Source organism: Lolium perenne, chromosome 3 (assembly GCF_019359855.2).
Source record: "Lolium perenne isolate Kyuss_39 chromosome 3, Kyuss_2.0, whole genome shotgun sequence".
In the NCBI taxonomy this organism is placed as follows: Eukaryota; Viridiplantae; Streptophyta; class Magnoliopsida; order Poales; family Poaceae; genus Lolium; species Lolium perenne.
This window is the reverse complement of record NC_067246.2, coordinates 199885727-199957815: the sequence shown is the minus strand read 5'-3', so window position 1 is coordinate 199957815 and position 72089 is coordinate 199885727. Positions and strand designations below refer to the sequence as shown.

The window sequence follows — 72089 nt, the reverse complement described above, 5'->3', positions numbered from 1 at the left end:
CAACGCCCGTTCATCCATCCCCGTGCCTACAGTATTTTAATCCTGCTGTTTACTAAAATCACTACTGCTGTCTTTGTTACTCTGCTGTTGTTATTTCACTACTGCTACTGCTATAAAACTGTTACTACTGATAAACTCTTGCGAGCAAGTCTGTTTCCAGGTGCAGCTGAATTGACAACTCCGCTGTTAAGGCTTTCAAGTGTTCTTTGTCTCCCCTTGTGTCGAATCAATAAATTGGGTTTTACTTCCCTCGAAGACTGTTGCGATCCCCTATACTTGTGGGTCATCAAGACTATTTTCTGGCGCCGTTGCCGGGGAGCATAGCTTTATTTGGAAGTTCACTTGGATTGATATTGTTCGCTGCAAATTCTCCATCATGGGTAAACCTCGCGATACTAAGGTCGCCATATTACCATCCACTACAAGAAAAGGTACAATTCTGAATACCTCCGCTACACTTGATTCACCATCTGTGATTGATAAACTTGTTTCACCGCCACATGCTTCACATGCGGGTACTTCCGCTGAATCTGAAAACTCTCATAATATTGATAATATTTCTACTGTGCTTGATGATAGTGGTTCATTGGGATCCTTTCTAGATGCTACGATTGCTAGGTCTAGACAAATTGAAAATACTGAAACTCCTAATGCTACTACACCTGTTAATTCACCCGAACTTGATTATTTTAGTGATGATCCTGATGAAGATTATGTGGAGCTTAATGATGATTTTATTGAAAAATGCAATGCTACTACTGATTCAAGAAAAATTAAAAAGTTGCTTGCGTAACATGCCTTTATTAGATATAAACTGTCTCCTGATCCTAAGTTTGCCACATCTCCTATAAACATTAAGGATAAAGATTATGATTTTTCTCTTGATCTATCTCATATAGCTATTGTTGAGAAAACACCCTTTTGTGGTACTAAAAAAGAAAGTGCTGTTGAACACATGATTGAGTTATCTACTCTAAGTAGCTTGTTTTCTGATGATGTCAAGATGCGTACTTACTTTGTTGCTAAAATCTTTCCATTCTCATTAAAGGATGACGCTAAAACTTGGTATAATAGTTTGCCACCTAATTCTATTAAAAGTCCAAAAGAATTGCTTGATATTTTCTTCCGTAAATACTTTCCTGCTAGTGCTCAACATATTGCTTTGCAGAGAATTTATAATTTTAACCAGGAGGATGGAGAGAAATTGCCTGAGGCTTGGGCGAGATTTTGCTCTCTTATTAGAGCTCGGCCTGATCATGATTTGGAAAAGCATGATTTACTTGATATATTTTATAGTGGACTAACCATTGAGTCTAGGGCATACCTGGATAGTTGTGTTGGTTGTGTTTTCAGGAAAAGAACTCCAGGGCAGATTTGAAGAATTATTGGCTAAAATAGGCCGGAATCATGATGATTGGACTACGCCTGAACCAACTCCAACGCCAATATTAAAGAAGAGGGGTATGATTAAATTAAATGATGAAGATATGAGGGAAGCCAAGAAGTCTCTCAAGGAGAAAGGTATTAAATCTGAAGATGTGAAGAATCTTCCTCCCATAGAAGATATATGTGAGATAATTCCCCCTTCATCCATGATTGAGGTAAACTCCCTTCAACGCTTTACTAGGGAAGATATTCCGTATTCGAAACCTCCTGCACAATGCTTAGATGAGTTTGATAATTATATTGTTAAGCAAGAAAATTTTAATATGAGAGTAGAGAATCATTTAATGGAAAATTCTCGAGCTATTAGTGAATTGCATGATATTGTAGAGAGAACCTCAAATGATGTTAAGATGCTTGTTAAACATTTTCATATGGTTCAAACTCAAATTGATCAACTCACTAAAGTGCAAAATGACTTGTTGGGGAATAATTCTAAAGAGAAACATGCTTATGAAGTAACAACTAGAGGTGGTGTTTCTACCCAGGATCCTCTATATCCTGAAGGGCATCCCAAAAGAATTGAACAAGATTCTCAACGCATTGAACCTAGTGCTCCTTCTAAGAAGAAAAAGAAGAAGAAACATAAAAATGTTGTAGAATCCTCTGAACCTGCTAATGATCCTAATAGTATTTCTATTTCTGATGCTGAAACTGAAAGTGGTAATGAACATGATAAAGATAATGATAAGAATGATGCTTCTGATAAAGAAAATGTTGAAGAAGAACCTGAAAAGCATGCTAAAAATAAAAAGTACACTAAAGAAGATTTTATTGCTGAGAAACATGGTAATGAAAGAGAACCTTGGGTGCAAAAGCAAATGCCTTTTCCTGCTAAGAAACTAAAATCAAAGGAAGAAGAACACTATAATAAATTTTGTGATTGGATGAAACCTTTATTCTTGCAAATCCCTTTGACTGATGCTATTAAATTGCCTCCTTATTCAAAGTATATGAAAGATATTGTTACTAACAAAAGGAAAATCCCCAATGAGGAAATTTCCACTATGCTTGCTAATTACTCTTTCAATGGCAAAGTTCCAAAGAAGTTGGGCGACCCAGGTATACCTACTATTCCTTGTTCTATTAAGAATAATTATGTTAAAACTGCTCTATGTGACTTGGGAGCCGGTGTTAGTGTTATGCCTTTTTCTCTTTATAAGAGACTTTACTTAGATAAGTTGATACCTACTGATATATCTTTGCAAATGGCTGATAAATCTACTGCTATTCCTGTTGGTATATGTGAGGATGTTCCTGTTCAAGTTACTACTAACTGCTTGATATTAACTGATTTTGTTGTGTTGGAAATGCCTGAAGATGATAATATGTCTATTATTCTTGGGAGACCTTTTCTTAACACCGCAGGGGCTGTTATTGATTGCAATAAAGGGAAGGTTACTTTTAATGTTGATGATAAGGAGCATACCGTCTATTTCCCCAAGAAGATTGATAAAGTATGTGGAGTCAATACTATTTTTAATGTGAGAACTATCAAAGTGGGAACTATTGATTGTCCTATATATGAGCCTAAGGAAGAATATCAAACTCTCGTGATTGGATCCATATCAATACAATTCAAGGTAACATGATTGATTTGAGGTTTATTTCTTCTTATGCTATGTAAAATTTATTTGGTGGCAAGACTTGATCAACCTTGTTAACGAATACTTTTTATATGCATAGAGGAGGTAAACAACATCTCTTTCTTCCTCCACTTGATCTAGTTGCTGTAGCATTTTTAATTTGCAAAGTTCCTTAGTTAATTGGAGATTCCAAAAAATTTCCTGGCCAGTAATAATAAACTTAATACCCAGAAATGTGCATTTTTCAAAGTTTTCAAAAATTCACAAAAATTATACCGTTGGTCCTATTTTTCGACGAGGCACCTGGGAGCACCAGAGGATGACCTGTGGGGCACCACAGGGTGCCACACCACAGGCCGGCGCGGCCAAGGAGGGGGGCGCGCCACCCTGTGGTGTGGGCCCCTCCTTGCCCCACTATCTCATCTCTTTCTCCCAGCATCTTCTCTCTCCCGAAAAAACTCGCACCAGGTTCCTCTCACTCGCGTTTTTGCTCAAGAACTCCAGATTTCTCGATCTCTTTGCTCAGCCCAGATTTCTGTCTGAAATTTGGCACATTTGCTTTTCGGTATGTGACTCCTCCGCCTATCCAAGTAGAATTTTGTTTGGTTGAGTATATCTTGAATATTTTGCTGCTGTAGGTAACATGTTTAGTGAGCTTGCATGCTTGTTCTAAGTGGTAGAAGCTAGTTTTGATGCATGATTAGTACTCTAGCAAGTTCCTATGGTAGTTTCCCTCAATTATATGTCACCAAATCAAATTTTATATCACTTGTTGAAAATTTCAGAGAAGAGATGAAGAAGTTCAACTTTGGAGAGTTGTTCAAGAAAGGAACAACCAGCACCGGGAGACCTTCTAGGGCCGCCACCCGGCTTAGGCGATCGTACAACGAGGATATCATCGCGCCTAGCTTCGCCCGAAGAGGACAACGGGGCTCCTAATGCTTCGTCTTTTCCATGCTATGATTTTCTGAGGAATGCAGGGATATTGGAGGATTTCTTCACCCTTGTCAACAGGGCGGGCTTAGCCACCTATGTGGGAGATGAAAGGGAGCAATACTACATGCTCACCAAAATCTTCGTCGAGAGCTTCAAGTTCCACAACAAGCAATATGAGCCGACAGTTGCATTCAAGATCTATGGTAATCCTGTTACTATGGAATTGGAAGATTTTTGTCGTGCATTGGATATTGCCCCTGTAGGTACAGCAAGTAGGATTGATGACAACCCCCGGGACTTGTTGGAGCTCTATCGAGGGATTACCGATGATGATTGTCGCACCATTCAGCGTGGCAAGATAAGGAACATTCAACTCCCCGCCATTAAGTATTTTGCATATTACATTGCTACTAGCATTCTTGGTAGGGAGAACACTAGCAATATTTCTAGTTACCATCTTGCTTTCTTGAATATTGTACTTACTGGTCGGACATCTTATCACCTTGGTTCTCTTATTGCTCGCCGCCTGTCTAATAGAGGGCCTATTTTTGGAGGAACTATTGCACTGCGCGTTTTAACATATCTAAGGCTTCCTCTTGATCCTAATGATGTGCCATTGGCCCCTAGGAGACTCGATATTGCTGCTATGAAGAGTCATCATTTTGTTACCACTGATTCTACTTTAGATAATATGGTCTATAGAATGTTGTTTGCTGACGGGGATGAGAAGGAAATCCCTCTTCCCCAACCAGGTTTGTTCAGTATTGACAGGCAATCATGGTCGTGCACTAAGGAGGAGGTGGATGAACATATGAAGATACAAGACTTCCACCAGCAGCATGACTCCGAGGATGCCGAGGCCTCCCACGACTACACCATCACGTATCCGGGTGCTTCTTCTAGCACATGCCCGGAATATGATCCATCTTCATCGTACTACGGAGATACTACCTCATGGTCTCGATGGGATTGAACTCCACTTAGGCCAAAATCCTAAGCTTGGGGGGAGGTATACCGGCATCACTCATTCTTTGCATATTATGATTGCTGGATACTTGTACATATTTGTTTAGTCTCTTTGAGTGGTTTTCTAATGAGAGGAAGATGATATTTGGGGAAGTGCTGCCTGAAAACAGATTCTGGACTGTTACTAGAAAAATTCGTGCGCACAGCCAGAACATTATTTTGAGCTGCCAATTTTTGTGCAGGTTCCCCAGGTTGTTATCTAACTTTCATTAGTTGAAAACTTTTCGAGCTGAGCAACGTAAGATTTTTGTAAAAATCGATTTCTGTACTGCTGTCAGGTTTTGGCAGATTCCTGCCATCTCGCTTTTCTGTGTTTCTTTTAGTTTGCTATTTCTTGTTCTTGCTTTGTTTCTTTCCCAAAACATAAAAAGACCAAAAATATTTCTATTGTTTCTCTTCACCATTTGTTTGTTTTGGTTTCTTGCATTTGTTTCGCTTTATTTGCTATTGCTAGTTTGCTATAAGAAAACCCAAAAAGATTTTGCTTTGTTTGTTTGTTTCCTCTTGTTCTTGTTCTCAAATTCGAAAACACCAAAAATATTTGCTGTTCTTCTTTGATTTTGTAAAGTTCTTTATGAGTTCAATGGTCTTCGGTGGCTGGAGCGTGGTTTTCATTTTATATTATCCAAGCTACACAAGTGAAAGGCAATAATGACGATCTACGACAATTGGATTGTGGTGAGAGGCTGGTATGAACTCTATTTGTTTTCATTTTGTACATATACTCATCCATGTGAGCATGCTTAGTTGGTTCATGTGAGGTATATGTTATTTGGGAAAGTCTAGTAGTTTATGATCTCTCATGTTTAGCTCCAATTTATTAATATGAGTAGCATGTCATGGATGTTTGCTTGCATTGTTTTATTCATAAGTAAGTATGGCATTGTGGTATCCTCCTCTGAATAATTCATTTATATCGACTTGGCACATGCTCACGCATGCATATGACTGAACAAAAAGTCAATTAAGCCTCGATGATCTATATTGCTTCAGAGTTCTTGTATCACTTTTATGCCCCCGTTAATTTATTTTGCCGCAAGCATGATTATGACAGTTACTGCTCTCTTGATTTGTCGCTCCCTAGTCTATTGCTAGCCTTCACTTGTACTGAGCGGGAACGCTGCTCGTGCTTCCAAATACCTGAAAACCAAGTTATTCTAGAGTGTCCACCATAAATACCTATGCATGGCATTTCAAACCATTCCAAGTAAATTCTGATGCGCTACCTTTAAAACCTTCAAAATGCTTCTCAATTTGTGTTTATGTTTCATAGCTCATGAGGAAGTATGTGGTGTTTAGCTTTCAACCTTGTCATTTACTTCTGACGGACTCTCATATGGACTAGTGGCACATCCGCTTATCCAATAATTTTGCAAAAAGAGCTGGCAATGGGATTCCCAGTCCCGAATTAATTAACTTAAATAGACACTCCTCCATGGTTTGTGATTGTTGGACGGCACCCGAAGGATTCGGTTAGCCATGGCTTGTGTAAGCAAAGGTTGGGGGGAGTGTCATCATCATAATAAAACTAGAATAAAAAGGCACTCCTTCATGGTATGAGATTGTTGGCAGGCACCCGAGGATTCGGTTAGCCATGGTTTGTGTAAGAAAGGTTGGAAGGAGTGCCAAATAAATATGCAATAATTCATGGGAGCCGCTCTTGAGAGTCCGGTTGGCGAGGTAGTTGGTGTACCCATTACCATTCGTTGACAACAACAAACACCTCTCAAAATAATTTTACTCCTGATTTCAAAAATGAAAAGCTCTAGCGCATGTTAATCCCTGCTTCCCTCTGCGAAGGGTCAATCTTTTACTTTTATGTTGTGTCTCCATTATTTCTTTGAGCACTATCTTGAGAGCACAACTGTCATTCTTAGTATAATATGCTTGTCTCAAAATATGATTAATTGTGGTATAACTTTGATGCTTTTATCTTTGACAATCACTACTTCTAGTCTTTCTATGAACTCCAGAAGTGCCCGGGCATTTATGTTTTGCCAATCAAATACAGGCAAGCGAGATACCACTTTATCATACTCTCTTATAAACATTGCAATCCTGCTTATATACATGATTCATGATGCTTATTATTATTTGTTGGTACCTCTCCATGATTGACATAGCTGTTAGATGATCTTATTTGCATGTACCTCATTATGAACTGTTTAAGTATTAGCCATAGCATGAGAATATATACATCATATGAGCAAATGTGTTCGTGAAAGTTCTTTTATCGCTCAGTTGTTAACTGAATTGCTTGAGGACAAGCAATAAGCTAAGCTTGGGGGGAGTTGATACGTCCAAAACGTATCTACTTTCCCGAACACTTTTGCTATTGTTTTGCCTCTAATTTGTGTATTTTGGATACAACTAACATGGACTAACGCTGTTTTCAGCAGAACTGTTCTGGTGTCTCGTTTTTGTGCAGAAATCCAACTTTCGGGAAAATCCTCGGAATTTATGCAGAAGGTCCTATTTTCCCAGAATACTGACGGAGCCAGAAGGACAATTAAGGTGGAGGCCCGAGGGCCCCACACCATAGGGCGGCGCGGCCCAGGGGGGGCCCGCGCGGCCATGTGGTGTGGTCCCCTCGGCCGGCCTCCGACGCCCTCCTTCGGACTATTTATCGGCCTCGACCTAAAAACGCACGGGGAGAAGTCGAAGTCGCCAGAAACCCTCCAGAACGCCGCCACATCGCGAAACTCCGTCGCGGGAGCCAGAAGTCTCCGTTCTGGCACTCCGCCGGGACGGGGAATTGGAGGAGATCATCGCCGCCATCACCGCCAACGCCTCTACATCAACCAGCCATGTTTCCCCCATCCATGTGTGAGTAATTCCCCCGCTGTAGGCCGAAGGGGATGGTAGGGATTGGATGAGATTGGTCATGTAATAGCATAAGATTGTTAGGGCATAGTGCCTAGTGTCCGTAATTGGTACTTTGATGATATTGTTGCAACTTGTTATGCTTAATGCTTGTCACTAGGGCCCGAGTGCCATGATCTCAGATCTGAACATGTTATTGTTTCATCATGATATTCATTGTTTATTGATCTTACCTGCAAGTTGTATACACATGTCGCTGTCCGGAACCAATGGCCCCGAAGTGACAAGAATTGGGACAACCGGAGGGAATGGTAGCGATGTGAGGATCACATGTGTTCACGGAGTGTTAATGCTTTGCTCCGGTACTCTATTAAAAGGAGTACCTTAATATCCAGTAGTTTCCCTTGAGGCCCGGCTGCCACCGGCTGGTAGGACAAAAGATGTTGTGCAAGTTTCTCATTGCGAGCACGCACGACTATATATGGAACACATGCCTATTGATTGCTTTGTACTTGGACACCGTTTTATTATTATCTGCAAATGCCCTGCTATGATTGTTACATGAGTTTCTCTCATCCATGCAACGCCCGTTCATCCGTCCCCGTGCCTACAGTATTTTAATCCTGCTGTTTACTAAAATCACTACTGCTGTCTTTGTTACTCTGTCTTTGTTATTTCACTACTGCTACTGCTATAAAACTGTTACTACTGATAAACTCTTGCGAGCAAGTCTGTTTCCAGGTGCAGCTGAATTGACAACTCCGCTGTTAAGGCTTTCAAGTGTTCTTTGTCTCCCCTTGTGTCGAATCAATAAATTGGGTTTTACTTCCCTCGAAGACTGTTGCGATCCCCTATACTTGTGGGTCATCAGGGGCTGCTCAATTTCGTGACAGTAAGAAATCTATTTCTGCGCAGTAATCCAAATCTAGTAATCCAAATCTAGTATCAAAGACTTTACTTAGCACAACAATGCAATAAAATAAAGATAAGGAGAGGTTGCTACAGTATTAACAACTTCCAAGACTCAAATATAAAACAAAAGTGCAGAAGTAAAATAATGGGTTGTCTCCCATAAGCGCTTTTCTTTAACGCCTTTCAGTTAGGCGCAGAAAGTGTGAATTAAGTAACATCGAGAGATGAAGCATCAACATCATAATTTGTTCTAATAATAGAATCATAAGGTAACTTCATTCTCTTTCTAGGGAAGTGTTCCATACCTTTCTTGAGAGGAAATTGATACTTAATATTACCTCCCTTCATATCAATAATAGCACCAATAGTTCGAAGAAAAGGTCTTCCCAAAATAATGGGACAAGATGCATTGCATTCAATATCCAAGACAACAAAATCAACGGGGACAAGGTTATTGTTAACCGTAATGCGAACATTATCAATCCTCCCCAAAGGTTTCTTTGTAGCATTATCAGCGAGATTAACATCCGAATAACAATTTTTCAATGGTGGCAAGTCAAGCATATTATAGATTTTCTTAGGCATAACAGAAATACTTGCACCAAGATCACATAAAGCATTACAATCAAAATCATTGACCTTCATCTTAATGATGGGCTCCCAACCATCTTCCAACTTCATAGGAATAGAAGTTTCAAGTTTTAATTTCTCTTCTCTAGCTTTAATGAGAGCATTTGTAATATGTTTTGTAAAGGCCAAATTTATAGCACTAGCATTAGGACTTCTAGCAAGTTTTTGTAAGAACTTTATAACTTTAGAGATATGACAATCATCAAAATTTAAACCATTATGATCTACAGCAAAGGGATCATTGTCCCCAATATTTTGAAAAATTTCAGCAGTTTTATCACAAGCAGTTTCAGCAGTTTTAGCAGTTTCAGGCAGTTTTGCATGCTTTGCATTAGGAGTGGAAACATTGCTAACACCAATCATTTTACCATTGATAGTAGGAGGTTTAGCAACATGTGAAGCATCAACATTACTAGTGGTGGTAATAGTCCAAACTTTAGCTACATTATTCTTTTTAGCAATTTTTTCTTTTTTTCCCACCTAGCATGCAATTCAACCATCAATCTAATATTCTCATTAATTCGAACTTGGATAGCGTTTGCTGTAGTAACAATTTTATTATCATTATCCTCAGGTTTAGCAGCCATCTCATTAATTAAAGAAGATTGTGACTCAGACATGTATGAGATTCGGTTTTCAGCATTTGAAAGGTTAGTTTGCAAACCAAAAATCTCCATATTCAAATTTTCAAGTTGATTCCCTATATTTTTCAACAAGGTAGATTGTTCATTCATAGTTTTAGTAAACAATTGATTTTGCTCATATTGTGATTGCATAAAGCTCTTAGTAGCTCTTTCAATTTCTAGCATCTTTTCCTCATTAGGCAAAACAGATCTACCATAAGAATTTCCACTATTAGAAGGATATGGCATATAATTGTTACTAGAATTATTCCTGTAAGCATTGTTGTATTTTTAATGAAGTTCACATCAACATGCTCTTCTTGAGCAACCAATGAAGCTAAAGGAACATTATTAGGATCAACATTAGATCTACCATTCACAAGCATAGACATAATAGCATCAATCTTATTACTCAAGGAGGAGGTTTCTTCAACAAAATTTACCTTCTTACCTTGTGGAGCCCTTTCAGTGTGCCATTCAGAGTAGTTGATCATCATATCATCAAGAAGCTTTGTTGCGGCGCCTAAGGTGATGGACATAAAAGTACCTCCAGCAGCTGAATCCAATAGGTTCCGTGAACAAAAATTAAGTCCTGCATAAAAGGTTTGGATGATCATCCAAGTAGTCAGTCCATGGGTAGGGCAATTCTTGACCAAAGATTTCATTCTTTCCCATGCTTGGGAAACATGCTCATTATCCAATTTCTTAAAATTTATTATGCTACTTCTCAAAAATATAATTTTAGCAGGAGGATAATATCTAGCAATGAAAGCATCTTTACATTTAGTCCATGAATCAATACTATTCTTAGGAAAAGATAGCAACCAATTTTTAGCTCTTCCTCTTAAGGAGAAAGGAAACAATTTCAATTTTATAATGTTACCATCTACATCCTTATACTTTTGCATTTCACAAAGTTCAACAAAATTATTAAGATGGGCAGCAGCATCATCAGAACTACCACCAGAAAATTGCTCTCTCATAACAAGATTTAGTAAAGAAGGTTTAATTTCATAAAATTCTGCTGTAGTAGAAGGTGGAGCAATAGGTGTGCATAGAAAATCATTATTATTTGTGCTAGTGAAGTCACACAACTTAGTATTCTCAGGAGTACCCATTTTAGCAGTAGTAAATAAAGCAAACTAAATAAATTAAATGCAAGTAACTAATTTTTTTGTGTTTTTTAATATAGAGAACGCAAACAAGATAGTAAATAAAGTAAAGCAAGTAACTAATTTTTTTGTATTTTTGATATAAGGCAAACAAAGCAGTAAATAAAATAAAGTAAAGCAAGACAAAAACAAAGTAAAGATATTGGATGTGGGAGACTCCCCTTGCAGCGTGTCTTGATCTCCCTGGCAACGGCGCCAGAAAAAGAGCTTGATACGCGTGAAGCACACATCCGTTGGAAACCCCAAGAGGAAGGTGTGATCCGTACAGCAGCAAGTTTTCCCTCAGTAAGAAACCAAGGTTATCGAACCAGTAGGAGTCAAGGACCACGTGAAGGTTGTTGGTGACGGAGTGTAGTGCGGCGCAACACCAGGGATTCCGGCGCCAACGTGGAACCTGCACAACACAATCAAGATACTTTGCCCCAACGTAACAGTGAGGTTGTCAATCTCACCGGCTTGTTGTAAACAAAGGATTAAATGTATAGTGTGGAAGATGATGTTTGTTTGCGAAGAACAGTAAAGAACAATGTTTGCAGTAGATTGTATTCAGATGTAAAAGAATGGACCGGGGTCCACAGTTCACTAGTGGTGTCTCTCCAATAAGAAATAGCATGTTGGGTGAACAAATTACAGTTGGGCAATTGAAAAATAGAGAGGGCATAACAATGCACATACATATCATGATGACTACTATGAGATTTAATCAGGGCATTACGACAAAGTACATAGACCGCTATCCAGCACGCATCTATGCCTAAAAAGTCTACCTTCGGGTTAGCATCCGCACCCCTTCCAGTATTAAATTGCAAACAACAGACAATTGCATTAAGTATGGTGCGTAATGTAATCAACACAAATATCATTAGACAAAGCATCGATGTTTTATCCTAGTGGCAACAGCATATCCACAACCTTAAAATTTTCTGTCACTGTCCCAGATTCAATGGAGGCATGAACCCACTATCGAGCATAAATACTCCCTCTTGGAGTTACAAGTATCAACTTGGCCAGAGCCTCTACTAGCAACGGAGAGCATGCAAGAACATAAACAACACATATATGATAGATTGATAATCAACTTGACATAGTATTCTATATTCATCGGATCCCAACAAAAACAACATGTAGCATTACAAATAGATGATCTTGATCATGATAGGCAGCTCACAAGATCTAACATGATAGCACAAGAGGAGAAGACAACCATCTAGCTACTGCTATGGACCCATAGTCCAAGGATGAAATACTCACACATCAATCCGGAGGCGATCATGGTGATGAAGAGTCCTCCGGGAGATGATTCCCCTCTCCGGCAGGGTGCCGGAGGCGATCTCCTGAATCCCCCGAGATGGGATTGGCGGCGGCTGCGTCTCTGGAAGGTTTTCCGTATCGTGGCTCTCGGTAATAGGGTTTTCGCGACGGAGGGAATAAATAGGAGGAAGGGCAGCGTCGGGGGGCTGACGAGGGGCCCACACAATAGGGCGGCGCGGGCCCCACCCAGGCCGCGCGGCCCTATGGTGGCGGCGCCTCGTGGCCCCACTTCGTATGCTCTTCGGTCTTCTGGAAGCTCCGTGGAAAAATAAGACCCTGGGCGTTGATTTCATCTAATTTCGAGAATATTTCCTTTGTAGGATTTCTGAAACCAAAAACAGCAGAAAACAGCAACTGGCTCTGCGGCATCTCGTCAATAGGTTAGTGCCGAAAAATGCATATAAATGATGTAAAGTGTGTATAAAACATGTGAGTATTGTCATAAAAGTAGCATGGAACATAAGAAATTATAGATACGTTTGAGACGTATCAGAGGTTCTTGAGCTTGTTGCTAGCTTTACAACAAGCTCAAGTTCATCGAAAACGGAATCCGCATGCATCTTCTATTGCGTTTTCGAGTTTGGACGTCTTCACCATTTCTTGACGGTGGGAGACTCCCTCTCTAAAATCATCTAAAATGTTTTGTTGGGGTTCTATTGGTCATTATCTTTCCAACAAAATTGGTTTCATGTCAATCGGGGTCCGGACACAAAAGTTATCACAGTTTTTGTATAACATGCTTTCCTGCTGGCCCGGTTTCTAACACGGCGTGACCGGCCGTCTGACCGGATGGCCCGGTTCAAACCGGCCCCTGGACTGGTGCCAACCGGGCACTATCCAGTAAGCTTTCCAGCTTGGTCCGGTCACTAGCCCGGTCGACCGGTCCGTGGACCGGATGGTCCGGTCGATGGCCCGGTCTGACCGGGTCCTGAACCGGACGACCCGGTCCCAGGCCCGGTTGACCGGCCTCCTCGACGGCTGACTCAGCCCAACTTTTTCCCAACGGTTATATTTGCTCTTGGGCTATAAATAGTCCTTCTTCCACCTTGGGGTGTGTAGTTCTTCCCATTCTCTCTCCTCCGTTGTTGTCTTTGAAGAAATTGCTCTCTCTTTTGATTCCCCCCATGATTCTTGCTCATTCTTGAGGGATCTAAGAGAGGAGATCAAGATCTACAATCCCCACCAATCCGTTTCTCCTCTAAGTTAGGGGAACCCTTTGGATCTAGAACTTGGAGTCTTTTGTTGACTTTCCCCATTGTTCTTTCTCTCTAATCTCTTTCTAGCATTCGTTGCTTGGGTGGGATTTGAGTGTGAAGGATTTGAACACCTTTGGTGTTTCTTGCTTTGCATCATTACATAGTGTTGAGCTCTCCACCACCATTAGTTCGAGTGAGAGATCGTGAGCTTGTTACTCTTGGAGGGAGACCTCCTAGTCGGCTTGGTTGGTGTCCCGGTGATCTCTTCGTGGAAGATTGTGAAGGGGCCTGGGCTTCTCCTTCGTGGAGCTTGTGAATTGGCTGTGGAGCTTGCCATCTTCGGAGTAGAGGAAAAGCTAACCATAAGAAAAGGGTCATTATCCTCCGTGGGTGTGGCTTGGAGAATAGGGTGAGCCTTCGTGGCATTGGGGAATCCTTCGTGGGACCTCCACTCCTCCAAACGTGACGTACCTTCTTGCAAAGGAAGGGAACAAGGGAATACATCCTCGTCTCCGCGTGCCTCGGTTATTTCTATACCCGAGCTCGCTTTCCTTGTGATAGCCATCGTGCTTGAAGTACATATATCTTGCTATCACTTGTGCTACATATATCTTGTGCCTATCTTGCTTAGCTCTAGTTGTTATTGTTACACTTAGTTGAGCTTAGCATATTTAGGGTTTGTGCTTGTAATCTAAACGTTAGTTTAATTCCGCATTCTTATAAGACAAATTCGTAAGAGTTTTTAATTGCCTATTCACCCCCCTCAAGGCGACATCTCGATCTTTCACAAGGGCGACCCACGCGACATCCAGCTACTTCCTGACACCTTCGCCGACTTCGTCGCCGGCGATGACCGCCCGGGCACGCTGCATCTGCGGGAGGCTGCGTGCAGCTACTACCGGTAGATCGTGGTCGTGATCTACGACGCGCGGCAAGATGTACCTCCACATCGGCTGGAAGAAGTTCACACGCCACCACCGCCTCCAAGCCGGCTTCATGCTCGTGTTCTCCTACTTTGGTGACAGGGACATGAGCGTCAAGGTGTTCGACAAGACGCGTAGCCGCCGCCACTACCACGGCGATAGCGCCGAGTAGGAAGACAACTGAGTGTTGTTTCTTCGCAGCGAATATCGGCACACATATTTTCGGATGTTCTTCGTTGAAAGAACCAACAGGGACACCATCACCAGCTGGATTTTCCAGTTTGGGTGACTGGGTGTGTCCTCGAGTGTTCTTTCTTGGCAGCGAACACACGAAACCTGCGATGACCGGCCTAGTTAGGTTTATTTTTTTAGCAATATTTTTATATTTGTGTCAACCATGGTTCAAACTATGTATTAGCTTGTGAAAAACCATGTTCCAAATTATATCTTCATGTAAACTACGTTCCCAATTATGTATTAGTTTGTGGAATAAAAAGTTTCTTATTTAATTTTCTATGCATATATTTATGATTTTAAATTAAAACATCTATCGGGACGGTGTTTTTGGGGGCGCCGGTGTGGAAACAGCTCCCCAAATAGAGGATGCAGTGTCGGCGTCCGCCAACGGAGGTGCCGACGCCCCTGCTGGCGCCTATTGAGAGATGCCGGTGGAGATGCTCTAACTAGTGTTTTACACTTGCACGAACGAGAACAGAGCCTTAGAGCATCTCCAGTCGCGTCCCTCAAAGCGTCCCCCAAATCGCGCCGGATTCAGCGTTCGGGGGACGTGTTTTGTTCGTGCCGCGTTTGGGGGACGTCGCTCCCCAGCCGCGTCCCCCAAACGCTGCCCCAAACATTAAAAATACTTCTTTTTGAACATAGAACCATTTATCAAATATAGCATATGAATAAAAATGTTTGCGAGGATTGTTTTCAAATTAAAATACATCAAACAATAAAACAAGTAAACAAATATAATAAATAGGGCTAGATGCTAGATCAAGGTGCCACGGTATTTCCTTTGATCCTTCACAAATTCTCAACGAGATCAGCTTGAAGTTGATCATGAACATTGCTGTCACGGATCTCTGCGTGTATGGCGAGGAAATCAGCAAAATCTGCAGGCAACTCATGATCAACCTCCGCAAGAGGGCCCTCACACTCATAGGGACCAATATGTGTCCTGGCATGATTTTTGCGGTCATCCTCAATGATCATGTTGTGCATGATCACACAAGCCTGCATCATCACCTCCCACATTTGGTCGTGAGACCATCTTAGAGCAGGGTACCGGACAATGGCAAATTGTGCTTGAAGCACACCAAATGCCCGCTCGACATCCTTCCTGCAAGCCTCCTGTCGCGTAGAAAAGTGGGAATTCTTCAGACCTGATGGATTCGAGATTGTTTTGACAAAAGTGACCCATTTTGGATATATACCTTCGGCTAGATAATAGCCTTTCACAAGTCTGCTGAACACCGGAGACTGCTGCAACACATTGATGTCATTGTGTGATCCCGTCATGCCAAAGAAAGAATGCCAAATCCACAGGTCATAATCTGCCACAGCTTCAAGCACCACACTCCAATATACATGACGCCCTTTGTATATACCTTGCCAAGCAAACATGCAGTTCTTCCATGCCCAGTGCATGCAATCGATGGCGAAGCGGAGGTGGGGAGGATTTGACGCCGCGTTCTGGGACGCGATGGCGAAGCGGCGGCGGCGGAACGACCGGCGGGAGCGCCAGCCGCGACGACGGTGCCGAGTCTCAGAAGAGATCAGACACTCAAACGGCCGGCAAATCCAGCGGCAGCGGAGGGGTGGGAGGCGCGGGAAGGAAGGAGCGACGAGAAAATATGTGCGAATCAACGGTTTATGCAAATACTCGCCGACATGTGGGAGCCCGCGTCGGTTCGTCTCGCTTTTCGTTGTGTCCGGCGTACCCGGTGCGTCCCCTGTGGGACGGGAACGGCCTCGGGACGTCGGACACCGTAGCAGGGCGCGCCGGATAAAATTGGGGTTTTAGGGGACTGAAATCTTTTTTGGTCCGACGCGCCCAAAATTCTTTGGGGGAAGCTTTGGAGGACGCCAGTGGATGCTTTTAGTCTGACATGCGGAGCTGGCCAATTCGACGGAAGTTTCGCGTTCCGTGTGGTCTCCGAGAAGCTACGAGGAAGGTCGTCTTCTTTCCCGTGGCCGGGGAATAATACGCGTCCATGAGACCATGACCGCTGGCCGGCATTCCCGCGGTTGTTTTGAGTAGGCGAGAGCAGCTCATCTAACACCATCCACAATTGCTGATCAAACATCGCTACTCCTACTCGAGAGGGCTTTCTGTTTCCGCTTGGTAGCGGCCCTGCCGATCTGCCGTTATGATTATAATAGTTTTGCAAATACTGATGCCGTTCAAAAGGTCCAATATAAACCCGTTATGTATGTATGATCCATCGACGTGGCAGATAACATGTTTATTACCTAGTTCAAGCCTTTTCATTTTTTTTAGAATTATGTATTTTTCTTAGATTTCTTAGATGGAAGAGGTTAATAAACATGGTCAGTTGTAGTATGGGCTAGAATGCCCCTCCAATGGGACGTGGTATTTTGGCTCACATGTGCATATAAAAAATGCATGAAAAAACAAAATTTAAAATGTAAAAAAATGAAAAATGCTTGAACGAATAGGTTTGGGCGCCACCAAAAGTCAAGTTTTTTGCTTGGCTTGCAAATCAAAATAGAATTTGGACGGCCGATCGGTTGGAGAAGCGTGGATGGCCTAATTGTGGCTTATGCCCTCTTTGCAGGCAATGCGTTGAGACCGTCGAACACGTTTTTGTCCATTGCTGTTTCACCACTCATATTTGGCGCTCGATCTTGGAGTGGATGGGGATCGCTAACGACACCGTTGCTTGGACCAACTACACCTTCTTCGGATGGTGGAACATGATGGCGGGGGGCTCCTCCAATAACCGCAAGGGTTTTGCATCCCTAACCCTCCTAGTTACTTGGGAGGTGTGGAACGAGCGTAATGCTAGGGTCTTTCGTAATAAGAGTGCGCCCTCGGGTGTTGTAATTGATAAGATTAGAAATGAGTCGAGGCTTTGGGTGCTAGCGGGTGCCAAACGGTTGGGAAAATCATACCGGGAGAGTGATCCCTTTGTATCTTAGTTTCCTTTGCTTTCACATGTTTCTTTCATGTAAAACTCCTTCTTAATCAATAGATTGGGGCAAAGCTTTTGCCCCCGTTTCGAAAAAAAAAGTTTTCGGCGAAAAGAACATTTTATGTGGCCTGCGTAGAAAAGATAAAAGAAAATGTCTCATTGATTAGTCATGTTGGAACATCAAAATTTGTTTTTTTACACATGATATAAAAATTGTTCTTCTTTCCGGGAAACTTCTATGCGAACATAGAATGTTTATATGTACATGCAAAACAAATTATTTCAAAAAAAATTGACATTTTGTAATGTGTTTTCACACAATGTATTCATATACACCCTTGAGTAGTGTTTTTTTCTTGGTGGGAAAACATGCCCGTGGGTATAACCGGTTTTCGTAAAATACAGGCTAAAATACCCCCTAGATTTGTCAGATGTTTATATATTAGTCCAACATTGGTCAAGGTTCATTATATTTGAGCAAATTATGTGAAAACCAGAAAATTTCGTTCAGTGTGACTTTACTGGTAGTAACCTGTTTTTGACGAAATTTTGGAAATCTCGGCCAGAGAAAAAAAACTGCCCTTGAGGCAAATTGCATTTCTGCCCTGATCGTCGCTACCTGGCGTCCTATGCGAAGAAAATGTTTGTTTCTTCAGAAGGGTAGAAGAACAGACTTAACAACCGGCAACTACCACCGGAAGAAATTGAATGCCTCGAAGAAAACTTCCCTCGCACAGTGTCGTTATGACGCCACCTGCAGCAGCCAGGTCGCCAGCCATTCTTATATAAGATCACCGCCCATACTCAGCTCTTCCATAGGGCAGCTATTGTGTGCGCACAACCCAAAGATCGAGCTTTCATACCTACATTGAACACGCAACCAGCTAGCTTCGCTGCTGTAGTAACTCCAGCAGTCAACGAGGATGGTGAACCTGGTGGAGGCGCAGAAGCCGTTGCTGCACTTCCTGATCAGGCTGGCCGGGCTCCGGCAGCACACGGTCGACGTCGACGGCGCCGGGACGGAGCTCACTTTCTGGGTGCCCAAGGACAAGATCCCCAAGGACAAGTCCACCGTGCGCGAGATCACGCCCGAAGCTGCCGCCGGGAAGACCACCGACAAGGCGCCGGCGGCAGAGAGGCCGGCCGTCGTCCTCGTGCACGGCTTCGCCGCCGAAGGCATTGTCACCTGGCAGTTCCAGGTTTGCACTTTCTTCTTCTTTACTTCTACTCTGTCACTGCCTACGCGAATTGTCTCCGTTCTGATTCATGTGTACGTGCCAACTGTGCATATAGGCTGGCGTGCTGGCGAAGCACTACGACGTGTACATCCCGGACCTGCTCTACTTCGGCGGCTCCACATCGCCGTCGTCGGACCGGTCCCCGGCGTTCCAGGCGGAGTGCCTGGCGGCGGCGCTGGGGAAGCTGGGCGTGGAGCGGTGCACGGTGGTTGGGTTCAGCTACGGCGGGATGGTGGCCTTCAAGATGGCCGAGGCGCGCCCGGACCTCGTCCGCTCGCTCGTCGTGTCGGGCTCCGTCGTCGCCATGACCGACTCCATCAGCGAGACCACCCTCGAGAGGATCGGCGTCAAGTCGTCCGCCGAGCTGCTGCTGCCGGACTCCGTCAAGGGGCTCAAGGCGCTGCTCTCCATCGCCACGCACAGGAACCTCTGGTTCCCGGAGCGCCTCTACAGGGACTACCTCCAGGTACGTTTTTGACGAGCTTAATGCAGCACTGGTTCTCGTTTCAGTTTGGCGTGCATGGTCTGATCTAATCTGTGGTGGCGCATGCATGCAGGTGATGTTCACCAACCGCAAGGAAAGAGCGGAGCTGCTGGAAGGTTTGGTGGTCAGCAACAAAGACGCCACAGTGCCCGTCTTGCCACAGGTACGTTTGGCCACCATCTCCCACTCACCTTCGCCTCACCCTTCTTGACATGCCATGAAGCTGCGGATAGCACTCGGGCTGCAGTAATAGTGTAATACAGATTAACCACCTGATCTGCACGCTTTGGTTCATTGCTATATGTTTGGCAGGCTACCTGCTGCAGAAAACAAATCGTCTAAAACCCAATTTCACATCGATTTTGTTCATCTCTCATACGAATTGAGCCAAGAAAAAGGAGCGTGGTAAATCTAAACACAAATTGGTAAACGACAGTTACACACACAGTATACAAATATGCCTTCTTTTCTCTGTTATGTGTGATTCTAGTCAGAGTTCAGCCCTTTTCACACACAAAGAAAGGAAAAAAGTTAGTTCAACAACCTATTCTACTAGGAGAAAAACATGTGCTTTGTTTCATTGTTCGGGCTAAAAGGTGCAAATATCCCGATTGATCGTACTGCAGCATATCCAAACTTGAGATATGTTTGTACTAGCAGTACTACATTTGATTAGTCAGGAGGGCAGAAGGCATTCTCCTTTGGGAGTAATGGGGGTCATGAACGACGGCGGTACGTTGAAGGCTTTCAATGCTCTCATCTGATCAGATGACCTCTTCAATAATCGCTTACCAGATATGGCGCAACAAAGCCACAATATCCATCCACGAAGAAGTTAAACATACCAAGCAATTCCCGTGATTACTAGTGGAGAATTAAAAGAATACCTGAAGTTGCTGATAAAGTACAGTCCTAGAAGGAACTATGTGCTCCAGCCTTTGTGAAGTTCAAGTCATGCTTTTAGTTTCACAAGTTTTTTCACGGATCCGTCCTTTTCGAACAAAGCCCATCGATCACGGCATCGCTATCTCTTGACATAAATGGAGCAGATGCTTCACATCAGTGAACCTGACTGACGCCACATGCGTGATGAGTCTATCTCTGACGACCGTTTTCTTTTCTGTACTTGCACGCGCTGCAGAAAATACTTCTGCTCTGGGGAGAGAACGACAACATCTTCAACATCGAGCTCGCAAAGACAATGAAAGAGTAAGCTATGCTCTTGAGATCCCATACTTTCAGCTATAGCTCCACCACCACCATGCAAAGCGTAACCTACCATGTGAGCAGATATTCTAACAGATGGGTTTTCGTGTATACGCTGCAGACAGCTCGGTGAGAAGACGATGCTGCAGAGCATAGACAAGGCTGGGCATCTCGTGCACCTCGAGAGGCCCTGTGTCTACAACCGCCTCCTCAAGGAGTTCTTGGCGCACGTCAATGCTGAAGCTCCCAATAAGGAGTGACCAGTTAGAAGATCGACCGATGATCTGATCCGGAGAGTGGTTACATTTGTTCAGAAAGAATTGGAGTCCCATTTCTTGCAGTTTGATTGTTTGGCCGTGTACAAGATAGATATGTGAGTATGATGTAATACCATCGAGTCACCACCGCCGATATTTTTTATTTTGAGTCACAAGATTTATGTACACCAACTTGAAATGCTTCTAGATATATAACGGGATTGAGGTTATTTGTAGACTAGTTTGTGCATGGAGAGTATCAACATCTACAAATGTGTACCGAGTAGAGTATCAACATCTCAAAGTGCAAGAAATAAGAAAAAAAACAAATATATCAGCATGCAATAAATCTAGTACTAGGTTGCATCCAAGTGCAGCAGAAGAGAAGTAGATTGCACTCACAAACAACCAGCACCAATTAAATTCATAACACCAATTAAACGTAGCAGATTGCATCCAAGTGCAGAAGAACAGAATTTAAGCTGCACGAAAAATTCCTCCTACATCTTCTACACAGGACCATCCTATAAAATTTTAAAGTTCCCGTTTCAAAGCTTGTGGTTAGACACATCACTCTATATATACTTCTGAGTGGGCCGCAAAACCTTCTGTTATGTTGCTGCATGAAGTACTCCTAGATCACATTATAGTAACTGTGTGCTCTCGAGGTTGGGAAGAATTACTTCAAGCTGAAACCCTTGCTGTCATTGTCTCTGTAGTTCTGAAGATAATTGAACACCATGCTTTTGAGCTAGAAAATTGATAAAAAATATGAGCTCTTTTACGGTGATTGGCACGGAACTTTAGTTCCGTCTAATCTAATTTGGGTTCCATCTAATCTGATTTTTTTGTGACCGTCGATTAAATCAAGTGATAACTACTATTTAACTATTATCCTTTCGATGTATTTGGCACGGTCAAAACTATGATCATCAGTTTTGGAAGGAAATAAGTCTCGTGCCAGTTCCAACCAATCAAAAAGAATACTCGTGCGCCAGTCCAGATAAAAAAGAAAATGTATGGTGCAAATCTTCTCCCAAAACTCCTCCCCGACGACCTCCCAGGTCTCCGATGAGCTCACTCCATAGATCTCCGACCCAGGCTCCTCCGACTAACGACTCCCCTGTGCCCTGGCTCCGCCGCCCTGCTCGAGCGACGCCGCCGTCATCCGGCCAGCCACCGCTGGCCTCCGATCCACACGCCACAGCCAAATCGAACACCTCCGGCTCTTTTTTTTTCCATTGTGAAGTCCGCAGTCTTCTCCTTTTATCCATGTTGTCATGGATGGCTTCGTAACCTAATTGCCATCACGTGATAATATAGTGCATGTTCAGTGTTACAAAAGTGGATTAAGCGCTAAGCACTTTAGCCGCCATTATTCTGTCTGGGCAGCTACTAACATAAGAGGCCAGAGAGACTATCATGGATGTCGTAGCAAGGAGCTGAACTGGGGAACTTCTTTGTTCGCCAGTGTTGGTGCACACAAGCTGTATCCTCGTTGTAATTTTGCATTGTTCAAATAGTGAGTGGATATAGCTGTCAGATTTTGGAGGCATCATGTAAAGCTGGTAAACTTTTGGTGTTGATGAATTGATACTTTGGAAATTTTCTTTTGTCGATGGTAAAGCTGCTATATTGAAACTTTGTTATCACTTAACATCACAATCCATGTCTTGTGTTCTAAATGTAGATTTATATGCATTATGATATTCTACTTCTATTTAAAATGTTGTGGGTGTGAAGTAGTGCAATGAAGCTTGTCCAGAGGTCAATGTGCAATCCGAGCTTCTGTTCCTGAAGGACCTGTCGACCTTCACTTTCGGGAAGGGCAAGTGAAGGGCTGGGCATTACCAAGACGCATATACTTCAACGACGAGAGCCCTGCCATGCCTCCACCAGATTCGTACCTAGTGTTTCCAAGCTCCTATCCTTGATTGAAGAAGACAGCATTTCTTATTATGTCTATTGGCGTCTTAGCAATGGTGGCATTCTTGCACAATCATTTTGTGTTGGATAAATACTGCGGAAAGTCCCCACCCATAGATAAAAGGCATAAGAATGTGCATATCAACTCGCATCTTCTGCAGACACATCACGAGGTACAAATATTTTGAACACCATGGTTTGTTACAAATGTACCGAATAAACACGAAAATTTATAAGAGAATAAATTTATCAACATAGATAAAAGGCTTTTAATCGTTCAATCCTTTTGATAAGTAAAAAAGTGAAGTAGATGTCACTAAGAACACGGTCCGCCCACTCTAGCAAAGACACATGTTGACTCGTTCATGGCGATGACCTATCTTCGTCCAAGGCTCTCGGCCCAACATCAGGTCGCCTGAAGGGGCAACAACACTCCACGAATCTTCGTGTGGTTCGGACGGATCTTGGCAAAAAAGCATAGATAGTATTAAGATCAACAGAAAAATAATGCAGGTAAAAACACTACTCGATTGCGGTGTGCCTATCATCCCAATTCACGCCGCCGGCAAGCGCCATTCACCCAGCAGGTGTTTCGTGACGATGACGCACTCTTCTTCGCCAACAAATCACCACTACCGCCTCGGAAACAATGTGCTAAACAAGAAAAGCTCCCCCTCAAAGGTCGATTAGCTGCCTTCGAATGGTATCTTGTTTTATATTACCCAGTCATGAGCATTGTTCATCTTGCTACTTACAAATCCAATACATTAAAGAAACAATAATGAACCCCAAGAATTACTTCTGCGTCAGGTCGGTAGATCAACTGCGGAGGATTAAACATTGTGACATGCAAAACTGTGATCCCCAAATGCAAAATTTGGAGACAACACAACAAAAAAAAAAACTCCTAGATAACTTAACTTAACAGGAAAACAGAATCACCTTAGCAATCACATGACCTTCATTTTGTGCCAACATTTACCACCTTTTTCTCTGGCTTGTGGCTGCAAAATATCCATCTTACAGGAAACCAACCAGTCCATTTATCCTAGCACCAGAATTCCATTTATCCTAACAATGGAAATGCCACAACCGCACTTGAGTAATCAAACAAATGGCCACCACTGCCAAACAAGAAAATGGCACAAAGCTTCAGTAATTGAAGTTCAAGACAAAGTATGAAGTGAATCTTACATCCAACAAAAGGACGCACTGCCTTCGCCTGAAACGTGAGAACAATTTATTGTCCATAACTCTACAGTTTCATGAGCTTGTATCTCCCAGATACGCTCAACATTAAATCCTAGTGTTGGAAAGTAGAACAAAACGAAAATCTTAGACCAAAAATAATAATGGGTATGCATTGACTATGGTATGTTCATATTCTATAGTCAGGTACCTGGCAAGGACCATAGCGAGAAACATATTTCAATTTCCCCAGTGACATCAAGAACAAATGCATATCTAAAAAAAAAATCAAGAACAAATGCATCTACAGGAGGAGGACAACCTTACCGGGATGTGAAGTTGAGCCGCCGCCGCCTGCTCCTTTCTCGCCTAGCTCCGACGGGCGACAGCCACCCAACGCCACCGCCGCTCCTCTCCTCGCCGGCCATGACCAACGCCACCGCCGCTCCTCCCCTCGCCGGCCCGGCCATGTTGATCCAAGTTGATAAAGAACGCCGCCGCTCCTCCCCTTGCCGGCCTGGCCGTGTTGATCCAGGTTGATAAAGAACACAGCCGCCTCTGCCACTTCCCTCCGTTGCGGGGATCGCCGGGAGAGAATGATTGAGAGATTGAGAGTGTTATAATCGAGATGCACAGTAAACGAAGAACGAAAAGTAAAACACTGCAGGGGACACGAGATTTTAACGTGGAAAACCCTTGCAACACACAAGGGAAATACCACGGGCGCCAGCCAGCAAAACTTCACTATTTCGGTGGTGTTTACAAACGCCGTGGGTGTACAATGATGCGACAAAACCCTAGCGGCGGCTTACAGGGAAAATATATAGACGGTGGCAACGATCCGTACCGCGGGGAGCTTCGCCCCCCGCACCCCCCAGGTGCACCTGCTGGGCCTCGGTGTGGGCTAACTTCAGACTCGCTTCGCTCGGCCCAAGCCTACCGGCGACGGGCCTCGCTCCGCTCATCAGAAGTTAGCCTCTTCTTGGAATTTGGATCACAATATAACAGAGAGGATGAGAGCGACAGTGATATCTACATATATTTCGTTCATGAGAGATTGACGGGCCTCGCTCCGCTCGTCAGAAGTTAGCCTCTTCTTGGAATTTGGGTCACAATATAACAGAGAGGATGAGAGCGACAGTGATATCTACATATATTTCGTTCATGAGAGATTGATGGTGGGTTTAAGATCTGTGCACAAATGCTCAATTATTTGTTGCTTTAAGATTAGTGTAGTTTCATCTGTTGTCTTGGCCACTTAAAAGGATGTTCGTCTTTTATAATATTCGCAAAATATATTTGAGGTTCCGGTCCCACAAATTTTGGTTCCGGTCCCATATTTTTGGTTCCGTCACTTTGGTTCCGTCTATTTAGGACCGTTAGATCGAGGTGGATGGAGAGTCATTAAAAATACCAATCACCATAAAACTTGTATTGAATGTATGGTATGTTTGGCAAACCGAACTTAGTAGTCTATTTTCATTTAACAAGCAGGAAGCATGATTTTATCATTTTACTCTGTAATTAGGGCACGTACAATGCGATGATATCAGCCTTGCCTTAGAGATGCCACATCAGATTTTTGCTTAGTTGGAGGAGAGAGAATGAAGAGAGAAGGTTGTCTTCCCTTAGCTAAGGGATCATCTCTTAGGAAATAAGGGAAGATTATTTTCTCCATTGTATCACATATGTCTTTCCTTAGCAACAAATTTCCTATCAAAATTTAATTATTCATATTAATTGATAGAGATAGCTGTAAGAGATAATGCATTGTATGACTTATATCTAATGCCTTCTCTAGCTGATGGGGCGGGGTAAGGGAAGACATGTCTTCTCTACTATTGTACATGCCCTTATGTACCCAGATTCTTGTTCTAGCATACCTTTCTTTTATATAAGGCAACTAGATTTGTAATTTTGTATTCCTACAGCATTATAAGATGGAAACACATGTCTCACTTCTTTCTTGATAAGCTAACAGTACCATTTGCTTAATTTTTCCATAAATAAGACATGTATGTCCATTGTTCTGTTTTAGATTGGAGCTATGCAGTAAGCATTATTTTTCGTTGGCTGCCTTCCTTCTTTTTTGTATTGACTGGAAGTGTATGTGGACATGCCTGGGATGAGGAAGTGTAGAATCGGCACTAATTCTTTACTCTAGCCACGTCCCGTGAAGAAGGTTTCGTCACATCGAGAGAAAAGTGATTTACAGCACTGAAAATTTCCATGACCTTGCTACGGGCAATCATTCCACAAGGATGATGAGCCAAAGAAAATTACAATTTTGTGGGAGCAAGTAGGTGGTGGAGAAACATTGCCAAACAAGCTTCCCGATATTGCATTTTGGCAATGAGTTTATTCTTATCTACAAATATGTACCGAATAGAGTATCAAACATCTCAAAGTGTAGCAGAACAGAAGTAGATTGCATTCAGAAACAACCAACACCAATTAAATTTGTAATGCCAATTAAGCATAGTACATTGCATCCAAGTGCAGCAGAACAGAAGTTAAACTACACGGAAAACCGTTCTACATCTTCTACACAGAACCATTATATACAATTTGGAAGTTCTCGATTATCAAAGCTTGTGGTTCGACGCATCACTCTACATATATGCTTCCGAGTGAGACGCAAAACCTTCTATTATGTTGCTGCATGAAGTAGACCACATTCTAGAGATAGTGCATCAAAAGGGCAAGAGCACTTGATAAACATGATATTCATGCTCTGAACATGAGTCGCGGATACTGTCTCAAAGGGTAACATATCCATCCAAGAAGGAGGCATCAAATGGATCAGCTAGCGACAGATCATGGGTACACTCCTTGTTGTCTTGGGAAGTACTCGTAGAAAAACTTTTGAATTCAAATCGAGCAGCGCGGGAAGCTCGATATTCCACTAGGAGCTGCTTGTACTTATTACCCCACCATTTGTCATCATGGCCACCTACGAGTCCAAATTCCATTTTCTCTAGCACTTTCGCATTTAAAACAAAGAACCTGGCAAAGTCAACCTCTGGACCCTCACCATAGTAGACCTTCAACGCAACTTTTTTCAGATGTAGCTCAAGGCATTCAATTGGACAATAACTTAGTGAGGCATACTTCATATCCATCCTCGCTCTCCATAATTCTAACTGGAGACAGAAACAAGAAACAATATAAAGACAATTGCAGGGTGAGTATTAAGAGTGGTACAGATTTCTTTCTAGAATCACTGATATAGAATATTAGCTAGCTAATTTCTAGTATAAACTGATGAAATGCTTATTTTGGAAATTTAAGAAGCTAAGCAGATATGAATACTCACAACGACGTACAACCGCTCCAAGCAGGGGAAGCACTTGAGAAAGTCAAGAGCTGCATTTAGACCAGGGCCAAAATTATCAAGAACCAACACCTTCACGGTGCGCATTATGGTTGTCAAGCTGACGGCAACCATTTCCTGCGAGAAAAAATAAACAAATGCATATCAAGAACAATAGCCTCCATTTTCTCATACGGCGACACCTAAATTGATGTTATAAGTACCTTAAATACTGTTGTTCTAAGTTGGAGCTGTAATATGCCGCAACTCAGCGAACCCAATATCTTCAGTTTAGGAGCCCTGATTACCCGGATGGTCGCCGGACCATAGTCTGGATTGAGTGGTAGAAGTCTCTCGAGGCAAGGAGCGTCCTCAATAACCATCTCTTGGACATTGACAACGCCAGCGACTACCTGCTTGTTCCAAAGAGCACAAAAGCCGATGCTCCTGAGGGTTGGGGAGCTGATGCGGAGGCTGGAAACGCCTACATTCTGGTCCAGCAGAAGGCTCTCTAGTGCAGGGCTGCCGGAGAGCACGCCGCGAAGAGTCTCCTCTGTCAAGCTGACCATGTGCAGGGTGAGTTGCTTGAGGTGCGGAAAATCCACTGCCAAGTTGGGCGGCAGATGGCAGAGCCCAAACCTGGCAACACGGAGCGCGGGCGCGAGGCGAAACACTGAGTGAGGCAGCGAGTTGCGGCGGCAATCGAATCTGTGGACGAGCTCGAGCTCTTGGAGATTGGGTGTGAGCCAGCCATTGCTCCTGTCGTCGTCAGCTTGGTAGCGGTGGGGGAGACGCCGGATTTTGTTTAGGGAGATACGGCGGGCAGGGCCGAGGTGGCCCGAGAGGATCTTGGAGACGACCTGCTCGGAGAAGCCGCGGTCGGCCTCGAGGTTGAGAGGCGCCGACCGCCAGATGGGGCGCCACCGGCGGGAGAGAGCCTGCGTGCGGCAGCCATCCTTGGTGGGGAGGAGGGACACGATGGTGCCGAGGACCGCGTCGGGGAGGTTGCTGATGAAATCGGCTCGGTCGCCAGACGGTTCTTCGCCGCCGCCAGTTCGCCTCTTGGAAGGGTGCGACGTCGCCGTCGCCATGTGCGCCGCCACGACTCACGAATGAGTGCTTGCGGCTTTTGGGCTTGTGTCACGGCCCTTTAATTTAGAGGAGTGCCGTAGCTTCATGGGCTAGGACTAGGAGCTCATACAATATTACTTCATCGCTTGCATGCAATTCCTATTTGACGCCTAGGGCGTCAACAATCCTCGCAGCGCGTACCCCTCTCTATCCCTATCGCTGCTTATGGGCCGAGCCCACTTCTCTTCACGCCTTAGTCTTCACGAAGAGGACATAGATGAGGACCGCGCGGCTGAACTCACCGGAGACCGAGACCTCATCGGAGACTAGGACAACGCGACTAGCCGTAGAGTCGCTAGCGAAGTTGAGGCCTAGAACTTAGGTTTAGGGTACAGGTGCGGGAATTTTGTAGTTTGTTTACACATATTTGCAACATATATAATGTTATATTCATGTTATATATTGATTTTTCGGATTTACCAATGATTCCCATTATTTTGGTTATAACTTTATAGGACAGAAAACCCTGTTTTATGTATTTTTAGCTTTTAGGGATCCAAGCGAAATCAAATTGAGCTAAGATTCCGGGAATGTCCATATTTCATCAAGAGAAGCATCTAGAGCATTTGGACCTCACGAGATGGGCCATGATGGCCAAAAGAGACTGGTGGCGTGCCCAACCAGGGGTGCTCCACCCAGGCACCTTCCCTCCTCGACCGTCCGATTCGCTTGATTCTTTCGCCCACGGACTCCATCTGACCTAAAAATTCCTATATAAAGAACTTCCCGAGGATTTCTTGAAGGGAGCATCGCAGAAACAACGAAACACCAAAACAGATCTAGAACCAGCGAACATTGGAGAGGGGAACTCCGTCGGAGCCACCACCGAAGGGATCTCCACCTTCTCCAATGTCTGCATCATCATCACCATGATGAAGATGGGGCAATCCACCTCTGGACTATGGATTTGTGGTAGTAGTTTGATCTATTTTTCTCTTTTTCTTCATAGATGTAGTACCATATGAGCTGACCAACATGATTATGGTCATATATGTAATTTCTATGTGGTGGATCTTTATTCTATGATATTGATATATGAGATTGGAACCTATTGTGTGTAAAATGTATTGATAGATGCATATCATGTATCCCATTCTTAAGTACTTGTTCTGATCCAGCTTGTATGCAAGAACATGTGTGGGAAGAAGTGTGTATTAGATGGAGTAGCATGTTGGTAGTGATTGAATAGTGACAATAAATTCAAGATCTACTATGGTATTTACCTTTCTTTTGCTGCCTCACAAGGGATAAAGTGAATACATGTGCTATAATTATCATGTGACAGTGTGATAGTCTTGTTTGTTCAAGGTAACATATTTGATATTCAAACATTATGTTAAATTACTTAAGGATATACTCTGTGGATTCTTAATTAAATATTATTTAGAGTTTTCTTTTTCTTAAGAAGTATAAAAGAGATGTGTTGCATCATCTCTATGTTAGGACGTAATGCCCATATGAATGCTTATCAAACACATACTGAAGTTTCACCAATATTATGCCATTGATGAATTGTTTGTGTCCACTACAACATAAAATAGAGTAGACAAGTGAACCCATGAATTCCGGTCTATTTTAAATCATTATAAACACCTTTCCAACACTATTACCACACTTTAAATTTATTGTTATTTATTAATCCGAAAAATACCAAAAATACTTTCTTCACATACACACACAAAGCCCAAAAACCATTACCATTGTACTATTTGTATTTAGCTTGCTTAGGTTGTTTACTTTATTTTACTTTAAGTTATCATTGTATTTCTTATTACTAATACGAAACCTTGTGCTTGAAAACCACACGTGTAGTTGGGGACACAAAGAAAGAAGTTTATTTCGCAGTTGCTAGAAGAGGAGAAGAAAATTTCAGTTTCTAAGCCAACTCCCAGAGTTCGATATAAACCCTTGAGTCACCCTTGTGGGCTAAAGACCCTTTCTACAACACTATGCACTTGGAGTCCCAACGAGTTGGTACACACATATTTGTTGCCATCATATGCTCACAAAGATATCATCCCATTTCAGCAATGGGAGTGTGATTTTTGCTCTCTAAGAGAAATTTACCACATTTCAAGGGGGAATTGAATGTCTCGTTTAATATTGGATATTGTACTCACTTTTTTTACTCCAAAATTCTAATGTTCAAAATGATAATGTATTAATTCTCTAAGTAGGATGGAACCAATGAGTAGTCCTATTTGAAAAGTAAATGATTAGACTGGAATGAATGAAAGTCACATTTAGTGATTTCCTTTTCATGATAACATGTACTTTCTCCCTTATGAACATCACAAAGCACACATGAATACTAATGTTGCCAGTTTGCCACTGTAATTTCGTCATGATATAGCGTGTGGCCTTGGTTGATTTTTCCATATAGGATGAGGATTATGAGTTTTAATGGCGTAAAGAACTTAGAGTTTTCTAAATGAGTTAAATAGTGGTAGTCCATAAATGGCTCTACAAAACCAAATGTGAATCCAAATAAATCTTGCATGTATTAAAGAAACAATGTTACAATGGTACTCAAGACGAGGAGGGGGGGAGGGGGGGGGGGGGGTAAACTTCACTATTTTATGTAGATATAATCTTATTGGCAAGCCAAGAGATTTCATCTTTCTAATTATGATATAAACGATCTTGGCAAAGCTTCATACTTTCTTTGTACTGAGATTACTTAACTAAGATATAGGTCCAAACTCCAAATGGAATATAAGTTCTATATATTATGATGACATATGGCGATAAACTACGAAAGGAAAATATTACGTACTACTAGTAGTGCTTTTATCTCACGTGCTACGGAAGTTAAGAGCAATAAAAATGAGCATTTCAATGTCTAAGGAACCAATTTTAAACCATTTTAAAGAAATAGTAACTAGATACATTCAATTTTAGAGAAAGTTAAGATAAATTTCACGGCATCACATGCATGAGCACACCACATGTTGAACCAAATTTAGCTTGCACGGCTAGAGGAAAGTTCTTATTCGAGGAATCAGAGCATCTACAGCCGTCTCCCCGATGAGGCCCCCGACAACCCTTTTTTATATCTGGACGGTGTTATTCGGCCCAGCCGCGCCCCGGGCTCCTTGTTTTCCCCCGGATTTGGCTTTAATCCATCCGGAGAGCCTAGGCCATCCCCGCCCCCCCCCCCCCCCGGGTGCGTTCGGGGACTCCGGACGAGAGAAAACCGGGGATGGGCCCGCTCTGTTGGCGAGAGGACACACAAACCCCACCACTTTCTCGACGCAAATCCCCCTTCCCCTCTCGTTGCTCTGTCGCCGCCGGAACCACCCCTCGCCAATCCGCCGGCCGGTTGCCTGAACTCCACCGTCCCTCCACCCAGCAGCCGATATTCCGCCGCCCGTCGTGCCCTCTGCCTATATTCCACTGTCGGGCAACTCCCTCGCGTCGCGCCTCGTCGACACGCCAGGTAGGTGTTCTTCCTATTGCCTGGCCGGACATGGACTCCGACGAGAAGGAGGAGCATATGTTCCCCGAGCTTTCTGAAGAAGAAATGGCAGTCGTCGCCCAAGACGAGGAGCACATGTTGATCCTAGCTTACCTGTCTAGCTTGTACGCTGAGTCGGCCATTGGTTGCCATGGTGGGTTGGCACCAGGTCGCCGGAAGTGCAAGCCGAGGTAGCGAATGGAGGGCTATTGCATGCTCTACACCGACTACTTCGCCGATGACCCATTGCACGGTGAGGATGTTTTTAGGCGTCGTTTCGGGATGAGTCGGAAGCTCTTCCTGAGAAATGTGTATGCCCTTCGATAGTATGACTCCTATTTCAGATGTAAGTTGGATTGCACCGGCATGGCAGGGTTTTCCGCGCTCCAAAAGTGCACGGTGGCTATGCGGATGCTGGCATATGGAGCTCCTGGTGATTCTATCGATGACTATATTCGGATGGCGGAGTCCATCGCCTTTGATTGTTTCTATCGGTTCTGCAGGGCGGTGATAGCAGTGTTCGGGGACATCTACTTGAGATCACCCACTGTCGAAGACACTGCTAAGATCCTCGCTGTCAATGAAGCTCACGGATTTCTAGGGATGCTTGGAAGCATTGACTGCATGCATTGGAAATGGAAGAACCCTCTGTTTACCTGGCAGGAAATGTACAAGGGTCACAAAAAAAAAGGATGCAATGTGATATTTGAGGCAGTGGCTACCCATGATCTCTGGATTTGGCACTCCTTCTTTGGTATGTCGGGATCCAACAACAACATCAACGTCTTGCAGTGCTCGCCGATCTTCTCCAAGCTTGTTGAGGATCATGCTCCCCCAGTTAATTTTGTGATCAATGGCCGGCAGTACAACAAGAAATACTATCTTGCAGACGGTATCTATCCAAAGTGGGCAACATTTGTGAAGACTATCTTAAGCCCCGTCATCCCGAAGGAGCTGGAGTTTGTCATGGAGCAAGAAGGTTGCCGAAAGGGCGTCGAGCGTGCATTTGGTGTTCTCCTGCAGAGATTTGCTGTAGTCCAGTTTCCCGCTTTGACTTGGTCCAAAGATCAGATGTGGAAGGTGATGAACTGTTGTGTGCTTACACAACATGATTATCGAGAATGAGCGAAAGTATCAGGTTCCTCTGAGTAAACAAGCTGCACCATATGACCCATATGACAGAGAGGGTCCTCTTGCACAGCCTAATCACCAGGTGCCGGCATCGTGGGCTGCGTTCATCGCTATGGATCAGGAGATTCGAGACTTCATAATGCATCAACAACTGCAGGATGATCTGGTGGAGCATATATGGACGCTTCGAGGCAACACTAACTAGTTTCCATTTGATTTGTTTGAAAACTTGTCAATTTATTTGCTTGTTTTGTTGAACTGTAACGTTTATTTGTAAAAATAAGCCAAATATTGGTAAAACCGGTCAAATTCGCCAAACTGTGCTAGATATTTGGCAGCCAGAGATGTTTTTTTTCTAAAAAACGCCAAACAGCGGGCGTCTACCGGGGAGGCGGCTGAAACTTCGGCGTTCCCCGGTCGAAACTTTCATCTAATCCGACGCTATTTAACGCTGGATTTAGCCGTGGGGAGGTGGAGATGGTCTCAAGAGGCCTCTAGATAACCCGTGTGAGCCATTCCGTTGTCCGAGATGGACATGGGTGTACAACTGTACATATTGGGTAGAGCAAGTTACCGGCAACGAGCCAAAGATGCATCCCATGTAGCTAGGGCATTGACCACGACGACCAGTTATAACATTAACAGGAAGAATATAAACCTCAGCTACGGGATCATGGAGAGTCCAGAGCCTCGCAGCTTTTCCTCCACGATGGCGTCAATCCTGCGCGCCATCTCGGGCGTCATGAGCTCCTTCCAATCCCCAACCTCTCCCTTTCTGAAGAAGGCCGAATTCTTGAAAGTCCAGCCAACCCCGTGCTCGCCGTCCCGGTTGGCCTTGACGCTCCTCATCCGGTCCATGCTGCACAGCGCCACGACCGCCTCGGGGACGCCTCTGGCCACCTCGTCGACGGTGAACGGGCAGCCGAGGAACTCCGCCAGCTGCTTCACGCTCCCCACGGTGTCTTTCTTGAGGTGCTCGTACCGGAGGAACATGACCTCCTCCGGCCGCGCCACGCTCTCCTTCCAGTACTCGGCCATATGGTCCCACACTGGTCCGAAGGGCGAGACGCCGTCGCAGAACAGTTCGAATGCATCGGGGAACGGCGGCGAGCAGGCGGCGCCGGAGCTCGGAGGCGCGGCCTTGTGGATGTAGTGCCAGAACGAGACGAGCACGTCCTTAGGGTCTCGGCAGAGGTACACGATGCGGCACCTGGACTCCGCCACAGACGACGCCTGCAGGAGCGAGAAGGGCGCGTGCACCGCCAGGATGCGCGGCGGCGGCATCTCCTCCTCCTCGAGGCGCGAGCTGGGAGGGTCCGGGCGGCGGTGGCTTTCGTAGAGGGTGTGCAGGAATGGGACGAGGTCGTGCGGGCTGAAGCAGAGGAGCGGGTGGCGCGCGTCGTCCGGCGCGTGGTGGTTGCGGCGGGCGACGGCGAAGACTAGGGCCTTGAGCCACGTGGTGCCGGATTTGGGCATGGTGGCGAGGACGACGTCGGTGGGGCGGGCGACGAAGGCGTCTCGCATGGCGAGCGTCGACGCCATGAGGTGCGCCGGGTACATGAAGTTGCCGTATATGCGGTACGGAGCACGCCCGAGGCCTCGGCACGTCGGAAGGGAGGAGGCGAGCGCCTCGTACGTCGCCAAGCCGTCCACCTCGCCCATTGGCACGCTGGTATTTGCTCTCTCGAGTCTGGCTCTGGACTGGCTTAGGTCCTCCGCTCCGAGTTTTATTGCCATATATGCACCCCGACCACACCAAACCCGATCGCACGCAAAAATGGCTCTCTACTCTCTTTGCCTATAGAAAGGTGAAACTTTTGAGAGCGGACGAATAGCGCTCGGGCTTGAGTGATCCGGATATCGCTAGTCGCATTGGGTGGCGATGCGTCCATGCACGGGCATTAATTGAAGAAATGTCAGAACTTGTTGTCTAACGAATACGCCGTAGGATACATGCACGGTGGTGCGTGAACAAAACGTACGAAGTAAATCACTACGGGAGAGCTCCAGTCTGCCGACGGCTGGCAGCCGTCGGCACAGCAAAGAAGGCCGTCGGCATAGGCTGTGCCGACGGTGACCGTCAGCGTAGCGTCGTCGGCATAGTTCTGGTCGGGGACTGTCCGATCACCGTCGGCACAGACTGGCCGTCGGCACAGATTGTTGTGCCGACGGTTATACCGTCGGCATAGTATTTCAAAATTTTCAAATTTTTTTTGAAAAAAGATTCAAATTATATTTTTAATTTTTTTTTCTATTTTCTTCTTATTTTTTTTTACTTGTTAATCTTTCACAATCACACTTACACTTAGTACACCTAATATTAGGTCAAATTGTACTTGATAAGCTTCCATTAAAGAAATGACGCCCTTGTTGTTAATACTACCATATCAATCATATTAACCCTTTGACCGTGCTGCCACATCTCTATATTTTTGAATTCTAAACAATTACTTAAGTAAACAACAATGAATATATATAAATAATAATAATATATAATTTGAAAAACAATTAAATGATTTCATTTTTGTCTTTTTATTTAATATGGAATAATTAATATCAGTAAATACGAATTTGGCAAATAATATGTCTAAATTGATCAGAAAAATGAGAGGAATACAAATATGACATCCATATCATATTTTGAACCTACAATTTAATTTACCCAAAAATCGTGAGCAATAGATCAAGTACCTCTAGTTTCTAATCCGGCCCACGGGAAAACATCTTTTCATTTTTAGCGTGCCCAAACAGTTTTTATTTGTGAAGCAGTTACATGGGGCGCATTTTAGTATGACGTGAAACCTCTGTGCGATGATAGTAGACCACCTACGCACCACCTATCACATGGCATGTACACGCGTTAGCTATTTGAGAACCCATGTGGCAATTATTTTGGAAAACCCTTCACGAAAAGAGCTATCACTTCCGGGGTTCTATGGATTTCAGGGGAAATAAGGTGGGAAACGGCCTCGGCATGGCATAATTTGCCGAAACGAGGTCATATTTGGCACGTGTGTGGGCCCTAGGATGGTAAGCAATACCCCAGACGTGGATTTCTAATCCGACCCACGAGCGACCATTTTTCATTTTTGGCGTGTGTGAAAGCCATGAAACCTCGAACATTATAGCTCACTTCTAAGAAAATTTATTTAGGTATTCAAAATATTCCATTTTTGATATTTTTCTATGATAGATCTTGTTTTTCTGCAAAATTTGATATATTATACTTATTTTTCTCAATTAGAATGATTTAGTTATGCTTTTTTGAAGACTGCCATGGAGAAATAGGAAAAAGCTATGCCGACGGTTAAACCGTCGGCACAGGTCTGTAGTGGAAAAAAAGGAAAAAAAATGTTGTGCCGACGGCTAGACTGGTCCTGTGCCGACGGCCAGAACTATGCCGACGGTGACCGTCGGCACATCCAGCCTGTACCGACGGCCAATTTAACACCGACGGTCATCCTCGTCGCCGCGCTCCGGAGGCTACTGTGCCGACGATCCCGATATTTTGCCGTCGGTACATCGCCTGGCCGTCGGCGTACGGCAATTCTCCCGTAGTGAATGGGGGCAGTTGGGGAGGTGCTCCATTAACTAGGGTGTACAGGTTTGTCTGGTGCCAGGGCAGAGCGTAGAACCGGAACAGGATGCATGGATGGGCACATCATGTACCGACCCCTGTGCTGGCTGATGCCGAAGCCGTTGACAAAATTTGGCACCACGGGGTGGGGAGTAACTTGCATCTTGCAGGTGATACTGCATGCGGCGGCCCTCCACACCGCTCTGGAGCGACGGAAGAGGGTCTCGGCGAGGATTTTGGGGCGTGAATGGCTGCCGTCTTCTTCAGAGATCTGGAGCCGAGGCGAGAAAGAGTTCCGGTTTCCCCCCTGTCAATCCACATCGGGCTCCAACAAATCAAGAAAAAGACCATGGCTTACCCTCTTTTTATTTTGGTTCTGGCGCAAGTGAGGAGCCGGCGGGGTGAAGTGGAAGCCGTCGTTGGCTGTTCTTCTCTGCCAGAGGACGCTGCGGCCGACGCTCCGACGGTGGTCGTTGGTGACAGTAACATTACTGAATCCGGCAATACGGTGGTAGGGCGCGAACTGCACGGCGGACGCTGTCGAGGAATTGCAGGCTGAGGCCGGCGATGCGGGCCAGCGCCGTCGCCTCTGGATGGAAGAGGACTAGAGGAGGTACTTTGCCCGTCCTCGTCAGTACATAACTTTTTTATTTTTATTCATGAACGGTATGCTTTTTTCTCCTAGTTCGACATGTGGCTGTCATGAGGATCCATGGTAGTTCAGTCTTTTGCCCGTACGCGCTACTAAGTATGTAATTTCTTCAGTTTGGCAGAGAAAATTGCACTCAACAAAATTCATTCATCTATTTGACCACGTACGGGAAAAAGACTGTGTAAGCTGTCTCTGCGAAGAGAAAAATTATTCATGAACCTGAGGATCCATGAGAAAAAATTGTTGAGTGCAATTTGTGTAATTACTGTAAGTTGGATCCATTCATGAATCTCAGGTTACATGAATTAATTCTATTTTTTTAGGTTCCCCCTCCTTGCCTGGAGAGATGGAACGAATTCCACACACACATGGCAAACTTTTGTTTCTGGTTGCACAGATGCATCACTAAATCATGGCATCCAACTTACATTACTTAGTAGCTCATGTGATAACAAAAGTTTGAATTAATTATGTTTTGTTAGGGCATCTCCAATGGGGCGACGCATTTCGGACGTCCAAATTGTTCGTGGGCGTCCGTTTGCGTCGCCTGGCGGACGTGGAAATGATTGTGCGTCCGTTTGTGTCGGGGTGGCTCCAGCGGGCCGACGCATTTCCGGCGCGGGTCAGATAATTCAGAAAAGAGGTTGTAGCCTCAAATTAGATCAAATTTGCACGAAATTATACGTCAAATTGAGGTCTAAAATAAGTTCATCACACTTTGCACATGGTACGCCGTAAAGTGGAGTCCAAAAGGGGCACAACAAGATCTGAACAACATAAAAAGTCCAAAAGGAAGCCATCGTGCTGGGCGCATGGCATCGGTGATCAGGTGTCTCGCGCGCGGATTTCCGCGCGCCTCTTCATGAACCAGCCCTGGTGTCGTCGTCGACGCCGCTCAAGTCGGCTAGCATGATTCTTGTGTCCTCTGCACGGGTCTTGGTCTCGGCGTCCATCCTCCTGGCCTCGGCGTGACGGAATTTAGCCTCGACGTCTGCCTTTTTGGGCTCGACGTTCATCCTTTGGACCTCAATGACCTCTTTCGTGAGGTTGAGGTAGATGGCAGCTGCGGCCTCTTTTTCCAGACGCTTCTTCTCATCCCTAGCAGTCATGGCGGCATGATTGTCGGCCATCATCTTCTCCACGATTTGGGTGAACGCAATGGTCTGTGCCTCCCGGGCTAATTCGCCCTCTGCCACACTATCTTCTCCTCTCCACCACCAACGCTCTCCTCTCCACCACTGACGCTCTCCTCTCCAGAACAATGTCGCGGCTGCTGGCGACCACGTACTTGATGCTAGGCCGGAACGACCGTACGCCGCCATCGGAACCACAACCACCACAACAGCCACAACCGCCGCAACCCGATCATGTGACCCCGTCGCTGCTCGACGCCGAGTTCGAGCTACGGGACTTCAACTCCGACGACTCCGGTGACTCCATTCGACGAGTGGAACGACAGACGCAGAAGTTGAGGCAGCGGAGGAGGTGGCGCAATGGGGTGAGGAGCAGCAGTTCCACGGTGATCCGGAGCAAGCGGCAATCCCGGCCTCCTTCAACGCGCAGCGCTTCCGGAGGTTGAAGGAGGAACAACTCGAGTACATCAATGATGCCAACTTCGAGCACGCCGTCGAGATCTCGCGCCAGCGGGAGGCTACGGAGGAGGCAGGACGTCTCCTCATGGTGGCCGAGCGGCAGAAACTGCTTGAGCTCAACGCTCAGCGTCAGGCCGAGGCGGCCGCCCGCGAGCAAACGAGGCTCGCCCAGAACAAGGAGTCTCGCCAGTGGCAGGCCACGCTGAGGCGTCGCCGGCGGCCATGCTCCACCGCCAGATGCACAAAGCAAGGGCGGAGAGGCGGGTACGGTTGCAGGCGGCAAGAAAGGGGAAGAACGACGACGAGGCCCGTCGCGCATTCCAACCGACGGTCAGTAGATTAGGGTTAAGTGTAGTTTAAAGTTCAAGTTTAATTTAATTTTATGTAAATTTAAATGAAATTCCATCGGTTACTTATTCAAAGTTATTTTTGGGATTCTTTCGGGTTGCTGGTTCATCTTGTACACAAATATATAACTTCCAACAGAAACTGTTCCGAGATCTTACTGGTAATACTGTATATATTAGTGCTGAAAAAATATCGGGTCAGGCCCCGAGATTGCATGGAAAAGACCCCTGATTGCTGCTCCTACAACTATCAAATTAGGCCGATGCCGCCGATCTTGGAGGCAACCAGGTGTTCCTTGGTAGCTGGGACGAATTTCCTGTTCATCCGGGGGCCATCTTCAGGAACAGGACCAGTACCGATTCTGCCACGGCCTACCTCGTAGAACTGTTTCCTTTTTGGTTCACATATGCATGTTGCTTACGGTGGAGGTGGTTGGCTCCCCGAGCTGGGTGTATTGACCCGTGGAATTACTGCATCTTATACAACCAGATTATGACATCATGTAAAGATTCCAACGGTTTGATGTAGTGTGGATATCCAGATCACTCAAGCTCGGGCGTACTAGGGAGTTTTCGGAAACTTTTGCAATATCTAACACTACGCGTGCAACTCGTGGGAAAGGGACACATTAACGGCTCCCTAACATATTTATGTTATCATGCAAAGTCATATTTATAAGGCTGCTCATAGTGGGAAGTAACTTAGACTAGTAACATATGCCATGTTACTAGTCTATGTTACTACCTTCATAGTGGGTAGTAACTTATATGTGGTATCATGCATTGTATCATTTATTATGTTGTAGACTCATTTTGCCTTGGGGTGTGTGATGTTATGGTAACATAGCTAGTTACCACCTCACTCTCTTTCTTCATTTATTCGCATGCCATGTCACCAAAATGCCTTGAGATGTGTGATGTTACTAGCTATGTTACTCCCACTATGAGCAGTCTAAGGCTGGACTCAATTTGTTTTAAATAGTGTGATTCTATGGTACTCTCTCTGTCCTCATTTATAGAGCATACACGTATCCCTAGATCATTATTTTAACTAACATAATATAAATTGTATAACATAAAAATTATATCATTAGAAAATAAAATATCTAAATTTTCTAACAATATGTATTTTGTATATATATCATGTAATTATGTTGCTCAAATTTATGATATAGGGATACATACATGTCCTATGAATCGGGATGGAGGGAGTAACATATCTAGTTATCATAACTTTCGTTTTTTCTCAGCTAAGCTAGCTGAGAACTTGGTTAGTGCTTAGTCCAATGTATAACCGTTAGCTTTTACGCGAAGATTCGTGCGATTTTTGTTGTTTATTTTTCTGTCTACTTGTTGCTCACGGGCTCCTAATAGCTTTTGGCCTTGCCTGTCTTATCATAGTAATGACACGGAGAAATATATTATCTACTGAACTTATCTAGCACCGCACCAACCACACTTGTTTCGGTGACACTGTGTATCATCGCTTTTATAGGAAATTTAATCCGGCTCCAGGTATATATGCTACCTCTACCAAATAATTCTATTTGTAAGTGTTGAAAAAAATTACAAAAAAATTAACATGTACATCTTCATAATACATGTGAGTTCGCTAAGTTTCATGAGAGAAATATATATTTTAAGGTATATGTAAAAAAGAAAAAAAAATCTTGTGAACAACATTAATTCTTAGCACTGAATTTTGTCTCTTTTACACACGCCACATGACAAGTCAATTTTTTTCTGAAACGACGTTGTGAGCGTGTGCCACGTGAAGATCTACGTGCAAATTTTTTGTTTCAATTTTTTTTGAAATTTCAAAATATGTGTAAGATTAATTTCAAAATGAAGGCCAAAACACCACTCCCCACTTTTATATTATATACTAAGAATTTTCTACTAAGATTTAATTTATCGATTTCTCTTTTTTTTTGTCCTTTGTGCACATAAAAAAATTATTTTGCTCTATATGATTTAAATTAATTGACTCAACTTTATCTGAATATGGATGTATTTAGACATGTTTGTTATGACTAGATACATTTGTATCTAGACAAAATTGAGTACCTTTTTATTTATTTATATTTATTAAGTTATGCATACATTATTTTCAATATATTAAAGTTTCACCAACCGTGTGCGCAAAAAGTATTTCCTAAAAAAACATTGCATGGTTATTTGTATTTTTATATAGTTTTATCGCTTTTGCTAATCTTGATCCGCTGAGGTTTAAGTTTGGTTGATTCCTAAATAACAAATTGTGGAATTGGGTCGAGATTTGTGATAACACGAGAGTTGCAAGTGGGACTGCAACTGAGATTTTATATTTGATCCTAGATTCTATGTTTCACAATATGATACTTAATGTCAATGTGCTTAAACACTTGACTTCTTGTTACTCGCATAGAAATATGCGGGTTTATTATTGCAATACAATAGAAGTGGTCTTAAAATGTTGTTAACCACTTTAAGCCCGGAAATAAAATTCTTGAATCATGAAGCCTGGCCAGTGGCCTCATAACGTGCTATATAATATGCTTGCATCGTAGATGAAGCAAATATCATTTATTTGGAGCTTTTTCATGATATAGATCCCCCGACAAGTGTGAATATATAACCTGACGTAGATTTCTTACTATCCACATAGGCATAATTAACATCTGAATAACCAACAATTTTCAGGTTATCAGACCTTCTATATGTAAGCATGTAGTCTTTCGTTTTTCACATATGAAGCAAGACTTTTTTTTGCAGCCATCAAGTGGTCTAATCCTGAATTTGATTGGAATATGTCAAGCATCCCGATTACAAAAGCCAAGTCAGGGCGCGTACATACTTGTGCATACATGATGCTTCAGTTGAAGCATAAGGAACCGATTTTATATGATCAGTTTCAGTTTTGTTCCTTGAACCTTGAAATGTCCCAAACTTATCACACATGACTATTGGAATAGGTGATCCAAAGCACTTATGCATATTGTATTTCATTAGTACTCACTCAAAGTATGGCTTTTGTGATAGTCCCAACCACCTTTAGACCTATCTCGATGAATCTCAATTCCTAGAACATATGAAGCTTCATGGAGATCTTTCATATCAAAATTGTAAGAAAGAAAATTCTTGGTCTCGTGCAACATATCCTTATCACTGCAGGTCAACAATATGTCATCCACATACAAGACTAATATTTTAAACCTACTTTCCTTAAACTTAACATAAATGCAGTTGTCCACAACATTTTCCATAAAACCAAAAGTTCTAATAATTTTGTCGAACTTGAGGTACCACCATCTTGAAGCTTACTTCAAGCCATAGATGGATTTCTTAAAATGTTGTTTTGAACCTTTCGACGTTTCCTTTGGAGTTGTACTTAGTTTCATAGACTTATTTGCAGCCTACTCTTTTGGAACCATTAGAAACTTCTACTAAGTCTGAAACATCTTTTGAGCTCATAGATTTCAACTCGTCTTCCATGGAAACTTGCCACTTTGATGAATTCAAACTTTTAATGCCTCCTTATATGAGGTTGGATCATCCACCTTTCCTATATCATTTACATCATCACTCATGTAAGTGATATAATCATCTGAGATGGCTTTTCTTCTTTCTCGATGTGATCTTCTCATAGGAGATGGTGGTGGGGAGGTATCATTATTATGAGGATCTTCTTCATTATCTGATTGGTGATTTTCAGTCTCAACATGAGAAGGGATTCTCATCTCCATCGGTAGAATGACCTCTTGGATAGTCAGAATGAATCACACACCCGCTTTTCCTCAAGCTCGACCTTCCATATTTCCGTAACTTCATTATCCTAAAAAAATACCGTTTTCCAGGTCTCCGCTAACTTATTGGTATGACATGGAAAACACTACAACCAGTTCGGGTTTAGTCGATGATTTTACTTCGTCAGCAAAGGTCAAAAAACCATCACGGAGACATGCTGTTGACGGTTTGGAAATCCGTGGGCAATCTCACATCACAGACGCGAGTTTTCGGCTCAGCGACGGGGCGCGGCAATCCAGACTCAGCGACAGAAACATGCGCGGCGGCAGCTAGAACCAGACTGGGCGACTCCATGTTAACCCTCTTTACTCCAAATTTGTCTCTACCATTCTAGTTTTGTTCTTGGTGTGAAGTAGTTAGGTGCATGGGTAGCCCGGTCCGACCCGACCCGGCCCGAAAATTAGGATGAATCCGGCCTAGGCTCAGGCTTGCAGGAAACATGATTTAGGCTTAGTTTGGGGGCTTGTTGGACCGGGCCAGGATTTTATCTGTTCAGTTCGGGCCTGGTTGGTAAGCCCGAAGTTCGGGCCGGGTCAGGCACGGGCCTAGGAATTTAGGTTCGGGCTTTTTTGGGTCCGGCCTGAAACCTAACCCGGCCCGAGAAATGCCCAGGTGTAGTGACTCTGCAGAACGAGAAGAGCATCGGTTGCCTTTTGTTTGATTTGCCCCCTGTCAACTCCTATTTAGGGCTAAAAAACAAGTTTAGGGCCCCTTTGGTTCATAGGGTAGGAAAGTTGTAGGAATATGAAAAATAAAGGACTGGTATGGGATGTCCATTGAAATCCCATAGGAATGAAAACCATAGGAATTGAGACAATGTGGGCGTTTGATGTGAGCATAGCAAAAGCACAGGAACTTTGGGACATTAAAATATTATTATTTAAGGTTTGAGCATTCAAACAAATATCCGTTACTAGACTAGCCGTTGGGCTGCACATATACATATGTAAGAACGACGTTCTTCTTCACTATCTCTATTCTTCATACACATAAGAAACTTACTGGAGCTTACAAGTTCTCATTAATGCCAGCAAAAGTTTTCCTTGTAGTTGACCGATCAATTCTTCAAACAGAGGTTCGTTCTTTCCTTGCAAATGTTTACTAGCCGGCCGGCCGGCCATGAAGTCCGTATCTTCAGTTTTCGTTTAGTTATACCTTCAAGCCCCAACTTCATATCTGATCATGTTGTAATGTAACCAACAAAATTTTCATAGGCTTGTTTGCCATAGCATCAATGGATCCAAGCTATCGTTGTAGATCAGAGAATGAGGATGACTTTGCGCTTTTTTTCTTCCTACTTTAGCAGTGAACTCACCACAACCATCAAGAAGAGCTATGCACACTTCAGTACTTACAAGTGCACATCGTTTAACTGAAATCTTAGATGGACATGAGGACCTATGCAAAAGGCACTTCAGAATGGAGATTGAAATATTTCAAACTTTGGTTAAGAAATTGCGTGAGAGAGACCGCCTTGTTGGCGGAAGAGATGTCTCAGTAGAAGAGCAAGTTGCTACATTTTTGTATGCATTAGCTAAGAATGCAACCGATACCTTGGTAGATTGGTTTCAGCATAGTGGACAAACAATAAGTTTCTATTTTGGCCAAGTACTTGATGCAATTACAAAGCTCTCAAATATCTACATACGGCCACCTTCCCTTCATCCGCATCCTGTCTTGAACAAACAAAAATTCTACCCCTATTTTATGGTATGTATACATGGCCATGCTCATTTTAGTTCCAGCAAGTTCAAATAACATGATTTCCAAGAAAATAAGAGAATAATATATGATGCATGTACATGTCTTTATGCTGAATTGCATCGATGCTATAGATGGCACACACATTCCACTGAAAGTACCAGTGCATGAGAAAGAACTATACCGGAATAGGAAGCAAACAATTTCATAAAATGTTATGGTGGCCTGTGATTTTTATCTGAAGTTTGTGCATGTAAATGCTGGTTGGGAGGGATCGGCTTTAGATGCAAGAGTGCTACAAGATGCACTTAACCATGGTTTTGAAGTTCCTCCTGGAAAATTTTATCTTGTAGATGCTGGCTATGCAAATACACCATAATTCCTTGCTCCATATCGTGGTACTAGGTATCACTTACAAGAACAAGGAAGAGCTCGCCAAAGGCCAAGAAATTACAAGGAGTTATTCAACCTACGACATGCACAACTTAGAAACCATATCGAGAGAATTATTGGTATACTTAAAATGAGATTTCCAATACTTAAAGTGGCTTCACATTACTCAGTTACCAAACAAATTGATATATCAGTTGCTAGTTGTGTGTTACGCATTTTCATACGTCTACATAATGGAGATTTTTCTTGGCCTAAGAATACTAATATGGAGATTGATCCTGTTGATATGACAAGTGGAGGCCACAACTATGATAGTGATATACACACATTTAATTACTCTAGAGAAGCTGGGAAGCAAATGAGAAATAGCATAGCACAACAAATGTGGGAAGACTATGTATCACATAGATCTTAGCATATCTTCGGTACAACATCCAAGTTCAGCTACCACTCATATGCTTGTAATATGACATGCAAGTTGTACCACCATGTAGTTCAAGTCTGCAATAATAGTGCAAGTTCTATTGCATGCCTAAACAAAAGTATCTTGACTACCTACCAAAATGTACCGCACTAAGCCATTAAGGTCAGCTCTGTGACCAAACTGAATTGAAAAAAATTATATGTCGCCTTCCTTAATATATAACCTTCTGGTCTTAATGCATCACCATCATTGTTCTAAGTTTGCTGATTTATCTGGACACGTGCAATCTCTCTTTTAAGCCAAGACAAATGTAGTTCAGAAGTAGAGTATGACAGGAAAACTTCCCTGATCTCCTTGCATATCACCTAGTTGTAGACCATCTAACCCTTCAATCACAGTGATGCACTTGTTGATGTTGTATGGATCCTCTAGCTTCTTCTCCTCAATGGCATCAAATCTATCAATTTCTTCCTTCTTCAGTTTCAGATATTTCTCCTGGAATCCTTCATCAAGGTTGTGTTTCTGTCTTTTCCCACACCTAGTGTCATGTTTGTCTGTCTGTGTGGATCTTGGTTGGGCTTGCACATATTGCAGAGGTGTTTTTCCTTATGTATCACAATTCAAGAGCTTTTGGTGTTTGGGGAGTTGGAACCTTAGTCATGATGGTTTGCAGTTGGCTTGTGACTTGTAATAAGTTTATGCTTTTGTACCGGACATGTTCACCACCTGTCTTGACTGTCTGGGTTGTTTGCAAGAATTGGATGTTCATCACTTATTCCTTTTCTTGCCTTGTGTTTATTATCAAATTCTATGCCCTGTGCTGTCTGCTAGAGCAATGGTTGTTTCTAGCATCACATAAAAGATACATCTGGTTTCCCAATGAATAGACAAAGAAAATGGAAAATTATGAACTGGAATTTGAGGGGTATTAACTCTGAGAAAAAAATGGTTAGCCCTCTACAACAAAATAGAAGAATCTGGGTGTGATATTATTTGCTTACAAGAAACAAAGAGGGAGAGCTTTGATTTGGAGTATTTGAGGAAATTTTGCCAAAGAAAATTTGATAAATTTGAATTTGTGCCTTCAACTGGAGCATCAGGTGGCATTATTATTATTTGGAATGGCTCGGCCTTTAATGGTGAACTTGCTTTCTCCAATGAATTCTCACTTTCAGTTAAATTCACTTGCAACTTATCAGATGATTCCTGGATCCTAACAAACATTTATGGACCTTGCCAACATGATAGAAGAGCTGGTTTTATTGATTGGTTTGCAAACATTGACATGCCTGATGATTCTGATTGGATTATTATGGGAGACTTCAATCTCATTAGGAAACCTTCTGATAGAAACAAGCCTGGGGGCAATGTGAATGATATGTTGAGTTTCAATGAAGCAATTAGCAATTTGGGTCTTATTGAAGTTCCTCTAAAGGGCAAGAAATTCACCTGGAGTAACATGCAGCATGATCCTCTCCTTGAAAGATTGGACTAGATTTTTACTTCAGCTTCTTGGACAAGTTCCTTTCCATCTACCTTTGCTCATGCTTTGACAAAACCTACCTCAGATCATGTACCTTGTGTAGTCACTATTGGAACAAATATTCCCAGATCAAATATTTTTAGGTTTGAAAATCACTGGTTGCAGCACAGTCAATTTAAGGACATAGTTCAGAATGCATGGAACATTCCAGTGGGCTTTAATGACAGTGCCAAGATGATTAATGCCAAATACAAAAATTTGAGAAGAGCTTTGAAATTATGGGCAAAAAATCTTCCTTGTTTAAAGAATCTTATTGACAAAGTTCAATCAGTAATTGGCCTTCTGGATACTTTGGAGGAGTTTAGGACTTTATCCTTGGAAGAGTGGAATCTCAGAGATATTTTAAAATCCCATGTGATCACTTTACTTCAAAATAAAAAATCCTATTGGAAACAAAGAGGAAAGATAAAATGGGTGAAGTTAGGGGATGCTAATACAAAATTCTTTCATACCAAGGCCACTATTAGCTATAGAAAGAATTACATTGCTTCCTTGAGAAATGAGCAAAATGTTGACATATCTGATCATGAGAGTAAAGCTGAAATTCTCTGGAATGATTTCAAAGAAAGAATGGGTAAATCTGATGATCCAGAAATGCATTTTAATTTGCAGGATATATATATGACAATCCCATGAGCAGTGACATGAAAGAAGAATTGGAAGTTCCTTTCTCTGATGAAGAGATTGATAGAGTCATCAAAAGCTTGCCAAATGATAAGTCTCCAGGTCCAGATGGATTTAATAATGATTTTATCAAAAATTGTTGAGATATTATTGGAGCTGATGTCAAAAAAGTAATCAAGGATTTCTATGATGGGAACATTTCTTTGGAAAGCATTAATTCTTCCTTCATCACACTCATTCCAAAGATTGACACTCCTCTGCTTCCTGGGGACTTTAGACCAATTTCTCTCCTCAACAGTACTCTCAAGATTGTGACCAAATTATTGGCCAATAGATTACAGAAGATTATCCTAAAGCTGGTACACAAGAATCAATATGGTTTCCTCAAAAAAAGATCAATTCAAGACTGCCTTGGGTGGGCTTTTGAATAATTGTTCCAATGCCACAAATCCCAAGAAGAAATTATACTTCTGAAATTGGACTTTGAAAAGGCCTTTGATAGAATTGAACACAAATCCATTCTAGGAATTTTAAGAGCTAAAGGCTTTGGTGAAAAATGGATAAAATGGATTGAAATCATACTGTCATCTGGAACTTCTTCTGTTTTACTAAATGGTGTTCCTGGGAAAAAATTCTACTGTAAAAGAGGAGTTAGGCAGGGGGATCCTTTATCTCCTCTTATTTTTGTCTTGGCTGCAGACCTTTTACAATCTGTTCTCAACAAGGCAATGGATCAGAACTTAATATTAAAACCAATCCCCTGTGCTTGTGATGATTTTCCTGTGATCCAATATGCAGATGATACTCTGATTATATTAAAAGCTGATGCAATGCAATTGGTTAGTCTCAAAGCTGTTTTACACATATTTGCTGAATCCACTGGTTTGAAGGTGAATTACCATAAATCCAATATGATTCCAATCAATATGGATAGTGAAAAGTTGAATCATTTTGCTGCCACAATAAATTGTAGAACTGGAACCTTTCCTTTCACTTATCTTGGATTACCATTGTGCATTACCAAGCCTTCTATGGAGCATTTCATACCTATAATTCAAAGGGTCCAATCAAGATTGGGTGGCATTGCTGATTTTCTAAATTATGGTGGAAAGCTGTAGTTGGTCAAATCTGTTCTTTCTTCTCTACCAATTTTCTTTATGTGCTGTTTTGATGTGCCCATAACTGTAAAAGATCAAGTGGTCAAATACATGAGACATTGCCTTTGGAGAAAGAAAAATGGAGATGTTCAAGAAAGGGGATCAACTCTCATTTCATGGAAAAAAGTCACAAGACCCAAAAATCAAGGTGGATTAGGAGTGCTAGATCTGGACACTCAAAACAGAGCACTCCTGTTAAAGAATTTGGACAAGTTCTATAACAATCATGATATTCCTTGGGTCAAGTTAGTGAAAGGAGCTTATTATAACAATGGTAGTCTTCCAGGAGGATCAGTGGAGGGATCTTTCTGGTGGAAAACTCACTTGAAACTTGTTGATACTTTTAAAGGTTTGGCAAAATGCAATTTAGGTAATGGGAAATCAAGCTTATTCTGGCAGGACAATTGGGATGACAACTGCCTGATGCACAGTATGCCTCGTCTGGTCACTTACGCAAGGAATCATTTGGTAACTGTCAGGGAAGTACTGGAAACTGAATAATTAGAAGATCTTTTCCACCTACCTCTTTCACAGCAGGCTTATTCTGAATTTCTACAAATGGAAATGATCTGTAAGATTGCTAGAGAAAAAATAAGTGATGATGAATCTGATAAATGGAGCTATATTTGGGGCAGTAATACTTTCTCTGTACAGAGAGCTTATAATTATCTAATTGGATATCAAGAGGCACAACCACATTTTGGATGGATTTGGAAATCATCTTGTCAACCAAAACACAAATTCTTCTTTTGGCTTCTTCTACATGATAGGCTCAATACCAGGAACTTGTTAAAAAGGAAAAATATGACTCTTTCTTCTTATTATTGTGTCCAAAATCATTGTCATCAACAAGAGGAAGACATGATTCACTTATTCTGGAATTGCAACTTTGCTCAAGTATGCTGGAACTACATCTATCCTCAGAGAAGAAGAGACGGGAATTTTTTTCAAGCATTCTCTGACATAAAGAAAAAACTGAAATTTCCTTTTGCAATGGAGATTATAATTTTAGCAGCTTGGGGCATTTGGATTTCGAGAAATAATAAAATCTTCAAGAATCAGGAGCCAAGTTTTGAAACTTGGAAAATCATCTTCCTCCAAGAAGCAAAGATGCTCACTTACAGAATGAAGAAGAAGCATGCAGATTCTTTTAAGGAATGGCTACAATCTCAGATATAGTTTTTTTGTTTTTTGTTTTTTCTTCTAAGAGGACCTCCCTCTACCTTGTACTTTTATAAACTATGATTAATATAAAAATTGCAGTGGGTTCTCCCACTGTTTCACCTTCAAAAAAATATATTGCAGAGGTGTAGATAGATGTGGGGGAGAATCCAAATTGGCCTCCTCAACTTCTTCATCTCTAGTAAAGGGCAAATCTGAACGACCCGTGACTGGCATAGTAGGCAACTGTGATTCATAGAAATTAGTCACTTGTGTCGGTAGTGATGAAGAACCGGTGCATTCTTTGCCTTGCTAGCATAATGCTCCATACCTTGACGAGTTCTCCCTTCAGCATAACGACCTACATAATAATTTTCAGATATTTGTTTACAAAAATAAAAATTAGGTACAAGTGCAGGCTGCAAGGGAAATACAAGGGAAGTATATTGATATCACCTTCATAGAGTGGAACTAAATCATCATAGAAGGGAAATGACTTTTCTCACCATTGGAGTGCATCCTTGTTGTTCCTCTACCATATTTCTCTTGCTATCCCATCCAAAGCCACTTTCGCCCAACAAATCTTTCACACTACGGTAGTCTTTCTTCAAATATTTCTCCTTTTGTTTGGCTTGCTTAACATTAAACGATACACCAAACTTTTGATTCAGCCGACAAACAATATGTGTCCATGCCTCATTGCTCTAAGCATTTTGTGTCCAAAAACCCGTCACATCGTAATATGTTAGGAGTTGTAGAACGATAGAGAGGGAGAGAGATTGGCGGAATATGTTGGAAGTATTATTGAGCCTCATGGGCGAATATATATAGGCGTAGAAGGATCATCTTGGAGTGCAAGGCAGACATGAGAGTCCTATCTCTATCCTAGACTATCAGTGCGTACACGGAATATATCTCTAACACTCCCCCGCAGTCGTAGCGGGAGCATCGTGAACAACATGAATGACGTGGACGGTCAGACTGTAGATAAACCGAAGTGGACCCTAGAAGGCTGACACTCCCCCGCAGTCATAGCGGGAGCGTCATCGACAGTGTCACGTCGCGGATGCTTGGACTGTAGAAGAAGCTGAGGTGCTCATGCGAGGTGATAGCCCTTTGTGCCGATGTAGAGGTAGCCGAGAGCGTGGGTGCTGCAACCTTGGTCGGGGTAGTCGCGCGAGGGGATGCCATGGTCGATGTCGTGGTTGGGTGCCGGTGTCGAGGTAGCCGCACATGAAGCCGTAAGCGCATAGTGCGCGAGGAGAGTGACGGAGACGCGTCGAGGCAGTCGTGGAGGTTGTCGATGCCGAAGTCAATGCAGTCCGAGCCATCGAGGACGAGGTGCTGCCCTAGTTTTGTCAGAACTAGGCGCATGTCGGGGACGAAGGCATACTCCGGTTTTTCCAGAACCGAGTACGCAAATACGAAGTCAGCGATGCGGTCGAGGTAGTCGTAGAAGAGTCGATGCCGATGAAGACGTTGTTGAAGCCGATGAAGACGAGGCGCTGGCCCGAGCTTGCCAGGCTCGGGGACGCGTCGGGGACGAAGGCACGCGTCGGTGTTGCCAATACCGGACGTGCGAGGGAAGGGACCATCATGGACCGCGAGGCCTGCGACGACCAGAGTGGTCATGCAGGGTACCTGTTGACAAGGGATTAACTTGTTAATGCCTACGGATTGTAGACTAGGGTTTAGTTGGAAGTAGAGGGCAAGTAGATCTCGAAGGTTCAGCCGGAAAAGTACTCGACTATTAGAAAGCTAGGGTTGCCTTGACAATAGAATCGATCCTTTCTTTGTCCCTCAACTCCCCCTTATATAGGAGGCAGAGCCGAGGGTTTCGTGATACACAAGTTACAGAGTTCGGGAGATGATACGTCTCCGACGTATCGATAATTTCTTATGTTCCATGCCACATTATTGATGATATCTACATGTTTTATGCACACTTTATGTCATATTCGTGCATTTTCTGGAACTAACCTATTAACAAGATGCCGAAGTGCCGCTTCTTTGTTCTGCTGTTTTTGGTTTCAGAAATCCTAGTCAGGAAATATTCTCGGAATTGGACGAAATCAACGCCCAGGGTCCTATTTTGCCACGAAGCTTCCAGAAGACCGAAGAGGAGACAAAGTGGGGCCACGAGGTGGCGACACCATAGGGCGGCGCGGCCCAAGCCCTGGCCGCGCCGACCTGTGGTGTGGGCCCCTCGTGACGCCCCTTGACCTGCCCTTCCGCCTACAAATAGCCTTCGTCGCGAAACCCCAGTACCGAGAGCCACGATACGGAAAACCTTCCAGAGACGCCGCCGCCGCCAATCCCATCTCGGGGGATTCAGGAGATCGCCTCCGGCACCCTGCCGGAGAGGGGAATCATCTCCCGGAGGATACGCCGCCATGGTCGCCTCCGGAGTGATGTGTGAGTAGTCTACCCATGGACTATGGGTCCATAGCAGTAGCTAGATGGTTGTCTTCTCCTCATTGTGCTTAATTGTCGGGTCTTGTGATCTGCCGAACATGATCAAGATCATCTATCTGTAATTCTATATGTTGTGTTTGTTGGGATCCGATGAATAGAGAATACTTGTTATGTTGATTATCAATTTATATCTATGTGTTGTTTATGATCTTGCATGCTCTCCGTTACTAGTAGATGCTCTGGCCAAGTAGATGCTTGTAACTCCAAGAGGGAGTATTTATGCTCGATAGTGGGTTCATGTCTCCGTGAATCTGGGGAAGTGACAGAAATCTCTAAGATTATGGATGTGCTGTTGCCACTAGGGATAAAACATTGGTGCTATGTTCGAGGATGTAGTTACTGATTACATTACGCGCAATACTTAATGCAATTGTCTATTCTTAGCAACTTAATACTGGAGGGGGTTCGGATGATAACCTGAAGGTGGACTTTTTAGGCATAGATGCATGCTGGATAGCGGTCTATGTACTTTGTCGTAATGCCCAATTAAATCTCACAATACTCATCATAATATGTATGTGCATGGTCATGCCCTCTTTATTTGTCAATTGCCCAACTGTAATTTGTTCACCCAACATGCTGTTTATCTTATGGGAGAGACACCTCTAGTGAACTGTGGACCCCGGTCCAATTCTCTTTACTGAAATACAATCTACTGCAATACTGTTCTACTATTTTCTGCAAACAATCATCATCCACACTATACATCTAATCCTTTGTTACAGCAAGCCGGTGAGATTGACAACCTCGCTGTTTCGTTAGGGCAAAGTACTTGGTTTGTGTTGTGCAGGTTCCACGTTGGCGCCGGAATCCCTGGTGTTGCGCCGCACTACATCTCGCCGCCATCAACCTTCAACGTGCTTCTTGGCTCCTACTGGTTCGATTAAACCTTGGTTTCATACTGAGGGAAAACTTGCCGCTGTACGCATCACACCTTCCTCTTGGGGTTCCCAACGGACGCGTGCTGTACGCGTATCAGGAGACTATTTGAGTCCGTCCCGTAATAGTTACAAGTCAATATTCCCAATACAATTCTATCCTTCCAAACTATCTCCTGACTGGGCTTCCGGGCTTCATAATCTTCGGGTCGTGGGCCTTCAGTAAAACCCCGGGTACCATCTCCGGCAGGCCCATTGGGGATGCCTATGTCAGTAGCCCCCGAGATTTTGCTTAAATCAGAGAATCTGGGAAAATCTCCAAGTTTACAATTACCATATAACTTCTTCAAGTCAACACATAACTTTAAATAAACAATAATATATTGTATAGGGACAACGGTAATTGGGGCTGGTTCATCTGACAGATCAGGTACCAGTTAACTGCTCTTGTGGCAATCCACCAAAACCTACTTCAAGACCACGTCCCTGGACATGATCTCGGGATACTGGTGTAATTCGACATGCGCCGCTTAAGGTCTTACCAGATGCCGAATTCCAGTCATGTTTTGTCGGGTACCTAACGCGTCCGTTAGGATTTTTCTTCGTATCTGTTGATACAGAAAAAGTAGCAAAGCGCCATCAGAGGCGGTGCCACGCCACACAGGACGGATCCCGAGGACTTACCTTCGCAAAGTATCGCGGCATTCAGAGATTAGTTCGCGACTGATGCGCTCTGAGAATGTATTGTCGAGTGCTTTTTTCAGCTGCTGGAATAGCACATTTATTCGAGTCACCGGATGACTTGTATATTTTTATCTTGCCCTCCCGATGGGAGTATATGAAGAGTTATTTATATAACTCGAAATATGCTCACCATGCCTTTTATAATTTCATCGGGCACACGAACAGCGTTCCCGATGGGAGTAGCCCCCGAGGCTACAGCCAAGTGCTTGTACTTGGTTGTAGGCTCACCACTTTAACATTTTATGTCGCTATATTGACATCTTTTTCGAATTCTTCCATTTTTATCGGGTGCGCGACCAGCGCTCCCGATGGGAGTAGCCCCCGAGGCTACCGTCGAGTATTTGTACTTGGCTGTAGGCTCAACTTTGCTTTTATGATGAAGCACTCTATATTTTATCATCCGCGTTTACCTCTTATCAGAAGTATAAACAATACTTCTGATAAGAGTAGCCCCTGAGCATATGAACAAATGCTTGTATTTGATCATAGGCTCTCGAAATTATCATTACTAGATGATACCCCGCGCGTTGCGGCGGGGATTTTCTTTAGTGATGTAGTGAAGTGAAATTCACAGACCTTTTTGAAACCTTTATGTAAGACGGTGCATTTCATGATTTGGAAGTCGATAAAACATTTATTACATGATAAGAGTACTCGGTAAGTACATTGGTAACTATTCAATGTATTTGCAGTTCTTTTAGTCATCACAAAGTATAGGCACAACATGTCTTTTTCCATGCTTGATGTATATAATTGTGAAGAACGGATTATCAGATCCACGTATGCTTACAATATATGCATGTGAATGTCCATCTTTGCTCCCCTCTTGTAAAATTAGATGCAGTGGTTGTCTAGTATTCCTGAGTTTTTTTATTGCCTCGGTATACATCTTACTATGTTCTGTTTGTTGATGAGGTGAAGGTGGAAGTACACATGTGGTGGGCTTTGTTGCCATGCTGGATAGAAAGCACTGTATAAGAAATCGAAATAGTTAATAATCGAAAATGATGATGCTATATCCAATCTCAGCTGATACCTTTCAACACGTGCATCCAGACAAAACAATTGAGAACTCTCCATATCTTTAACGAAAGTTCCAAATCTGAAAATATTTTTATGTCTATTAGAATGACCATATCTGTAAATAAAACAAAACCGAAACTAAACCAATTTCTAACAGGAACAACACATTGTTGCATGATATCTTGTGCATAAAAGTATTGTGAAACGACTATACAAATAACTAACCATATCGTGCACCAAGAATAAATCTGGTGAGTCAATGCACCATATAATTTGCATTGCTATGCTAATGTGACATGATAGATCAACTATCCAAGTGAAGAGACCATGTAAAATAGGAAAAGTACTCGGCAAACATAATGTCGAGACGTCATGGGTAGATTGCAAAAAAATCATGAGAACTGCAGTCCAAAATAATGGATTGATGGGCAGTTGCTAGTCCTGCTTCTGAAATGAACACAGAGGTAAAGTAGATATATAACTCCTCAGAACTCTATACAACTACGAATTCATCCGATAAACAACAGTAATGGTTCAAAAGTAGCATCAGCAAGCTCAGTGGATAAAAACAAACTGAAAGCTTTTTACAGGCATTAAGATATGTCGTCAAGTACCTGGTTGTCAATTGTAGAGCCCCCACCTGTGCTGTTAACACTTCAACATGCATGCATTTAAATATACTCCGTATGTAGTAGGAGGCAACTTGCTGGCTCCGTCAGGATTACAACTGAAGGTGATCAATCTAGTGATCAGTACTTCTTTACGTAAGCAATACGGAGTAATAACCAAATTTAGGTAGAAGCAAGTCTGCATGTGGTAAAGAAAATCAGTAAGAAGAAGCAGATACTGTTGTGCTTGTCTCTAGACGGTCTATTTGAACAAATGCATTTGACAGAAAATTCAAAGCAAACAAATTCCAATGTAGCTAAAATTCAAAGGAAACAAATTCCAATGTAGCTAGTTATTCCAGGGGAGATTCCAGGGAAATACGTGCAGTCAGCAAGTTCAAAAAACCAGAAGATGCGCTCATGCAATGTAAATTAAAAATTCAGAGTAAAAGATGTGAGCTTGAGTACCAATTGACGATATAGGCTTTTCTTAGCTTCAGCAACTATCCTTAGCCGTAGTGCCATACACGTGATGATATAAGCTTTCTCCTGGCTTCAGCTAGTAGCACGCATAATAAATCAATTCGGAGGGTCTTGAGCGAATAGCACATACAATCCAATCAAATCGGCTGCGGGGGAGCAAATCGCCGAGCTGATTCCGAGCGGGAGCAGAGCGCAACCTGACAGATCGATTGAAATATTTTTGGGGATTGAAAAATAAGAAGGACAATCCATATCGGGACTGGAAGCTAGGAGCGGACAGCTACCTGACTGTTGCAATATATGGTGGCGCAAGCAGGCGGCCGCGCTTGATGTCGATGGCAGGATTTATAGGTTCTTAACATGGAGGTGGCAACGACTGAGTTGAATCGAACCGTTTCTAGTCGATGAATGCTGTGATGTATCGGACGATTTCATGAGCATTTGTTGCGAGGAGTCTTTAAGTCGCAGTGAGAGGATTTGTGGCCGGGAGGCCGTCCGTCGCGGCGGCGGAGGTGTTATTGCTGGTTAATTACAGAGTTGAGGAATAGGAACGACGATTGGCTTCTTCTCAAGTTCTTCACGAGGACAACCAGCGACTCGGCTGCACGAGCCCACGGAAGGACGTACACCAGCCCATATGGCCGGGTCGGCCCACACGCAAAGATACGTGCGCTGCAAGAGGAGAATCGGGCGCAAGAGGAGAATCGCGAGCGTGGGTGTGCAGGGGAAAAGAGATGACGTGGACGCACCACAGGGCAGGAAAATGAGGTAGTGGGGGATTGCTATTTAGAGATAAAAGATTCCTTCTCTGTCGCCAATCCTCGTAACACCATAGTCGAAATTTTTCTTTTTAAGGTGACATCAGTGCTGACGATAGCCACGACCATTATATCGGGAAGACGCGAGTTATGTCCTGTCGCTGACCTGTGGACCCAAAATCTGCGGTGCATGACACGTTATGCAAGTGGGGGACACACGTCCTCCGTTTTTTCTGGCACGCGCACTGTAGCGCATGTTTAGTTCCATCATAGTAAAAAAGACCTTATTACCCATGGAGACACGTGTAGGCCATCCAGCCCATTCTTTCTGCATCTAACGACACGTCGATTCGTAGGTTTGCTATAAAGGATCTTCTTCTTCCTTCGTTAATCCCTTCACTGCACCGCACCTCTGCTCTCCCTTTCTCCAAAATCCCCCATTGTCACAACAAAGCTCATGCGCCTTTGCTTTCTCCTCCAGCACAATCAACCCAGTTAATGCCACCACGGTCGAGACTCTCCAAGCACACCTCTCCAATGGCAACAAAAGATTTGAAGCTCTCGGAGTGGGAGAGATCCAAGATCTCTAACCAGGACGAACATGCTCAAGAAGCTCGGGTTCATGAAGAAGGAACAGATGCTGATTGTTGCGGGTATACTTCATGGGTGTACCATCGACAGTGCCTAGATCCGGCAAGCCCGGGTGGCCCATAGATGGTGATGTGGCATGTGGCCCATCGGGCGGCCCAGTTGCTGTTGATCCTGAAGGATGAAGTCCAGCCCAGTATAGGGAAGCCGGATCCTAACCGACCTTCGGAGGAAGCCGGATCCGTGGAGGCCCATATGGAACCCGGATCCAGTACGACGTAGATGGGAAGGCGGATCCTTGACGTACACGGCAAGATATTGTACTGTAGTTAGGCAACCTGTAATCCGGCTAGGACTCTCCATGTAAACCCTAGATCCGTGCGCCTTTATAAGCCGGATCCCGGGAGCCCTAGAGGCACTACCACAACTCATTGTAACAACGTGAAAGCGCCCAGATAATTTCAGACAAGCAGCAGTAGGCCCTGTCATCGTGCAGGTGTTCCGAAGCTGGGTAAATCGCCTACCACCGTCCCGTGTGCACTCCGCCCTATGGCCCCTACTTCTTCTCCCCCTCGTGAGGATCCCTCCTCCGAGGCACCGTCGAATAGGCAACGACAGTTGGCGCCCACCATGGGGCCAGCGGCGTCTGGAGGCCGGAACCGGGAGGGTTCTGCCATGGGAAGCTACGACGACACCATCGTCGTGGGGCGCGTCCTCTACGCCGGAAACCTTCCGATCGTCCCTCCGGATGAGTGCTGGATTCCGGCTAAGACAAACCCCGTCAAGCTCTCCATCGTCCCAGTCGGCGGCATACACATCTTCATCGGCGAAACCGTCGATTCTGACGGAAACGCTCTGGTAAGTAACGCGGACGCGATTGCCGCTGAGCAGGACGCAGTCGCGAAGATTCGATCTGAGACGCAGGAACTTCCTAAGGAAGCTTCCGCCTTAGATCTAGAAAAATCAAAACCCACCCAATCCACCCCTGAGCAGGAAATAAAGGTGAAAGACCAATGCAGATCCGCCTGGGTCTCCCAGGTGTTAGAGAAGCAAAGGTGTCACTTCATACACTTCTTAGCCCATACCGCAGGAGCCGCCCCTCAAGAAGCTGGAGCAGGCCCCATGCAGGTTGAGGAACCGGAAAATAACGCTGCTCCGGATCAGCAGGAGGCTGTTGGAGAAAGCAGCGCTCCGGGTGAAGAATCAATCCTGGGCAACCTAAGCCCAATTTCCGGGGATACCCCCTCCATGGATACTGAAGAGTTCGATCGCAAGGTGAAGGAATTTGGATACGGTGATCAGCCTGAAGTTGAATCCGCCCAGCCTAAACAGGTTCTCGCAACCTTGGCGGCGCTGGATCAACGGGAATCAGAGGATGAAAATACCCACTCCGACCCACAGCCATCCCATGCAGGATCTCCGCTCTCGCGGGAACGACCGCATAAGGAAGTCTTGTCCCCAGAAGAATTGGTTGAGCAAGCAGGCATGGATGCAATCGCGCACTCGGATATCCTCAACAAACCCATTACCCCCGAAGATGCAGCAAATGCGGAAGCGCTAGAAGCTAAGAGACAGGAGATGCTGGCCACAGCCAAAAAGTTTGCCACCACCGCAGCCGCGATGATTGACGAGAGGAAGGAGGTCGCGAACTTCGTGGACAATTTTCTCAAGCGAGAGCGTGAGGTGGACGAATCACTGGTGAAAGTCAAGCAACTCCGGAAGCATTGGGAGGACAAGATCACTGAGGCTCAACATGAGGTCGATAAGATCCGGCGAGAAACTATAGCTCCCCGTAAGATCACCTTCGCAACTCCGACCGAGCAGCAGCCGTTCGCCACTCCAAAGGATAATATGAAGAAGGCTGCGGAGATCTTGAAGAAAAAAGACGAGGAGATCGACATCGACTACGTCTGTACGCTCGTTGCTTCAGCAATGAAGCAGCAGAGCAAGGCAGATACTTCGCGCAGGTTGGAATCCAACCCTGAACATTGCATCTCTACCGCGCAGAAGGACGCCTACGACAATCGCCATCGCGATGATGAATCGCGAACCGGATCCTCGGAACGTAGAAGGAAAACCAGAGAACACCCAAATCCAATCCCTGTACCATCAAAGACGCCTCCGTCAGATCCGAAAAAGGGAAAGGATGCAATGTACACTGGTAAGGACAAGTACCGCAATCCCTCATCTCCGCCTAACGGATATCCGCGTCCTCCACCTCCTCGCCGCCGTAGTCCAGCCGGAAACACCAGACCCCATGGGCCTGGTGTAATCAATATCCGCGACAACGCGCCACCCCCAAGGAACAGGAACAAGGAGCGAACGCCGGAACCTCGCCGGAGCCAGATCAATGATCGCGAGCCTGAGCCCAGGAGGAGTCGGAACGAAGAACGCGACCCGGAGTCTCGCAGAAGCCGAAATGGCCAAGGCAGCCAGTACCAAGGTGAAGGCAGCGATCGAAGCCAGAGTCAGCATCGCGAAGGGCAGGGAGAATTAGAAGGCGGAAGCAAAAGGTCGTATCGCCCCCCTCGCAGGTCTCCCTCACCACCACCTAGCGGTGGAGGCGGAGGCGGTGGTCGGAGATCTCGCTCACGCTCAAAATCTCGCTCATGCCCCGTTTCCCCTGCCGCGCATTGACCAGGTCATTGATTCGATAGCAGGGGCGGAACTCCTATGTTTTCTTGACGCATATTCCGGGTATCATCAGATCCGGATGAAGAAGTCCGACCAAAAGGCGACTTCGTTCATCACCCCGTTTGGCACTTACTGCTATGTTACCATGCCTTTTGGTTTGAAAAACGCAGGTGCCACCTACCAACGTACGATGCAGCGGTGCCTAAAGGACCAAATTGGCCGGAACGTACACGCCTACGTCGACGACATCGCGGTCATGACCCGGAAAGGATCCACTTGATCAGCGATCTCACAGAAACCTTTGAGTATCTCCGACGGTACAAGATGATGTTGAATCCGCTGAAGTGCGTCTTTGGCGTTCCAGCTGGAAAACTCCTTGGCTTCATTGTCTCTAACAGGGGCATTGAAGTTAACCCGGGGAAAATTAAGGCAATCATGTGCATCAAAAGGCCAACTTGTCTCAAAGATGTGCAACGACTAACTGGTTGTGTTGCAGCAATCAACCGGTTCGTTAGCCGTCTTGGCGAGAAGGCGCTACCCCTGTACAAGCTATTAAAGAAGACAGACAAATTTGTCTGCGACGATGCAGCGGATGCATCACTTCAAGGGTTGAAGGAAATACTCACCTCCCCACCTATCCTAGCAGCGCCAGAAGAGTTAGAGCCTATGCTCCTTTACCTGGCAGCTACCAACAGAGTCATCAGCCTCGTCATCGTGGTGTAGCAACAGGAAGAAGGACACGAGTATGGAGTCCAAAGGCCAGTCTACTACATTAGCGAAGTGCTTACGGAATCCAAACAAAGATATCCTCACTTTCAAAAGCTAGCCTATGGAGTGTTCCTAGGTAGCAGGAAGCTGAGGCACTACTTCCAGGAGCATCCAGTAACAGTCGTGAGCAAAGCTCCGCTGTCAATGATTCTTGGTAACGCTGACGCAACAGGACGCACAGCCAAATGGGGCATTGAATTAACCGCCTTCGACATCAACTACAAAGCCAGGACTGCGATCAAATCCTAGATCTTGGCAGATTTTGTCGCAGATTGGACAGAAGCTCCGGATACAAATTTGGAGCCGGAACCAGAGACATGGGTTATGCACTTCGATGGATCCAAGAAGCATCAAGGCTCGGGAGCCGGAGTCACCCTGAAGTCCCCTACCGGAGAAGAACTGCAGTACGTTCTGCAGATCCACTTCGAAGCTACAAACAACATGGCGGAATACGAGGCTCTACTACACGATCTGCGCATCGCTAAGGAAATTGGGATCAAGCACATCATTTGCTGCGGAGATTCCGACCTGGTGGCACAACAAGTAGCCGGAACCTGGAACGCCAGAAACTCCATCATGGTGGCTTACAGAGATGAAGTTGACGAGATCGCCAAATGCTTCCTCGGATACGAAGTCAAGTACGCCAGGAGAGACGATAACGCAGCGGCAGACATGCTATCCAAGCTCGGATCCGGCAGAAAACCAATTCCGCCTGGTATTTTCCTGGAGCACCTACGGATACCCTCGGTGAAGGGCGCTAACTCGGAAAACCCAGACGTGGCAGTATCTCCGGCTAGAGAAGTGATGGTCATCACTCCGGCCTGGACACAGCCTTTCCTGGACTACCTCATTGATCAAAAGTTGCCAGAGGACGAGGTCCTCGCACGATAGATCATCAGACGAGCAAGATCCTACACAATCATTGACGGGCAGCTCTACAAACGAAGCGCAACAGGAGTATTTCTCAAATGTGTCTCCAATCAAGATGGCATTGAAATCCTCAGAGAGATCCACGCAAGGGATTGCGGGCATCATGCCGCCCCCAGGTCACTCGTTGCAAAAGCCTTTCGGCTTGGGTTTTACTGGCTCACAGCTAAAGAAGATGCTGACAAGTTGATAAAGACCTGTCGAGGTTGCCAGTACTATGCTACTCAACCAAACGCTCCAGCCCAAGAGCTGAAGACCATCCCTATCACCTGGCCGTTGGCGGTCTGGGGGCTCGATATGGTTGGTAAACTAAAGAAATCATCTCCTGGTGGTTTTGAGTACTTCCTGGTCGTTGTTGGCAAGTTCAGTAAGTGGATCGAGGCAAAGCCAGTGAGAAAAGCCGATGGTGCTAGAACACTAAAATTTGTCTGTAGACTCGTGATGAGATTCGGCATCCCTCACAGCATAATCACAGATAATAGCACAATCTTCGCACATGAAGAACTGAAGGATTATTTTGATGACGTAGGGATCCGGCTTGACCTCGCCTCTGTGGCCTATCCATAGTCCAGTGGTCAGGCCGAAAGGGCCAACGACCTCATATTATCAGGAATTAAACCACGCCTTGAAGAACCGTTGCGACACGCAGCTGGAGCTTGGGCTGATGAGTTAGATTCTGTCTTGTGGAGTTTAAGAACTACCCCTAACAGGTCAACCGGATTTACTCCTTTCTTCCTGGTATACGGATCCGAAGCTGTGCTCCCCTCCAACATCATCCACGATTCCCCACGAGTTTCCGCCTATAATGAAGAAACTGCTGATGAGGCCAGACAGCTATCTGTGGACCTGATAGAAGAAGCTCGGAACTTAGCTGACCAACGCTCCACCATATACCAGCAGAAACTCTGACGCTATCATAGCCGTCGAGTTCGGAATCGCTCATTCATGGCCGGAGACTTGGTCCTCCGCCTTCGTCAGGTGAAAGACCATAAGTTGCAATCTCCATGGGAAGGACCCTTTGTCGTTAGCAAAGTACTTCACAACGGATCATACTACCTTGTTGATTTCCGGGAGTTAAAAGACAGGCCTGCTAATTGGCACCGGAAACGCAAGAGAGAGGATCCATACGACATATACGACGAAACAGATCGCCCTTGGAACATTGCACAACTACGTCCTTTTCACACTTAGCAAAAAAATTCCGAGTTACATACTCTGTAATAGTTTTACATGATCAATGAAATAAAACTTCTGGTTCACTCTTTGAGTCTTTTACCTCCTTTACTCGTTCATTTTTAGATCATGTACGTTTTCCGACTAAAACCTCAGAGCTAGATATTTCCGCCTAGGCGTGTATGAAAGTTGTGATTTCCAAAATCGTCAATTTTTGGACGTAAGCTTAAGTTTTCTGGCGGAAATATTTTCTGTTGCAAACTCATGGATTTCTGGTAGCGATTTTCGGCACCTATGCTGGGGGCTTGTTTCCGCGGTTATTGACGGACGCCATTGGGCTTCGTCGCCATTGGCTAGCGTTTCCTACTAATAGTCCTCCGGCTCGTGGAAGTTCAAATGAGCAAGCCAGAAAATATAAAACCAGCACTTGCTTTCAATGAACGAAACATGCAAATAATAATCTAACGGATAGCAGGATAAGTATTTTCCGCCCATGCATAAGTGTTTCGTCCCTAGCTACTTAAGACTTTAAGTTATATTACAAACCCACTCCGGGGCCAAAATGATACATCAGTTTGACTGTTTACACAGGTTTTTCACTCGGAGGATTGCTCCTCATCAGAAGCTACGTAGGCGGAGCCGTCGCCGGAGCCAATGCCGGAGTTGTCATCAGAGCCCTCCTCGGATTGGTCAGCGCTCGATCCGGAGCCCTCCGCGTCGCCCTCCTCAGCAACTTCCTCTTCATCTTCCGCGTCAGAGAAGCCCTTGGCGAGATCGTACTTGTTGTTCCAGAACGAGTGGTTAACTCGCCCAACAAAGATTCGATCGAATCCTTGGGTCTCCGCGAGAATGGCTCTCATGTTGGTGCCCTTGGGAGTATCGCGCGCAACATCCGCAAACCTCACGGTTGGGAAGTGCGCTTTGCAGGTGGCCAAAACGAGGGAAGCGACTCCGCGAGCAGAAGATTCTTGCCAATCTTTGATGAGCTCCGGCACCTGCTTCATGAGCTTGCTCATGGTGTCGATCACCGTGGTCTTGCCCCTCTGATACGCGTGAAGCACACGTCCGTTGGGAACCCCAAGAGGAAGGTGTGATGCGTACAGCACCAAGTTTTCCCTCAGTAAGAAACCAAGGTTATCGAACCAGTAGGAGTCAAGGGCCACGTGAAGGTTGTTGGCGGAGGAGTGTAGTGCGGCGCAACACCAGGGATTCTGGCTCCAACGTGGAACCTGCACAACACAATCAAAATACTTTGCCCCAACGTAACAGTGAGGTTGTCAATCTCACCGGCTTGCTGTAAACAAATGATTAAACGTATGGTGTGGAAAATGATGTTTGTTTGCGAAGAACAGTAGAGAACAATGTTTGCAGTAAATTGTATTCAGATGTAAAAGAATGGACCGGGGTCCACAGTTCACTAGTGGTGTCTCTCCAATAAGAAATAGCATGTTGGGTGAACAAATTACAGTTGGGCAATTGACAAATAGAGAGGGCATAACAATGCACATACATATCATGATGACTACTATGAGATTTACTTAGGGCATTACGACAAAGTACATAGACCGCTATCCAGCATGCATCTATGCCTAAAAAGTCCACCTTCGGGTTAGCATCCGCACCCCTTCCAGTATTAAGTTGCAAACAACAGACAATTGCATTAAGTATGGTGTGTAATGTAATCAACACAAATATCCTTAGACAAAGCATCAATGTTTTATCCCTAGTGGCAACAGCACATCCATAACCTTAGAACTTTCATCATCGACCCGCATTCAATGGAGGCATGAACCCACTATCGAGCATAAATACTCCCTCTTGGAGTTACAAGTATCAACTTGGCCAGAGCCTCTACTAGCAACGGAGAGCATGCAAGATCATAAATAACACATATATGATAGATTGATAATCAACTTGACATAGTATTCCATATTCATCGGATCCCAACAAACACAACATGTAGCATTACAAATAGATGATCTTGATCATGATAGGCAGCTCACAAGATCTAACATGATAACACAATGAGGAGAAGACAACAATCTATCTACTGGTATGGACCCATAGTCCAAGGATGAACTACTCACACATCAGTCCGGAGGCGATCATGGTGATGAAGAGTCCTCCGGGAGATGATTCCCCTCTCCGGCAGGGTGCCGGAGGCGATCTCCTGAATCCCCCGAGATGGGATTACCGGCGGCGGCGTCTCTGGAACTATTTACGTATCGTGGCTCTCGGTAATAGGGTTTTCGCGACGGAGAGTTTAAGTAGGCGGAAGGGCAGAGTCGGGGGGCGCACGAGGGGCCCACACCATAGGGCGGCGCGGGCCCCTCCTTGGCCGCGCCGCCTTGTGGTCTGGCCACCTCGTGGCCCCACTTCGTATGCTCTTCGATCTTCTAGAAGCTCCATGGAAAAATAAGAACCTGAGCGTTGATTTCGTCCAATTCCGAGAATATTTCCTTTGTAGGATTTCTGAAACCAAAAACAACAGAAAATAGCAACTGGCGCTTCGGCATCTTGTCAATAGGTTAGTGCCAGAAAATGCATTTAAATGATGTAAAGTGTGTATAAAACATGTGAGTATTGTCATAAAAGTAGCATGGAGCATAAGAAATTATAGATACGTTTGAGACATATCAAGCATCCCCAAGCTTAGTTCCTACTCGCCCTCGAGTAGGTAAACGATAACATAGATAATTTCTGAAGTGACATGCTATCATAATCTTGATCAATACTATTGTAAAGAATATGAGATGAATGAAGTGATTCGAAGCAATGGTAAAGACAATGATTAAACAACTGAATCATATAACAAAGACTTTTCATGAATAGTACTTTCAAGACAAGCATCAATAAGACTTGCATAGGAGTTAACTCATAAGCAATAAATTCTTAGTAGAAAACTTTGAAGCAATACAAAGGAAGATATAAGTTTCAGCAGTTGCTTTCAACTTCAACATGTATATCTCATGGATAATTGTCAACACAAAGTAATATGATGAATGCAAATAAGCAAGTATGTAGGAATTAATGCACACAGTTGACACAACTGTTTGCTTCTAAGATAGAAAGAAGTAGGTAAACTGACTCAACATAAAGTAGAAGAAAGGCCCTTCGCAGAGGGAAGCATGGATTACTATTATTGTGCTAGAGCTTTTCATTTTGAAAACATAGAAACAATTTTGTCAACGGTAGTAATAATTCATATGTGTTATGCATAAGACATCCTATAAGTTGCAAGCCTCATGCATAGAATACCAATAGTGCTCGCACCTTGTCCTAATTAGCTCGGATTTACATGGATTATCATTGCATAGCATATGTTTCAACCAAGTGTCACAAAGGGGTACCTCTATGCCGCATGTACAGAGGTCTAAGGAGAAAGTTCGCATTGTATTTCTCGCTTTTGATTATTCTCAACTTAGACATCCATACTGGGACAACATAGAAAACAGATAATGGACTCCTCTTTAATGCATAAGCATTCAACAACAGATAATATTCTCATAAGAGATTGAGGATTAATGTCCAAACTGAAACTTCCACCATGATTCATGGATTTAGTTAGCGGTCCAATATTCTTCTCTAACAATATGCATACTCAAACTATTTGATCATGATAAATCACCCTTACTTCAGACAAGACGAACATGCATAGCAACTCACATGATATTCAACAAAGGTGTAATAGTTGATGGCGTCCCCAGAAACATGGTTACCGCTCAACAAGCAACTTATAAGAAATAAGATACATAAGCTTCATATTCTTTACCACAATAGTTTTTAAGCTATTTTCCCATGAGCTATATATTGCAAATACAAGGAATGAAATTTTGAAGGTAGCACTCAAGTAATTTACTTTGGAATGGCAGAGAAATATCATGTAGTAGGTAGGTATGGTGGACACAAATGGCATAGTTTTTGGCTCAAGGTTTTGGATGCACGAGAAGTATTCCCTCTCAATACAAGGGGGCTAGCAAGGTTGTTTGAAGAAAACACAAGTATGAACCGGTACAGCAAAACTTACATAAGCACATATTGCAAGCATTATAAGACTCTACACTGTCTTCCTTGTTGTTCAAACACCTGACCAGAAAATATCTAGACTTTAGACAGACCAATCATGCAAACCAAATGTCAACAAGCTCTATGGTAGTTCTTCATTAATAGGTGAAAAGTACATGATGTAAGAGCTTAAACATGATCTATTTGAGCACAACAATTGCCAAGTATCAAATTATTCAAGACATTATACCAATTACCACATGAAGCATTTTCTGTTTCCAACCATATAACAATGAACGAAGCAGTTTCAACCTTCGCCATGAACATTAAAAGCAAAGCTAAGAACACCTGTGTTCATATGCAACAGCGGAGCGTGTCTCTATCCCAAACAAAGAATGCTAGGATCCGATTTTATTCAAACATAAACAAAAACAAAAACATACAAACGCTCCAAGTAAAGCACATAAGATGTGACGGAATAAAAATATAGTTTCACTAGAGGTGACCTGATAAGTTGTCGATGAAGAAGAGATGCCTTGGGCATCCCCAAGCTTAGATGCTTGAGTCTTCTTGAAATATGCAGGGATGAACCACGGGGCATCCCCAAGCTTAGACTTTTCACTCTTCTTGATCATATTGTATCATCCTCCTCTCTTGACCCTTGAAAACTTCCTCCACACCAAACTCAAAATAAACTCATTAGAGGGTTAGTGCATAATCAAAAATTCACATATTCAGAGGTGACATAATCATTCTTAACACTTATGGACATTGCACAAAGCTACTGAAAGTTAATGGAACAAAGAAATCCATCAAACATAGAAAAATAGGTAATGCGAAATAAAAGGCAGAATCTGTCAAAACAGAACAGTCCGTAAAGTCGAATTTTTCTGGGGCACTTAACTTGCTCAGATGAAAAAGCTCAAATTGAATGAAAGTTGCGTACATATCTGAGGATCACGCACGAAAATTGGCAGATTTTTCTGAATTACCTACAGACGGGGCTATTCAATTTCGTGACATCAAGAAATCTGTTTCTGCGCAGTAATCCAAATCTAGTATCAACCCTAGTATCAAAGACTTTACTTGGCACAACAATGCAATAAAATAAAGATAAGGAGAGGTTTCTACAGTAGTAACAACTTCCAAGACTCAAATATAAAGTAAAAGTGCAGAAGTAAAATAATGGGTTGTCTCCCATAAGCGCTTATCTTTAACGCCTTTCAGCTAGGCGCAGAAAGTGTGAATCAAGTATTATCAAGACATGAAGCATCAACATCATAATATGTTATAATAATAGAATCATAGGGTAACTTCATTCTCTTTCTAGGGAAGTGTTCCATACCTTTCTTGAGAGGAAATTGATACTTAATATTCCCTTCCTTCATATCAATAATAGCACCAACAGTTCGAAGAAAAGGTCTTCCCAAAATAATGGGACAAGATGCATTGCATTAAATATCCAAGACAACAAAATCAACGGGGACAAGGTTATTGTTAACCATAATGCGAACATTATCAATCCTCCCCAAAGGTTTCTTCATAGAGTTATCAGCAAGATTAACATCCAAATAACAATTTTTCAATGGTGGCAAGTCAAGCATATCATAGATTTTCTTAGGCATAACAGAAATACTTGCACCAAGATCACATAAAGCATTACAATTAAAATCATTGACCTTCATCTTGATGATGGGCTCCCAACCATCTTCCAACTTCCTAGGAATATAAGTTTCAAGTTTTAATTTCTCTTCTCTAGCTTTTATGAGAGCATTTGTAATATGTTTTGTAAAGGCCAAATTTATAGCACTAGCATTGGGACTTCTAGCAAGTTTTTGTAAGAACTTTATAACTTCAGAGATGTGACAATCATCAAAATCTAAACCATTATGATCTACAGCAATGGGATCATTGTCCCCAATATTTTGAAAAATTTCAGCAGTTTTATCACAAGCAGTTTCAGTAGTTTTAGCAGTTTCAGGCAGTTTTGCACGCTTTGCATTAGGAGTACAAACATTGCTAACACAAATGATTTTACCATTGATAGTAGGAGGTTTAGCAACATGTGAAGCATCAACATTACTATTGGTGGTAATAGTCCAAACTTTAGCTACATTATTCTCTTTAGCAAATTTTTCTTCTCTTTCCCACCTAGCATGCAATTCAGCCATCAATCTAATATTTTCATTAATTCGAACTTGGATAGAGTTTGTTGTAGAAAATGACTTAATATCTTTAGTTTCATTAGGCATAACTTTCAATTTTAAAAGATCAACATCAGCAGCAAGACTATCAACCGTAGAAGCAAGAATATCAATTTTATCAAGCTTTTCTTCAACAGATTTGTTAAAAGCAGTTTGTGTACTAATAAATTCTTTAAGCATGGCTTCAAGACCAGGGGTACACTCCTATTATTGTTGTAAGAATTACCATAAGAATTACCATAACCATTACTATTATTAGAGGATATGGCCTATAGTTGTTACCAAAATTATTCCGATAAGCATTGTTGTTGAAATTATTATTTTTAATGAAGTTCACATCAACATGCTCTTCTTGAGAAACCAATGAAGCTAAAGGAGCATTATTAGGATCAACATTAGATCTACCATTCACAATCATAGACATAATAGCATCAATCTTATTACTCAAGGAAGAGGTTTCTTCAACAGAATTTACCTTCTTACCTTGTGGAGTCCTTTCCGTGTGCCATTCAGAGTAGTTGATCATCATATCATCAAGAAGCTTTGTTGCGGCGCCTAAGGTGATGGACATAAAAGTACCTCCAGCAGCTGAATCCAATAGGTTCCGCGAAGAAAAATTCAGTCCTGCATAAAAGGTTTGGATGATCATCCAAGTAGTCAGTCCATGGGTAGGGCAATTCTTTACCAAAGATTTCATTCTTTCCCATGCTTGGGCAACATGCTCATTATCCAATTGCTTAAAATTCATTATGCTACTTCTCAAAGATATAATTTTAGCAAGAGGATAATATCTACCAATGAAAGCATCTTTACATTTAGTCCATGAATCAATACTATTTTTAGGCAAAGATAGCAACCAATCTTTAGCTCTTCCTCTTAAGGAGAAAAGAAACAATTTCAATTTTATAATGTCACCATCTACATCCTTATACTTTTGCATTTCACAAAGTTCAACAAAATTATTAAGATGGGCAGCAGCATCATCAGAACTAACACCAGAAAATTGCTCTCTCATAACAAGATTTAGTAAAGCAGGTTTAATTTCATAAAATTCTGCTGTAGTAGCAGGTGGAGCAATAGGTGTGCATAGGAAATCATTATTATTTGTGCTTGTGAAGTCACACAACTTAGTATTCTCAGGAGTACCCATTTTAGCAATAGTAAATAAAGCAAACTAAATAAAGTAAATGCGAGTAACTAATTTTTTTGTGTTTTTAATATAGAGAACGCAAACAAGACAGTAAATAAAGTAAAGCAAGTAACTAATTTTTTTGTATTTTTGATATAGAGAAAACAAACAAAGCAGTAAATAAAATAAAGTAAAGCAAGACAAAAACAAAGTAAGGAGATTGGATGTGGGAGACTCCCCTTGCAGCGTGTCTTGATCTCCCCGGCAACGGCGCCAGAAAACAGTCTTGATAAGCGTGAAGCACACGTCCGTTGGGAACGCCAAGAGGATGGTGTGATGCGTGATACATCTCCAACGTATCTATAATTTCTGATGTTCCATGCTTGTTTTATGACAATACCTACATGTTTTGCTCACACTTTATGATGATTTTATGCGTTTTCCGGAACTAACCTATTAACAAGATGCCGAAGTGCCAGTTCCTGTTTTCTGCTGTTTTTGGTTTCAGAAACCTTACACATGAAATATTCTTGGAATTGGACGAAATCAAGGCCCACGATCTTATATTTCCACAAAGCTTCCAGAACACCGAAGAGGGACCAGAGGGGAGGCCCAGGGCCCCCACACAGTATGGCAGCGCGGCCAGAGGGGGGGAGCCCCCTACTGTGTGGCCCCTCCAGAACCCCTCCGACTCCGACTCTTCGCCTATTTAAGCCTTCGTGACCTAAAACTTCGAGACGAATAAGCCACGATACGAGAAAAGTTCTAGAGCCGCCGCCATCGCGAAGCCAAGATTTGGGGGACAGAAGTCTCTGTTCTGGCACGCCGCCGGGATGGGGAATTGCCCCCGGAAGGCATCTCCATCGACACCACCGCCATCTTCATCACCGATGCTGTCTCCTATGATGAGGAGGGAGTAGTTCTCCCCCGAGGCTAAGGGCTGTACCGGTAGCTATGTGGTTCATCTCTCTCTTTGTGATCTAGTTTAATATCATCTATGTGCTACTCTAGTGATGTTATTAAAGTACTCTATTCCTCCTCCATGATGTAATGGTGACAGTGTGTGCATCATGTAGTACTTGGCGTAGGTTATGATTGTAATCTCTTGTAGATTATGGAGTTAATTATTACCATGATAGTATTGATGCGATCTATTCCCCCTTTCATAGCCTGATGGTGACAGTGTGCATGCTATGTTAGTACTCGGTATAATTGCAATGGTCTATCATGCACTCTAAGGTTACCTAAATATGAACACCGAATGTTGTGGCGCTTGTTAACTCTGGCTTGAGGGAGCTCTTGTAGCCCTACACAATGAATGGTGTTTGTTATCCAACAAGAGAGTGTAGAGAAAGTAGCATTTATCTATTCAGTTATGTGATAAATGTTGAGAGTGTCCACTAGTGAAAGTATGATCCCTAGGCCTTGTTTCCAAGTATCGAAACACCGTTTATTTACTGTTCCACTGTATGTTTACTCGCTGCCATATTTATTTCAGATTGTTATTACCACTCATATTCATCTATATCACTTGTATTTCACTATCTCTTCGCCGAACTAGTGCACCTATACATCTGACAAGTGTATTAGGTGTGTTGGGGACACAAGAGACTTCTTGTATCGTGATTGCAGGGTTGCTTGAGAGGGATATCTTTGACCTCT

General features: G+C 43.6%; 3 protein-coding genes, 1 long non-coding RNA gene and 1 pseudogene across 5 annotated transcripts; 2 read left to right on the top strand and 3 right to left on the bottom strand.

Annotated features, from left to right (window-relative positions):
• Positions 1-18558: 18558 nt before the first annotated feature.
• Positions 18559-21168, top strand: LOC127343069 (uncharacterized). Its single transcript, XM_051369146.2, has 5 exons — positions 18559-18941; positions 19036-19446; positions 19538-19627; positions 20606-20673; positions 20792-21168. The coding sequence occupies exons 1-5, from the start codon at positions 18666-18668 to the stop codon at positions 20928-20930; spliced, it is 984 nt and encodes a 327-aa protein (XP_051225106.1). The 5' UTR covers positions 18559-18665; the 3' UTR covers positions 20931-21168.
• A 1838-nt stretch (positions 21169-23006) lies between these two features.
• On the bottom strand, positions 23007-24663 carry LOC127343068 (uncharacterized). Its single transcript, XR_007877022.2, has 2 exons — positions 24369-24663; positions 23007-24156 (listed from the first exon to the last, which is right to left on the bottom strand). It is a non-coding gene; the product is annotated as an uncharacterized lncRNA (long non-coding RNA).
• A 1797-nt stretch (positions 24664-26460) lies between these two features.
• On the bottom strand, positions 26461-28492 carry LOC127343067 (putative FBD-associated F-box protein At5g22720). Of its 2 annotated transcripts, XM_051369145.2 has the most exons (4): positions 27994-28492; positions 27579-27915; positions 27358-27492; positions 26461-27184 (listed from the first exon to the last, which is right to left on the bottom strand). In XM_051369145.2, the coding sequence occupies exons 1-4, from the start codon at positions 28443-28445 to the stop codon at positions 26801-26803; spliced, it is 1308 nt and encodes a 435-aa protein (XP_051225105.1). In that variant the 5' UTR covers positions 28446-28492; the 3' UTR covers positions 26461-26800. The 2 variants fall into 2 exon arrangements, with proteins under 2 accessions (XP_051225105.1, XP_051225104.1); XM_051369144.2 differs by having other exon boundaries at positions 27579-28492.
• Positions 28493-33581: 5089 nt separating this feature from the next.
• LOC127339759 (cytosolic sulfotransferase 5) lies at positions 33582-34761 on the bottom strand. Its single transcript, XM_051365573.2, has one exon. The coding sequence runs from the start codon at positions 34733-34735 to the stop codon at positions 33737-33739; it is 999 nt and encodes a 332-aa protein (XP_051221533.1). The 5' UTR covers positions 34736-34761; the 3' UTR covers positions 33582-33736.
• A 9500-nt stretch (positions 34762-44261) lies between these two features.
• LOC139838082 (uncharacterized) lies at positions 44262-45536 on the top strand (annotated as a pseudogene).
• The last annotated feature ends 26553 nt before the right edge of the window (positions 45537-72089 follow it).

What these genes read in the sequence shown, in the direction of transcription:
- LOC127339759 (XM_051365573.2), bottom strand. Translation starts at nt 34,735, where the DNA reads ATGGGCGAGGTGGACGGCTTGGCGACGTACGAGGCGCTCGCCTCCTCC.
- LOC127343069 (XM_051369146.2), top strand. Translation starts at nt 18,666, where the DNA reads ATGGTGAACCTGGTGGAGGCGCAGAAGCCGTTGCTGCACTTCCTGATC. An exon ending in TTGTCACCTGGCAGTTCCAG is followed by an intron (nt 18,942 to 19,035) that starts GTTTGCACTTTC and finishes CTGTGCATATAG; the next exon opens with GCTGGCGTGCTGGCGAAGCA. An exon ending in CAGTGCCCGTCTTGCCACAG is followed by an intron (nt 19,628 to 20,605) that starts GTACGTTTGGCC and finishes CACGCGCTGCAG; the next exon opens with AAAATACTTCTGCTCTGGGG.
- LOC127343067 (XM_051369144.2), bottom strand. Translation starts at nt 28,445, where the DNA reads ATGGCGACGGCGACGTCGCACCCTTCCAAGAGGCGAACTGGCGGCGGC. An exon ending in TTAGAACAACAGTATTTAAG is followed by an intron (nt 27,493 to 27,578) that starts GTACTTATAACA and finishes TTTTTCTCGCAG; the next exon opens with GAAATGGTTGCCGTCAGCTT. An exon ending in TGGAGCGGTTGTACGTCGTT is followed by an intron (nt 27,185 to 27,357) that starts GTGAGTATTCAT and finishes TTCTGTCTCCAG; the next exon opens with TTAGAATTATGGAGAGCGAG.